The sequence below is a fragment of the Prionailurus bengalensis genome, chromosome D3 (assembly GCF_016509475.1).
Source record: "Prionailurus bengalensis isolate Pbe53 chromosome D3, Fcat_Pben_1.1_paternal_pri, whole genome shotgun sequence".
In the NCBI taxonomy this organism is placed as follows: Eukaryota; Metazoa; Chordata; class Mammalia; order Carnivora; family Felidae; genus Prionailurus; species Prionailurus bengalensis.
This window is the reverse complement of record NC_057356.1, coordinates 78,600,467-78,672,555: the sequence shown is the minus strand read 5'-3', so window position 1 is coordinate 78,672,555 and position 72,089 is coordinate 78,600,467. Positions and strand designations below refer to the sequence as shown.

The following is a 72,089-nucleotide window of genomic DNA, read 5'->3' as shown; positions in this document are numbered from 1 at the left end:
TCTTCTATTATTCCATTTCTTCTTGAGGAAATTGTGATAATATAACTTCCAAAATTACTAGCATCGTTTTTCTTGTTCTTTATGATTTTGAAAATCTCTGTAGAATCTATGTTTGAGGCCCTGTTTCATGTCCGGTGTTGACTTGTACTTCTATGGTTTTATTGATCATTTTGCTAGAGGTTTGTTTTACTTATTTATATCTGGAGGATACTTCGTTTGACGAGAGAATTTCATTTTCTAAAATAAATATTGAACATGTCAGCAACATAGAAATTGAGTTGTTTTGGAGATTGGAGTTTTCATATAAATATTTCTTTTATCAAACTCTGATTTTAGAGTTTTGGCCTTTCTATGGAGACGGGTTATGCACATTCCAGGTTTCTCCGGAAATTCAGACTCATTCTTTATGCTTTGAAAACAGAAGGACGTTTTTCTAGCAAGTTTCCTCTAATAGTATTTAGTTGAAATCAAAGAATGGAATAAAGTAGTTTCTGGTAAATTCTTTAAACTGGTCAAAATAGCTCAGGGGAAAGAGACTAATGGGACAGCTTTCCCATGGAGGACGGACAGCTCTCAGGTACTTACAACTAAGTCAAAAGAGAGATAGAGACATATAGATCTAGAGGAAGTACTGAGGCGAGAATACAGAGGAATAGATCACATCTCTGGAGGTCTGGAGAAGATAAGTGGATGAAGCTGCTCACACTGTGAACTGTGGGAATCGAACATTCAAGAAGCCTAGTATGTTTTCGAGAGAGATACACTACTTGCATTATAGATGAAATGTGATTACCTGGCAATTACATTAGTCCTGGGTTGTCAAGCATCTATAGACAGGAAGTGGGCTGAGAAAACCATTCATCTGCAAGGAGGTCATATTCTGCAGTTTGCGGTTCAGGTCCAGTAAGGTAGGGAATGGAAAAATAAAAGCCACCAAATGGCAGAGCCAAGGAGTCTTGAGAACAGTAGGGAGAGGAGCCAGGGCAATGAATCAAATGGAGACCTAACTTAGGGATATTCCCTGCCCTCATGATAGAAGGTGCTCCAGACATTTTCACAGTGAAATTTTAGAATTGCTACGTACTAATACAGCTAAGTGTGTCCTTTTCCTGTTTCAGAAAGGGAGTGTCACAGTGGTAATCCTATCTTTATTCCAGCCAATGTGGATTGGGTTTGTTCAGGACAGATGATGGGTCTTTGGATTTTATTAGTCTTTGAATTAAGACATGCCACATCTGGTTCTTGTTTATAGGCTTGGGCTTATCACTCCTTCAAGTAGAAATTATCACACTTTACCCAACAAATCCTGAACTTTGATCTTGATCCTGTAATGAAACTGGAGGTTGTTGTTGCTGCTTCTGCTGCTGCTGTTGTTGTTGTTGTTGTTGTTGTTGTTTGACATAACTTCCTGGAGATAGGGTGAGCATATTTTGTCCATAGAAAGGAAATAGAGTCCAATCAGGTAATGAGAAAGTAAGATGGGATAGCAATTAGTGCTATTGACCAAATATTTCCAGGTCTTTGCTTTCCAGACAGATGTTAATTTTGTGTTGATCTGCCCTTTTTGAGATGAGGCATAGCTACGTAACTTGTTTTGGCCCACAAATCTGAACAGAAGTGATGGACAACTCTGCCAGGGAACTTTAAGAGCCCTTGCATGATTTGTCTCTTTTCTGCTACCATGGTGACCAACAACATTAGAGACAATGGTTATTCTGTCAGCCCAGGGCCTAGAATAAGACATTGGAGACCCAGCACCCTGATGATCTGCAATGGACATGTGGTATAAACAAGAAATAAAACTTTGTTATAATAAGCCACTAAGGCTTTGAGATTGTTTGTTACCTATCCCAATGGATACAGGGGAGAATTTGGCAAAATATAAAGCTTTAAGGATTGCAGACATAAAACTCCAAGAATCAGCACTTTGTGAGAAGTAAGTTCAGAAAAGGACAAATTGAAACTCAAATTCTTAAACTCTTAAAATGTTACCTGTTCTTTAGTGTACATCCAAAACCTGAGTTTATGAAAATTAAATTACTTGCTTACCAACATACTTATGGAGACACTGCAAAGCCTCCTGCCATGAAAGATGAGAAGAACAGCTTTTAGCCTATATGAAGGAAATTTCCAGATGAATGGTAAAGGCAAATAGTCCAAAACTAGTAAAATGAAAATATTTACAGTAAGATATTAAGTATGTTTCTATTCAAGCTATTTAGAGACTCATATTAATTTATATGGGTCAGAATAAAAAATCCACAAAAAAATGTGTTCTTTTAAATTATACTGTTATTTTTGGGCTCCTCGGTGGCTCAGTCGGTTAAGCATCCAACTCTTGGTTTCAGCTCAGGTCACGATCTCCCAGTTCGTGAGTTGAGCCCCACATCGGGCTCCGTGCTGACGGTGCAAAGCCTGCTTGGGATTCTCTCTCTCTCCCTCTCTCTCTCTGCCCCTTCCTTTGCTTGTGCCCTCTCTCTTTATCTCTCACAAAATAACTTTCAGGGGCGCCTGGGTGGCTCAGTCGGTTAAGCGGCTGACTTCGGCTCAGGTCATGATCTCGCAGTCCGTGAGTTCGAGCCCCACATTGGGCTCTGTGCTGACAGCTCAGAGGCTGGAGCCTGTTTCAGATTCTCTGTCTCCCTCTCTCTGACCCTCCCCCATTCATGCTCTGTCTCTCTCTGTCTCAAAAATAAATAAATGTTAATAAATAAATTTTAAAAATTAAAAAAAAAATTATACTGTTATTGTTCTAAATGCAGTAAAGGAGTTGATCCAAAGGTAATGTAAGCCCCTGAAAATAGCTGTCACTCCCACCCTGCCACATACAGCCAGTGACACCTAATGGATAAAATGAGTCCATGAGTAACAAGCTGCTGTTGTTTCCCAAAGGAGAAATGAATGTGAGGACCATTTAAAAAATGTTTTCACAAGCGCCTGGATGGCTCAGTTGGCTAAGCGTACAACTTCAGCTCAAGTCATGATCTCCCAGTTCATGGGTTTGAGCCCCGCGTCGGGCTCTGTGCTGACAGCTCAGAGCCTGGAACCTGCTTCGGATTCTGTTTCCCTCTCTCTCTGCCCCTCCCCTGCTCACACTCTGTCTCTTTCTCTCTCTTAAAAATAAATAAATAAATAAAAAGAATAAACATTAAAAAAACACAAATAAATAAATAATGTTTTCAGTCTTAGCCAGAACACCAAGTGCCATAGGTAGTGATGCCATATTTTCTGTTGGATAATCCCAGGAGAGCGCACACCATTCCTTCAGCTCTTCCCAGATTTAAAGCTGAGCTGTAGTCTAGGAGGCATCATTTTCTTTTATTGTTTGCTCTTCCTCTGGCAGGAGAGAAAAACAACCCTGAGGCACCTTTTTTTTTTTTTTTTTTACTTTAGGATGTGGTTTTTTTGGTGCCCTCCTCAATGCCCATCACCCACTTTCCCCTCCCTCCCACCCCCCATCAACCCTCAGTTTATTATCAGTTTTTAAGAGTTTCTTATGGTTTGCCTCCCTCCCTGTCTAACTTTTTTTTTCCCCTTCCCCGCCCCCATGATCTTCTGTTTCCTGGCGAATGGCCTTACAGAGAGGATGAGGAGTGTTGTAGCATTCTTACTCTTTTCCTGCACTTAATTAAATCAGTCTTTTTTTTATTTCTTATTAAGCGGCTGGTTCTAAGTTTTCTCAGTTTACTTGATACACATGAGTAGATGAGGGAGAAACAAAATAGGCCATCTGCCATCCCTTTGACCTAGAAGTCATTTTTTTGAGAGCTTTAGGTATTAAAAAAAATTTTTGCTTGAATTCTATAGTTTTACAAAAGACATGCTTCTGTTTAATTTAGAGAAAAGAGGTGGGTGAAATAAGATTTCACAATGTGCATTCCAGGATGAATAACTGTTTCTCTCAATCTCATAAGACTTCCTTGAACAAACATATATTTTTCTGCTTAAAACCTGTATCCAAACATCACAGATCATAGTGTTAACATATTCAGTGCTTAGATAATGAGCTCTTTTGGGCAATTGGGTACTTTATTTAGGCTCAGAGTAAATATTTGATCTCTCATCAAATATGGTAGAGTAAGATACTGTATCTGATAAATGTGTACATTCATTCTCTCAAGCAACTAGCCAATTTCTTGGTGGCTGTTCTGGAGATAGAACTCAGGGAGGTCAGACTTTTCTATTTAACTCTATTGGCTTATAAACCAATGATTCCACTTTAACTTTTAGAATCACTAGAAATGCTTAAAAAACAACGACGATGACCAATATTCTGATCACAACCTCAGAAATTCTGATTTATTTTGTCTCGGGTAGATTCATGCATTTTTTTATTATTTTAAAAAGCTCCCCTGGAGAATCCCTGGATGGGGCCAACATGTAGGGGTCATGACCCAGAGTAAAAGAACTCCCAGAAATAAAACAAGGTTCAAACACCCAAAGCACTACATTTCAGGCAAGTAATCTTTCTCTAACAGCGCACTGAAGAAAACCGCTTTATGATCGAGGAGAATGCCACAACGACCGTGGCAAGATAATGTGTAGCAAATAATCAGATAAAGTCATTATATTTACAAATTCTGATTTTGCTTCCCTATGATACACCCACCCAAGACCTTGGAATTCAGGACATTCCATGATTTGTTTAGGGCCATATCTGATGGTTAATGAAAGAAATAACTCCTGGTTATAATGCAGTTTTTATACGTCTGTGGTTTATATGCTCTTTGTGTTAAATTATTCTACACTCCTCTATCACTTCTCTACTGTGAACAGGGGATGAGACATGACACATGTGGTATAAACAAATATGGAAAACAATCCCAAATTCCACCGCCCTATAGTGCTCTCAAAATCTTGAAGTATTACCTGTGCCCATCTGAGTGCCTGACACTCATTGATATACTAGGCGTCAATGTAGTCCCATTATTTTCCAGGACTAGAATAGGATATCATCCCTGACCCAGAAGAGCTTGCTGTCCAGTGAGAGAGCCAGTTTGCCAAACATACCATTTCAATGTAATGTATTCAGTGTTAGCAGTCAGTAAAACATGTATCAATTGTGTTCTTGGCATTCATGTCATCAGCGCTGGTTACAAAGTGGTCTTTGAGAGATAGTCCCTGTCCTTGTGGAGCTAATAGTCTGGCTAAACATAAGAAATCTCTATTATTAAATGAGACATTATTGGGAAAAGATTTCCTATGTGTTATCAACACCCAAAGTGGGGATAGATCTATGAAGACAGAGATAGAAGTCATAACGCTGTGGATTGGTCTGTCTCCACAGGCCAGTCGGGCAATGGCTTTCTCTTCTGCTGCAGATGAAGAAGCTTCAGGAAAACTATCAAACCAGTAAAAATTGTGTACAGGGGACCAGGGTAGCTTCTTTAGTGGAAGAGACTGCAGGGACTTATGTGGTCTAAAGAAACCATAGCCTGTGAGGATCACTGGATCAAGGGCAAGTGATTCACCAGGGTTTGAGATCATAAAAATTGATGGGATGGTTAGGAAGACAGCCTGCATCAAAAGAAAACCCAGGCTGAGCCTATGAAGCAATATGTTGCACTATCATGTTTTCTTAGTTACATCATCCTATCAAACATGTAATTTCTAAAGAACCATGGTTAGTACTTTCTCTTTTTCCACATCTCTGTTGTCATGGCAACAAATGTAAAAGACCCAGTGAGGGATCAGTCATTTGAAATTAAGGAGAGAAGCCTGATATAAACTTCTCTATTTTCCTTTGCCTGAGTAGAATCACTCAGAAGCCCATTAAATGGGATCCTTTTCAACACCGATTTCTCCTAAGTTCTTGTGGCTCACTGTTACTTTCATATTCAGATCATCTGTCAAAGTAGATGTTCAGATCTTCTGCCAAAGCAGAAATTATTCATGTGGTTCTGGTTGTAAAATATAGGCTCTTTTAAATTTTACTTTTTGTGGTATACAGTTCTATGGGTTTTGACAAAGGCATGGAGTAATGTATCCACCACTATAGTCCTGATACAGAATAGTGCCATCACCCCCAAATTCCTTCATGCTGCTGCCTCTTTAGCAACAAGCCCTCCCCCAACCTTCTGCTCTGGGAACCGTACATCTGACCTCTGTCTCTGTAATTCTGCCTTTTTCTACAATTCGTATATAACTGCTTTCACTTAGCAAAATGGATTTGAGAGTCAACTGTGTTATGAATGGAGTCAACAGTTGGTTCCTCTTTCTTGCTGAGAATGGACAATGGAGTATGTTTGCCCATCTACTGGTTGAAGGGAGTTTGGGTTGTTTCTAATTTTTGGCGAACTAAAGAAATAAAGCTGTTATAAAGAAATATTTGCATGCGGGATTTATAAGAATATAAGTTTTTATCCCTGTGCGATAAATACCTAGGAGTGGAATTTGCTAGGTCTTACGGTAAGTCCATGCTTCACTTTCTACAAAAATGCCAAAGTGTTTTCCAACATGCCTGCGCTATTTTGCATTCCCAGAACAATGTCTACATTCTTCTCTTGCAAAAGTAGGATGGTGAATGCAGAGAGCAGAAAAATCCCAAACCGGTGTAGGGAAAGGCCAAAAAAAAACCACACACACACAAAAGTTGTGGCATATCTTATTATGTTGCAATTCTCTTAGAGAGTCCAGAATCACTAACATGGTGTGGGGAAAGCCCCTGAAATTTCTGAAGTTCCAGGAGATGTGTGTAAGGGCTGAATGAATGCAAGAATACAGAATTATGGATTTACCAATAAATGAAGTCATGTCAAGGTGAGGGCATTAACCTTACCTCACTGACAATGCAAGACAGAGGAAGCCAGCTCAAATGAATGAGGGGAGCCTGGAGTCAACTATTCCCCCATAGCAGCCTATTATAATATTTCTTACGCCTAAGACCACCCCAGAACAAACCAAAGCAGAAGGAAAACTTGCTCTAGCCTGAACCCTGTCTCACAATACTCAACCAGGAAGTCTCTATCTTTAATGGTCTTGGAGTTAGGAGGTGAAAGGTGAGCACAAAATGAAAAGAAAAAGCATACAAAACTATTCCTCTCGCATAAGAGAAAAACCAAACCACAGAAATGTTCTTCATTTTGGAAATCGAGGGAAAAAGTAGAGACCACATTTAACAAAGCTATAAAACAACTCTATATAGCGTTTTCACAGTTTTGTCATCTTATTTCCCGGGGGCATTTACATTTTCAATACAGTCCTTATAACAAAAATCCGGAACTGTTGAATTATCATAAGTCATCTGTTCCGAGGAAATTTTAATTTATCACGCAGTTACTGAATGCATTTGCTATAATTATACAAAAATCAATCCAGAGGATTTGAGAGGGGCTGAGTAATGTTGATTTTCAAAGTTACCCATAAATCACTGAAATAGAGTGCATATGCTAAAGTTAACTGTGTTGAATGAGGTTGTTGCACTTCTAATTATGCCAATTATTTCCTGAGATATGTGATCTGGGCAAAGGGAATTAACATAAACTACGAATTATGTCATACCTCTAGCTCTTGACTAAGCCAAGGATAATTTGGAGATGACTTCACTTCTATTCCTATTTACCTTTAAATGGCTTGAGGAATGTCAATAAGGGAGCTGAAACTTGGAAATACTGTGTTTACTATCTGTGAAAGATTAACTCTGGCATGAAATACTCCCAAGGGACCGCGGTGGCAAAATGCTCTCAGACAGGACTACAGGGTTGCCAAGAGAACATTTGAAATCATGGGTCGGTTCCAAGTACAAGCTCCAAATACATACGAAATCTCTGTAGCTGAGATTATATAGCCTGCCTGGGAATAGAGGACCAACCTCAGCCAACGTAGCATTGATTGTTTTGATCCAAGTGTTTTGCCTGCTGTCTCAAAAATCCCTGAATCTCTCATAAATATCTCATACATCTCTTTATATTGGTACACGTCCGTAGTAGAATCCTCAAAACTAGCCTTTCTTCTTGCTGTTATCTCAGACTGTTAGACACTAAGCTCATGATGCATGCTAATGGAAGAGACAGACAGGCAAACTGACCATGGACCAAGGATAGTTCAGGCTGAAATCCATGTAAAATTTCTTCCCCAGATAAGGATATAGGTCTTCCTTCTAGATTAATGTTACATTTTCTGGTAAAGTCAGGTCGTTTTATCAGAAAGGTGGTGTTCTTTGCACCAGAGTACGATGAGAAGTGTTTCAATTTTAGGGGTGTTGTTGAATTATTTGAACTACCTTTCACTTAAGTAACAGATTTATAACCTTTACATCTTTCTTCTTTAGACTGTTCCAGGTCATACCTTTCCTGACATTGCCATCTGTCAAGTTTCCACTAGGCTTCCAAGCCCAACTATAGACTGTTCCACATCATGCCTTTAACCCAAATCTTTGCACATGGAAAGGCAGAATGGCGAACTAGAAAGACTATGAGATTTGAAGGAAAATAGTGAGTGTGAAACCTACCTAAAAGAACAAACAACAAAAAAAACACCTGTAAAGCCTGTGTTTGTGGTATCAGTAATATTAACATGTTTTGAGGGCTTATGACATTCCAGGAAGTATTTAAAGAATGCAACATAGGCAAACTAACTAATTCAATTCTCATACAACCTGTGAGGAAGTACCGTTAGTACTTAGTATAGAGATGGGGAAAGTGAACGGCAGGGAACTTGCCTGATTTGCCTTGCTCATAAGGGGCAGAGCTAGGATTTGGTCCCAGGACATCTGGTTTCGGCATCCATGCTCTTAACCTCTTTAGAGTTTGCGACCGTGCCTTCTTTAGAAAACAGGATCAGCTACGATACAATAAATTATGCCAAGGTGATTTTAAACAGGAAAACAGCTATCAAAGATAAGGTGTTACTGTTAGCCCTTATCACATTTTCATCAAATGGTTACAAAGGATTTTTTTTTAATTTGCATATAGTTGACACACAATGTTACATTAGTTCCTGGTGTAAAACTCAGTGATTCCGTAAGTTCACGTTATGCTCTGTTCTCCGCAAGTGTTGCTACCATCTGTCCCCATACATCATACATTGCTATTTCAATATCCTTGACTATATTCCTTTTGCTGTGCCTTTTATCCCCATGACTTATTCATTCCCTAACCGGAAGCTTGTATCTCTCACTCTCCTTCACCAATTCTGCCCAACCCTCTGCCTCCTTCTTTGCAGCAACTACCAGTTTGTTCTTTGTATTTATGGGTCTGATTCTGCTTTTTGTTTTATTCATTTGGTGTTCTGTTTTTATAGACTCCACATATTAGTGAAATCACATGGTATTTGACTTTCTCAGTCTGACTTACTTCACTTAGCATAATACCCTCCAGGTCAATCGATGCTGTTTCAAATGGCATGATCTCATCTTTGTTTTTTTGTTTTTTCAAGTAGGCTTCAGGCCCACTTAAGATGGATGTGAAGCCTGATGTGGGGCTTGAACTCACAACCCTGAGATCAAGACCCAAGTTGGGATCAAGAGTCAGACGCTTAACGAGCTGAGCCACCCGGGCGCCCCACAATCTCATCTTTGTTATGGCTACATAATATTCCACTGCGATTATACACACCACATCTTCCTTATCCATTCATCTATCGACAGACCCTTAGGTTGCTTCCATATCTTGGCTATTATCAATAATGCTACAGTAGGGGCGCCTGGGTGGCACAGTCGGTTAAGCGTCCGACTTCAGCCAGGTCACGATCTTGCAGTCCGTGAGTTCGAGCCCCGCGTCAGGCTCTGGGCTGATGGCTCAGAGCCTGGAGCCTGTTTCCGATTCTGTGTCTCCCTCTCTCTCTGCCCCTCCCCCGTTCATGCTCTGTCTCTCTCTGTCCTAAAAATAAATAAACGTTGAAAAAAAATTAAAAAAAAATAATGCTACAGTAAATATAGGGGTGCATGTATCTTTTTGAATTAGTGTTTCCATTTTATTTAGGTAAATACCCAATAGTGGATTTACAGGATCATATGGTATTTCTATTTTTAATTTTTTTAAGTAACCTCCATACTGTTTTCAACGGTGGTTATACCAATTTACATTCCCACCAACAATGCACAAGGGTTCCTTTTTCTCCACATCCTTGCCAACACTTGTTGTTGCTTGTATTTTTTATTTTAGCTGTTCTTACAGGTGTACGGTGATATTTCATTGTGCTTTTGATTTGCACTTCCCTGATCATGAGTGATGTTGAGCATCTTTTCATGTGTCTGCTGGCCATCTGTGTGTCTTCTTTGGAAAAATGTCTATCCAGGTCCTCTGCCTATTTTTTAATCAGATTGTTTAGGTTTTTTGGTGTTGAGTTGCACAAGGTCTTTATATGTTTTGAATAGTAACTTCTTATCAGATACATCATTTGCAGGTATCTTTTCCCATTCAGTAGGTTGCCTTTATATTTTGCTGTTTTCCTTTGCTATACAAAACCTTTTTATTTCGATGTAGTCTCATAGGATTTGCATAATGTAATTTACCAGTGATTTAAACAGGCAGTTGTAGAACTCAATTAGATTAAAAAATAAAATAAAAGTAAAAATAGCAAAAATATACACAGCTTCTCAAGGAACTGTAGCCTACAGTTCTGTTATACTTTATTTACCAAAGCTAATTTCATTATTTTATAATTAAAAACATGGCAAGGTTTGCAGTTAGTTGTACCAAACTTAATTTTAAAGAAAATTAAAAGGTACTGTTAACAAGAAATTTTAGAATGCTGGGTGGAAGTCAAGAGATCATAAGACTGTGATACCCAATGAGGTGCAGAATTTCAGGCATATCTGTGTTCTTTAGAAATGGTTCACTGATTTAATATATAGGTATGTCTTAATGGGATATCCATTATTCCTATTTGTAATTTAAACAACATTGGCATAGCTGCTATCATCACCATATCAAGGAAGCTTCTTGCAAAATTGTTTTCTAGGTGAGAAGACATCCCACATGGGAGTGAAGATCAAAAAGATTTAATGTCCATTAACTACTTTATTTGTGAAAGGAAAACTATAATGGGGAGCTAGAGATAAGACCTCTCACATGGGATTGGAGGAATAAGTTCCGATATTCTTGTAAAATATTTGTTGAGTTTGTAGTCACATTCCATACTGGGCTTTGGACTAGGGGAAAGACTTAGGAGGAAGTACCTTGGGTTGAATCTTGCAGGATAGGTACACTTTTGAGGGAAAGTGTCAGGCACCATCCAAATGAAAGCAAACGATGAAGGCAACAGATGAGGCACAGATACTGGCTGGGGTTGGTCCTCCACACTCCTCACTCCACATCATGGGCTGGGGGGTAAGGGTCTGACAACAGCCCATGAGGAAACGCAAGGGACTCGTTGATCAGAATGAACACTAAAAGCTGTGACCTAGATGGAGGACTAATGTCAAACTCAAACATTTGAGGGAGAGAGGGGGAAAACATTCCAAAGCCTTGGCCCTTCATCAAAGGTCATTAAAGGACCAACTGGGCTGAAACAAAGGGCGGACAGAAAGCGGAAGAAGGCAAGGGTATCGAGCAACCTGATTCAGCAACAGAGATTGTTCATACTTAACCTAGGGCTTCCGTGCTTTTTCCCTGTTCCAGGCCCACACCTGCGGGCCTTCCCTGGAAATAGGTAAGAGTTAACTAGACCAGAGTCTTCAAATATTCCTTCTCAGTTTCCTGGGCCAGATCATCACTGAGATAAATCAAGGGATCCGACTGTCAAATGAGACTCAAAGGAACCCGAGATCTTGTCCAGTGTGAAGCTGTGCTAAGAATCTTGAGGACGGAAGTAGTTGTGAAGCACAAAGTAGGAAGGGGTATGGAATTGTCAGATGGTTCCCTAGATCCCTTCGTGCTGCTTCAGGATGCTTTGTGACCTACACTAACATATGAAGTCTCTAAGTAATGTATGCTTCTACATTAATTACACAGAAGGGAGCTTGTTCAGTCATGAACCATCTCCACTTTATACTCAGGTACACAGTTTATGGGGTATTTTCTAGAGAGCTAAGCTCTCTAAATCGGTAAGTTCTGGTTTGTTTACGGTATGCAAGATAAATAGACCACTGACATCACGCTAATAAGGCTCTCCCTTTTGGATTTCTGTGCTACTAAGATCTAAGCTGTCTCTCAAGCTAGAAATTAAACTTTTGAACTTTGAGCTTTTCTTTGGACGTTTGAACCTTTCAGGCTCTTTGAACTTTTCTCTTCCCAACGCATTTTGGCCATTTTACTTCCTAAATAGCTCTTAATTCCCTATTGGTTGGCACTGATAGGCCCTTACCCTTCCTTAGATTATTGCAATAGTCTTTAGGGTTCTGAGCTCAAGGCTTGTGCCTCCTCTAACACATCCTTGAAACTGTCATCAGAATAAATGCCTATATGTTATGCACAATTCTGTAGCAGCACTTTGAACTGAAAATGCAATTGTAAGAAATGCATTAACTTCTTTTTTTGGTCTACCCCACTGTACCCTAAATTCTAGAGAAACAGTCTCTCTGGTAGGCATCTCTGTTGGTTAAATGAATGTCATTCATTGTGTTGAAAATATATTATGTTTGGTAAAAGTTCAAAAAATCAACTTGGTAATATTCCTTTAAGGATTTCATGTTAGGGTTTCCTGGGTGGCTCAGTCGGCTGAGTGTCAGACTTTGGCTCAGGTCATAATTTCATGGTCCCTGAGTTCAAGCCCTGTGTCCAGCTCTATGCTGACAGCTTAGAGCCTGGAGCCTGCTTTGGATTCTGTGTCTCCCTCTGTCTCTGTACCTCCCCTGCTCGCACTCTGTCTCTGTCTCTGCTTCTCTCTGTCTCTCTGTCTCTCTATCTCTCTCTCTCTCTGTCTCTCTCTCTCAAAAATAAACCTTAAAAAAATAATAAATAAATAATAAATAAAAAAACAAATTTCATGTTAAACTAAATCTCTTAGCAGCAAGAAAGGGGCTCTTTCTATAAAATTTCTGTAAGTTATGGAAGGCAAAGTCACACATTATTTCATGTAATTCAAGGCTAATGCCAGATGCTTGTTTGAGGGAGCATAGCTGTGGGAAAAATGGTTAAGTGTTCTGTGACTAAAATAATTTTGATAGGCCATAAAATAAAAAATAATCCGAGGTCAAGGAGGTTGGGGGTGACATAGGTTAATGAATGTCATCCTTTCTTTAATTTAAATGTCACAAGTTTTCAACATGGTGTAAAATAGATATCCAAATCATCAAAAATGCTGCATACCTCAAAATAATAGAACAATTCTTACTATGTTAGTTGTTATTAACAGGGCACTACTGAATAAATCAGACTGTAGATTTCTAGAAACTCTACAAAAGATATTTGCTTAGTTCATAGAATCGATATTAGAAGAAAGCACTGTTCTAACTTTTCACATAACCCACACGATGTGCATATTATATTGAAATAGTATTATTATTTACTGTGTTCTTATTTTCAAGTGTTTATTAAGAAATAAAACCAGGGGCACCTGGGTGGCTTAGTCAGTTAAGCATCCGACTTCGGCTCAGGTCAAGATCTCACAGTTTGTGAGTTCCAGCCCCATGTCAGGCTCTGTGCTGACAGCTCTTCAGCTTTCTCTCTCTCTCTCTCTCTCTCTCTCTAAAAAATAAATAATAAACATTTAAAAAAATTAAAAAGAAACAAAACCAGTGTCTACAATCGTGAATACAGGGACAAAGAAAGTTGAGGTACACTTTTGATCAGGAAAAGTTGAATCTCTCTTTGATAACCTTTATGTAATGATAGGCAATCATGCATAATGCATAGGGAAGAAGCAGATTTATGTTTCCAAGCCTGACAAACCAGATCACATTTGGAACAAGCCCTCCTGTCTAGAGCAGTAATTCTTATCAAGGGATACACTGCACTTAGATAATTAAACTGCCACCCCCTATACGTCACAAAGACACAGCCTATCAAAGTCTGTAGCATAATCAATTTTATGTTTCCTCTGAGAAAAACTTTGGACTGAAATGTCTTACTTATTTGGTAGAAAAACAATTGAAAATAATATCTATCTCAATTCATGTGTTTTTATTTCTAAAATATAGAAGTTCTTACACATTTCACTTGCATGAACACTACACAGCTTGGAAACCAGAAGGGTACAATGTCCTCTGTAATAAAGATACAAACAATGTTATGGAACTTTATTTTTACTTAGTATATATTTTTAAATCTCTGGTTCTATTTGACATAGTAAAAAATCAGATATTCCATGCAAACATTAATTATGCACCGAGGCTATACGCAACCAAGGCTATGGGTCTCTTACTGGGTCCAGCTTCTTCTTTGCCTATTGGAGGAAAGCAAACTGTCAACAGGCTATAAAGAAGGAGTTACATATATACAACATTAAGCTTTTTCCCTCTTTATATTTTTCTCCAGATTCAACCCTGTATTTCCCTCCACTTTTCCCAGTACGTGATATTAAGTTTTAAGTTTTCAGCTTCCTTTGAAGTTACAGAATCTTTTGATTTTTCTTTCTATATTGAGAACATCTTTTTATTTTTTCAGATTTATTGTGGTATGATTGACAAAATCATAAGATATTTAAAGTGTACATCACGGTGGTTTGATACATGTATACTTTGTAAAGGAAAAAATCTAACACGATTTTAAAAAATATTTAACATAACCATTTTATTCTGATGAAAACCTGTAGCACGGGCATCATTATTATTCCTTCAGAGAAGAGCAAAGAGAACTGCTTAAGTCAAGTGATTTGACAAAGCGTTCGACTGGTCGGTAGGGAATGTTAATTGCAGCAAGGCATTTGCCAGATTCTTCGTCACGTACACTTGAGAAGAGACCTACTACCTAGCTTCAAATTTTGGTTTCATTACTTAGCAGCAGCATGATGTTAAACACATTATTTAAACTCTTTAAATCTCTGTCTTCTCATTTGTGAATTGGAGATAATAAATCACTTAAACCATAGCATTAATGGAGAACTAAATGAGACTGGGCGAGTTGAAATGCGTAGCATACCATCTGATATACAGTAAGTGCTCAATTAATGTTAGCTATTATCTCACAAACGGAGCTGAAAAACGCTAATGATAGCATCAATATGGAGCTGCCTGACTCCATTTTGTGAAATATGGCTGATACACTTTTGGAGAACTGTAAAAGATGGAGCTGCAATTGATCTTTAAAGACATTAAAAACGGTGTTGCACTGGGGGGCCTGGGTGGCTCAGTTGGTTGAGCGGCCGACTTCGGCTCAGGTCACGATCTCGCGGTCCGTGAGTTCGAGCCCTGTGTCGGGCTCTGTGCTGACAGCTCGGAGCCTGGAGCCTGTTTCGGATTCTGTGTCTCCCTCTCTCTGACCCTCCCCCATTCATGCTCTGTCTCTCTCTGTCTCAAAAATAAATAAACGTTAAAAAAATTTAAAAATAAATAAAAATAAAAAATAAAAAATAAAAATGGTGTTTCAGAGGGACACCTGGGTGGCTCAGTTGGTTGAGCGTCTGACTTCAGCTCAGGTCATGATCTCTCAGTTCGTGAGTTCAAGCCCCACATTAGCTTGCTGCTCTCAGCTTGTCAGCGCAGAGCCCTCTTCAGATCCTCTGCCCCCCTCTCTCTGCCCCTCCCTGTTTGTGCTCTCTCAAAAATAAATATTTTTTTTAAATGGTGTTGCGTAGATGATTACAGCTTTGTAGTAGAGGCTAAAGTCTGGGATTGTGATGCCTCCTGCTTTGGTCTTCTTCTTCAAAATTACTTTGGCTATTCGGGGCCTTTTGTGGTTCCATATGAATTTTAGGATTGCTTGTTCTAGTTTCAAGAAGAATGCTGGTGCAATTTTGATTGGGATTGCATTGAATGTGTAGATAGCTTTGGGTAGTATTGACATTTTGACAATATTTATTCTTCCAATCCATGAGCAGGGAATGTCTTTCCATTTCTTTATATCTTCTTCAACTACCTTCATAAGCTTTCTATAGTTTTCGGCATACAGATCTTTTACATCTTTGGTTAGATTTATTCCCAGGTATTTTATGCTTCTTGGTGCAATTGTGAATGGGATCAGTTTCTTTATTTGTCTTTCTGTTGCTTCATTGTTAGTGTATAAGAATGCAACTGATTTCTGTACATTGATTTTGTATCCTGCAACTTTGCTGAATTCCTGTATCAGTTCTAGCAGACTTTTGGTGGAGTCTATCGGATTTTCCATGTATAATATCATGTCATCTGCAAAAAGCGAAAGCTTGACTTCATCTTTGCCAATTTTGATGCCTTTGATTTCCTTTTGTTGTCTGATTGCTGATGCTAGAACTTCCAGCACTATGTTATTGGCACAAAAACAGACACATAGACCAATGGAATAGAATAGTAACCCCAGAACTAGACCCACAAACGAATGGCCAACTAATCTTTGACAAAGCAGGAAAGAACATCCAATGGAAAAAAGACAGCCTCTTTAACAAATGGTGCTGGGAGAACTGGACAGCAACATGCAGAAGGTTGAAACTAGACCACTTTCTCACACCATTCACAAAAATAAACTCAAAATGGATAAAGGACCTAAATGTGAGACAGGAAACCATCAAAACCTTAGAGGAGAAAGCAGGAAAAGACCTCTCTGACCTCAGCCGTAGCAATCTCTTACTCGACACATCCCCAAAGGCAAGGGAATTAAAAGCAAAAGTGAATTACTGGGACCTTATGAAGATAAAAAGCTTCTGCACAGCAAAGGAAACAACCAACAAAACTAAAAGGCAACCAATGGAATGGGAAAAGATATTTGCAAATGACATATCAGACAAAGGGCTAGTATCTAAAATCTATAAAGAACTCACCAAACTCCACACCCGAAAAACAAATAACCCAGTGAAGAAATGGGCAGAAAACATGAATAGACACTTCTCTAAAGAAGACATCCAGATGGCCAACAGGCACATGAAAAGATGTTCAGCGTCGCTCCTTATCAGGGAAATACAAATCAAAACCACACTCAGATATCACCTCATGCCAGTCAGAGTGGCCAAAATGAACAAATCAGGAGAGTATAGATGCTGGAGAGGATGTGGAGAAATGGGAACCCTCTTGCACTGTTGGTGGGAATGCAAATTGGTGCAGCCGCTCTGGAAAGCAGTGTGGAGGTTCCTCAGAAAATTAAAAATAGACCTACCCTATGACCCAGCAGTAGCACTGCTAGGAATTGACCCAAGGGATACAGGAGTACTGATGCATAGGGGCACTTGTACCCCAATGTTTATAGCAGCACTCTCAACAATAGCCAAATTGTGGAAAAAGCCTAAATGTCCATCAACTGATGAATGGATGAAGAAATTGTGGTTTATATACACAATGGAATACTACGTGGCAATGAGAAAGAATGAAATATGGCCTTTTGTAGCAACGTGGATGGAACTGGAGAGTGTGATGCTAAGTGAAATAAGCCATACAGGGGCGCCTGGGTGGCGCAGTTGGTTAACCGTCCGACTTCAGCCAGGTCACGATCTCACGGTCCGTGAGTTCAAGCCCCGCATCAGGCTCTGGGCTGTGGCTCGGAGCCTGGAGCCTGTTTCCGATTCTGTGTCTCCCTCTCTCTCTGCCCCTCCCCCGTTCATGCTCTGTCTCTCTCTGTCCCCAAAAAAATAAATAAACGTTGAAAAAAAAAAAAAAAAGAAAGAAGCCATACAGAGAAAGACAGATAACATATGGTTTCACTCTTATGTGGATCCTGAGAAACTTAACAGAAACCCATGGGGGAGGGGAAGGAAAAAAACAAAGGTTAGAGTGGGAGAGAGCCAAAGCATAAGAGACTGTTAAAAACTGAGAACAAACTGAGGGTTGATGGGGGGTGGGAGGGAGGGGAGGGTGGGTAATGGGTATTGAGGAGGGCACCTTTTGGGATGAGCACTGGGTGTTGTATGGAAACCAATTTGACAATAAATTTCATATATTGAAAAGTAAATAAATAAAAACATTAAAAAAATTTTTTAAAGATAAAAAAATTTAAAAAATGGTGTTGCGTAAAAAAATTGAATTAAATTATTGCACAGAAACATGGTAGACCCACAGTCCCTTCTAAATAAAAAGGCAAGGATCAAAAGGGAGATATCTCAGCCTCTGTCATTCCTGACTCTTGGCTCCAAAATAGAGACCATTTTATTCACCTGATTTGTTTGAAAAGGGGAAAGAAACATGGTATGTTTCATTTTATTTTTTACAGAGACAGAATACTACCACATGATATTGAAAATGACTTCCATTCAGGAAGTCTTTATCCAATTACTTCAAGCATGTAAATATATGCTAAGGTACGGAATGTCCACAATGGAATGTCTTTCTTTACAAGAGGAGGGATTTCTTTTGTCTTTCTTACTTACTAGTGTGCTGTAAACACCCCAAGAGAAGTAGCTGATATTTGACAGATTTTCAATAGTTTTGATTGAACTAATGAAAATAACAAATATATCAACAAACTTGAATCTATCTATCTATCATCTATCTATCTATCTATCTATCTATCTATCATCTGTGATCTTCAGTGAACTGGCTTCCCTTTCATCATCTTAGTAGCAAAGGATAAAAGAGAATCAAAAGTTCAAAAAGAGAGGATACATTTGTGGTATTCCTTTCTTGTTATCTTCAGCAAAAGATTTTTTTAAAGTTGCTGTTCACACTTGTATTCAAGCTCACACTGAAGTCTCATAAATCCTTTCCAAGCCTTTCAATGGCATCAATAATATAGTCAACATCTGCTCATCTGGTGGCAGGGTTGGAAAAGACCATTCGAAAAAAATTTACTTTGTCTCCACATGGCTGGTAGCTTATCATGGCTGTGCCTTTCTCTATCAACCGTCTTTGGAGCAATCTGTGTGTAAATGTAAATGTTATTAAAAGGTGGTTTTATAAGCATATGGATGGCTACATGACTATCATCAGTTCCAAGTAAACTGCAGGCAATTTAAACTATCAGGGATAATTTTTAAGAAGAGGCTTAGCACAAAAAAAAAAAAAAAAAACAAAACTCTAACATGTTCTATATTCATATTGTGGCTCTCATTACTCTGTGATTCACAATGACCAAACTCATAAAATGATGTGTGCTAGAATGCATTAAAAAAGGTGGTGTGACATTTTTGCTTACATTTAAATGGCAATTCGAATAGAAGTACCTGAGAAAGAGGTGAGATGAAGTAGGGAATGGAAAAATAGTAGCATATTTTGGTATTATGACTTTCATCATTTGAAGGATTATACCACGTCTTGAGTTTTTCTGCAAGGTCACTGTTTTGCAGCAAAGCATAGTTTCTTTGTAAATTGCACAGAAACAAATTCTGTCAGTGTCCTTGTCTTGTATGGCTCCTCAGACGACAGCACGCGTGTGGCGGTGGACCACATTAATACACTCTTACGTTGTTATTATAGGGCAAAGTAGCACTGACAGTCGGGAAAGTCAGAAGAGGGCATTCTCTAACTACTTAACCTGCCCCTCTGCTAGTAACTTCGGCTTCCGCACACAGTTTACTTTTGAAATGCTACAGATGCCATCCGTGACTTAACTTCCCCATAAGTCTAATATACTGGCAGTGCAGAGGCAAACATATATATATATATATATATATATATATATATATAATCAGACCGTTCATGTAATGTCCTTCCCTATTTAATATTTTAATCAAGCAAGATGATCATAAAATAATAGATATTAGTGATTGCCTACAATAATTTAAAGAATCGTCTCATGGTCTCCTCCTTGCCTTCCATCCAGGAACATGTACAGAGCCCTAGGAGGGTCAGCTGTCTGCTAAACGAGTTGTGTGTACCTCAGGAGCCCACTTGCAAGTCTGTGTAAATACGTGCCTCACTAGTTCTCAATCGGTAGTAATTGCCCGAGTGGAAGATCACACATATCTAGAAAAGAAAGAATGAAGAACTTCACTTAATACCTGACTCAAACTAAAATATTTAAATAAGGGGTATATGAGAAGCAAAAAAAGAAAAAAAAAAACCAAAAAAAATATTTATTTTCACTTAGGGCTTACAAGCCCCGTGAGTTCTCTTTTTAAATATTTAATTTTGAGAGAGAGGGAGCAGGAGAGGGGCAGACAGAGAGGGAGACAGAGGATCTGAATAGGGTTCCCTGATGACAGCGGAGAGCCCGACGCAGGTTTCAAGCCCATGAACAGTGAGATCATGACCTTAACCAAAGTCAGATGCTTAATTGACAACCCACAAACCCAGGGGAATTTTGATGATATAAAAAGCTGAAGGTCTTGGGGTGCCTGGGTGGCTCAGTCTATTGAGCACCAGACTTGATTTCAGCTCAGGTCAGGATCTCGTGGTCATGGGATTGAGCCCCACGTTGGACTCCAAGATGAGCACGGGGCCTGTTTAAGATTCTCTCTCTTTCTGCGTTCCTGGGGGGGCTCAGTCGGTTAAGTGTCCGACTTCAGCTCAGGTCACGATCCCGCGCTTCATGAGTTCGAGCCCTACGTCGGGCTCTGTGCTGACAGCTCAGAGCTGGAGCCTGCTTCAGATTCCGTGTCTCCCTCCCTCTCTGCCCCACTCCCACTCATGCTCTGTCTCTTTCTCAAAAATAAATAAACATTAAAGAAAAATCTTTAGAAGATTCTCTCTCTCCCTCTCTCTCTGCCCTTCCCCCACTTGCACGTGCTTTCTCTCTGAACAGAAATAAGCATCTTTTTTTTAAAGTTGAAGCCCTTAAACCCTGATATCAGATAGTGTTCAGTTTATCCTAGGGCACCTCACATTAACCCAGGAGAAGTGGTTGTGATGTTAGTATAACTCAAAATAAAACATGCTTATGTGATGTCTGCTTAAGATGGGTTGAAAACTTACAACAAATATATGTGGTAAGTTACATATAATGGTGATCTTCTTCATTTTAACATATATCATTAAAGTAAAGAACAAAATCCCCCTTGTTATGATATTCGTTTGGATTTGTTTTTTCAGCTATTATCGTTCATCGTTCTCTACTAAAATCTTACATTCTTGCTCAGATGACCTTATGATAAGTATCTCAAATTTTGTAATACTTCTCCAACTATCTCTTCTGTTGCTGCTAGGAATTGTTATTATTTTTATTCTTGTCTTTTCTCCTACTAAGCTTTCTAGCCAATTTAGGACGGGGATTCTGTCCATTTCGTTTTATACCTCTAACTCCTATTAGAACACCTGACATAACATTAACCGATGAATGGATTAAGCAAAGGGTAGGAAACTCAGCCTGTTGCATATTGAGAACTTAATTAATATTTTTCAATTAAAAAATTATGACTGGATTAATTTGCAAAATGGCTGATATGTTGAGATTAAGCTCATCTCTATACAAGTATTAAACCAGTGGCTTGGGACCACATGACCACTTATACTAACCAACCAAACTAAGGATGCAGACACAGTATTTAAAAGGCATTATTAAAATTAAAAACAACACACACGCGCGCGCGCGCATTTACCTTTTGGAGTTCTTGATCTCTTTCAAAACCCTCTGGGATGTGTTTAAGTCTTGGTGGGAAATACCAGAAGCAGACATTGGTGAACTCAGGCTAAACCAAACATAAAGATTTTATAAATATCCTTAAAATTCTACTTAATTCCTTAAGTATTTCAGGGGTATTGTAATGAATTTCATTGTTAATATATTTAAGAATAGTTTTTAAGGGCCCAGTAGACATCAGGCACTAGACAGAGACAACAGAAATCGTCACTGTCCTCACAGAGTGCCCAGTCTCTCTCAGATTCTTGCTCTCTTTCTCAAAAATCCCTCATACCACAATTCTAGATGATTTTCCTATCTAGTTAGATCATTCTCACCTGGTCTATCAGTTCTCTCAGAGATCTTCAGTCATCTGTTCCATGACCATTCCTCAAAAGATTTTAACTAAACAATGATAGTTCCAGTTTCATATTTGAGAAAGATCCTTTGGGTTGAGATGTGGACAGTGGATTAGAGGAGAGAACAAGTGAAGAGAGAGGAATATTAGATATTAGAATCCTAGACTGTTATAGTAAGTCAGGAGAGAATGGAGAAGACTTCGCTAAAGCAGTGGCTGTGGGGACAGATAGGAGGCTTTTCATTTCCAAAATCTTTAACAGATGTAATTAACCTCTGCTAGCCCTTCAAAATGAATTCAAGTTTTCCGGCTTCAATGTCTGGACGCCTTTCACATAGATTAAAAATATAAGAATACTTGACTTAAATTTAAGCTTATTTTGGAGAGGAAATAAACTATTAGATGATGTGTAGTATTAAAAACAAACAGACTTCTTTGCTTCCAATTTCCACATAAGACTGCAAGAGACTCACAGATTTAAGATCATAGTTTTGTCAGAGGGAGACAATTTTGAAGATAGACCAAGCACGTTTGTTTCTAAACATTTGCTCTTACTCGCATGGCTTCAAGCCAATGGATGGTTGACTAGGACTTAGAGAGGAAAATGGCCATAATGCTGGCAAAAATCTGTTTTTTCATTAACATCCCCTTAGTGGCTTGATAATGATCTACCAAAGATTATCATAATTTAAAGTCCACTTTCTCTCATATCATCTATTGTCCAGAAACCCAACTGCATATTGTAACATACAAGAAAAAAGCTAGGAACAATTACATTACTCTTATTCTGTCCCAGAGAAATCAGAAAAGCAATTATAACCAAATAGTTTTAATTATCCTAAAAATGAAAATATTGAATATAATCACCAGATAAGCCTTTTGGACCCTTGGCTTGTAAGACATAGAACTTATATGAAAAAGGTCTTAAAACCTAAATGATTTCCATTTAGATAAAACAACATACTTATGATAATTGCTAAGTATACTTTTAAAATGATCTCAGGTAAGATTCAGGTAAGAATACTCAGCAAGCAAAGTATAAATCCATTCAACTATCAAAAACTTTAAAAAAGGCATCTTTACCTCTGCATCAAACACGTGCTTAAAGTTATCTTTTTGCTTTAAAACCTTACAGAAGTATTTTGCAAGTTCCATGTGTCGGTTGGTCTGTGCCTCAAAGCCACAGGTTCCCTGTAATTAAAAAAAAAATCAAAATAAAGTTTCCATTCATGTAAATTCCTTTAAGTTACATTGAAATTGATTTACATTAATTAAATGTACTTATTTAAATAAATAATGTGATTATCATCTTACTACCAGTAGGTGTCCTCCATTATCACTTCCTTTTTATTTCCAGATCATCATCCCACTTTGATGCCCTACTGTCCATGAACTTAAGGCCAGTTACTTAGCTTTCTACACTTCAGTTGCCTAGATCTACAAGTGTTCTCTAAATATTTTGACATGTAATTTTCATCTGTCTACTATGTAGAGCAAATTTTAACAAATGATATGTAGGGGCGCCTGGGTGGCTCAGTCGGTTAGGCGGCCAACTTCGGCTCAGGTCATGATCTCACGGTCCGTGAGTTCGAGCCTCACGTCGGGCTCTGTGCTGACAGCTCAGAGCCTGGAGCCTGTTTCAGATTCTGTGTCTCCCTCTCTCTGACCCTCCCCCGTTCATGCTCTGTCTCTCTCTATCTCAAAAATAAATAAACGTTAAAAAAAATTTTATTAAAAAAATGATACGTAATGTAATAAGGAATGGGAAAATACTACAAATAAAGCCCTTGGCATACTTACAGGCAGAATGTATTTAAAAATTAACAGGAGCACCTGGGTGGCTCAGTCGGTTAAGCATCTGAGTTCGGCTCAGGTCATGATCTCACATTCGTGAGACAAAGCCCGTCATCTGGCTCTGTGCTGATATTGTGGAGCCTGCTTGGGATCCTCTCTCTCTTTCTCTCTCTGCCCCTCCCTGCTCATTCTCTCTCTCTCTGTCTCTCTCTCTCTCTTTCTCTCTCTCAGAATAAACAAACTCAAAAAACTTCTTAGAAGAACCCTATATAGTGAGCAATCGAGGCACAGAAACCTTGCTCAGTCTGTGTCTCCATCCACCTGCTTGCCTGTGGTTACTTCCGCTTGTCTCGTGGCACTAAGCACTATACAGGGGGTGACTCTCCCACTTGTTTTCATCTGAGACCTTATCTCTGAACCTCAGACATATATATTCAACTGCTTATTCAAATCTCCACTGAGATGACTAATGAACATCTCAAAATGACATGTCAACTCGTGATCTTTCTACGCAAATTTGTTTCTCCCAAAGTCTTCCCAGTCTCGATAATATGTCAATTTGATCTCCCAGTTACTAAGACCCAAAACATTAAAGCTCTCATATCTTTGATCATCCCCTTTTTCTCATACCCCACATCTAATGTTTTGGCAAATTTCATTATGTTTACCTTCAAAATGTAATTAGAATCGAATAAACCTTAACCTACCCACTGCCGCTCTGCTGGCCCGGTCATTCTCTCCCACATTATTCAAATTGCTTCCTCACTCACTCATCTCTTTGCTTTGGTCCTTACACCTACTGCCCAAGTTGAGTGTATGCATTCACAGTTATTCTAGCGGATTCTCAACACATAAGCCGTTGGAATCAGAGCTGGCTTCATGGGCCTACAACCTGTGCAGTTACCCAGGCCCTACACTCCAGAAGGGTTTGGTGCTTAATTTCATTCTCCGCTATTGCTGTCCTGAAATTCTTTAACATTTTACCTTGGACTTGTATTTGTAAGTAAAGTAAGTCAAGGGTCCCTAGGAGACAATGGGTCGTGCATGTGAGCTAAGGAGACACATGGAACTTCCGTGGCTGCCATCCCCTTCACACACAGCATTTGCAATGTTCCATGAGCACAGAACCCCGCTGGTCCTATGGTATGTGGGAGCTCTGGGACTCTCGATGCAAGTGCAAGGTAAACACAACTGAGTAAGAGGGGGTGCTAAGAGCCCCAAGAGGCCACACTTTATGTTGAAACCAAAATTCTGCTTCCCGCAGAATTTGTTTCTTTCACTCCTTGTCCTTTTCGATGCCTTCAGTGCCTTTCTCTGCAGGAAATATGTATGTATATTGTGTGTAATATGTATATATGTATAATATGTATATTTATATATACACATATATGTACAAAATTTAATTATATGAATATGTAGTTAGAACCAACAACTCTCACAATTTTAAGCAAACATTCATTTGGAAAAGACATTGTTAGCATTTGAAACGTGTAAGAATAGGAATGATTAAGTATCATTGGGCTAATTTCTTGTGATAACCACTTCATCATCTGACATTATGCAAGAGATTTTTCGCGGAGGGCAATTTGGTTCAGGGGGAAGCTATAAACAGTTCAAAAGGAGAGAAGAAAAGCTTGCAGAAAAGTTAATAGAAATTATTGATGAAGAATGTTCCTACTTTTCAAAAAAATTAAAAAATTTTTAATGTTTATTTTTGAGAGAGATAGAGACAGAGCACAAGCAGAGGAGGGGCAGAGAGAGAGGGAGACAGAATCCGAAGCAAGCTCCAGGCTCCAGCTGTCAGCACAGAGCCCGATGCGGGGCTGGAACTCACAAACCGTGAGATCATGACCTGAGCCAAAGTCGGACGCTTAAGCCACTGAGCCACCCAGGCGCCCCTAAAATTGTTTTTTATGTTTGCTTATTATTTTGGAGAGAGAGAGAGAGCATGAGCAGGGGAGGGGCAGAGAGAGACACACACACAGAATCGGAAGCAGACTCCAGGCTCTGAGCCTGATGCAGGGCGCGAACCCATGAGCCATGAGATCATGACCCGAGCCGAAGTCAGATGCTCAACTGACTGAGTCACCCAGGTGCCCCTCCTACTTTTGATTCTGAAGAAATGGGCCCAGGATCACTGAAGTGGTTCCCGTAGTGTTTACTAATCTCCAAAAATTTTCCATTTAGAACTTTTGGTGGCAATCATGCATATTGAATGGGCATTAAAAAATATCATGGTATGTGTCCATATTGCAAATGCATCTTTAAGTTCTGTAAAAAAAAAAATCTGCAAAGATTGAATATTAGAGACAATGGCAGGGGCGCCTGGGTGGCTCAGTTGGTTAAGTATCTGACTTTAGCTCAGGCCATGGTCTCACGGTTTGTGAGTTCAAGCCCCACGTTGGGCTCTCTGCTGTCAGCACAGAGCCTGGAGCCTGCTTGGGATTCTGTGTCTCCCTCTCTCTCTCTGCCCCTGCCCTGCTCACACTATGTCTCTGTCTCTCAAAAAGTGAATAAACATTAAAATAATAATAATAATAATAATAAAAGACAATGGCACTTCTAGTTTAAGTTTGATTGGATTCTGTTAGCCCATGTTCTCCAAAATGCAGACATCATGAAGAGATTAAAGGTGCCAGGATTTGACTAGGGAAAATATCTGTGTGGAAGACAGTAGGAAAATTCAGAAAGGCCACCGGGAGGCCTTGCACTAAGTCAGCTGTCGGAAGAGTCTTGTGCTTCTCAGGAATGGATTGAATGCCTTAGAATCCCTGACATGCTCAGTCACTGACTGGGAGAAAACTTTGGAAAACAGCCCCAGGGCAGATGTAATTGTGAATTTAAGAGAAGCAGATGGGGCTTTTGGACAATTAATCTCCTGATAGCATTCTCCTGGCCAAAACACATTGATTTTATGAATACAAAACCAGTCCAACCCGTGTGGAAAATCCATGTAAAAAGAAGCTTTCACATTATATTTGCTTTTGCACATATAGTCAACGTCTGTAGAATCTTATATTATTATATGATTTTCTTCTTATTTTTATAAATTATCACAGTTTTATGTAATTAATTTTACTTATACAAAATATGAATTTCATTAACTATGGTTCCTCTTTCTACCATCAATGAAGTATCCATTGTGTAATTAGAGCAAAGGAGGACAAAATAGAATTTTTCAGACTTGCAAGTCAACTCGTCCCTTTCAAACCTGCCATGGATATTTCCTGAACTTGATTTCCAGTGTGAGACATGTTTTCCTATTGGAAAAGCATTTCCATTCCAGTGTATACTGAATTTTATGGAATCATCTGCTCCCATTGAAAGGGTAATAAAAGCTTTCTTATCTCTCCAGGAGTCAAATGCTTTCATTCTGGGGCTGAATGGCATAGACTCTTTTCAACACCAAAAGAAGATTCCATAACCATTCAGGAGTAGACATAAACTCTCTTTCCTTTCCTTTCTCTCTCTCCCTCCCTTCCTCTCTCTCAGAGTGGGTATGCCAGCTCACATGTATGATTCCAGTTGCCTGATTGCAGGATCCCTCTCCTGGGAAATAAATCTCCTTTGCACATGTAGGGTGATGTGCCATGGCCTCACCATGTTGTCCTGAGGTGGAAACAGGGTGTGGGAACCTGACACTGAGATATTCTCTAAGTAAACAGTTGATCTTCCTCTGACCGGGAAACCTTGTGTTTACAGGAAGGATGAAGTAAATAAACACAGTTATTAAAAATTCATTGGGCACGTCTATTTTATAGAGGGCCAAAGGAGATGGTTCAAGTACACAATTCTCCGATGGTCTGGCTCAATCCAGGCCAAACGAGCTTATCTGTGCCTTTTGAACTGCATGTCTTAGGCCATTTGTGGGTAATAGAACCAGTTAAGTGGATCACACCAGCTTTTCTTTCAACGAGATAGAGTGGAATAGAAAACGTTAGAGGATTTCATATACGAGAAGGTGTTTTTCCGAAACTTGTTTTAATTATGTGTTTGTGAACATGTTATTCGGCCACAACATAAAATGTATTTCTTAGCATGGATTGTGTTAAAAAGTTTGAATGCCACTTCTTTACTTTATAAAGGAATAGATGAACTATATGATCCTTTGCATAATCCCTTAAATATATCATTTTTTTAAAGTTGTGATACATATTGAGCATTTGTGAGTTCAAGAATAGACCTGATAGCAAATATCTATGTGTATATGCCCATTTAAGCTAAGCCACCGTATATGCTGTGACTGACAGCTAAGCTATGGCAGAACTGGCAACCTCTTACAGAGTTCAGGAAGTTCAGGAAAATATTTATATAAATAAAATCTTTACCGAATCAGATTGAGGGATATTTGGATTATCGGTGCCTGGGAGATCAACACAAAATTTGGAGCTTTGTGTTTGTTAAAATTTGACCTCGGAATATTTTTTAAAACAAGTTTAACAAAATTTCCAAATTGGCTATTTAAAAATCTTCAGGAAAAGAACTTACAGAATGCATATCTTTGAATAATAAAAATTATCGGTGAAACTCCCAAGACGAACTAATGACCGAGTGTCTCCCCGAGTTACTGGTAATCTTGAGTCAGAGTGTTAACTAGACGTCAGGGCGTTGCCGGGTGACTTGTACAAAAAGTGGTGTCTCTGGTTTTGTGGTAGTATATTTCTGACCAAAAACCAAAACCAAAACCAAAACAAAACCTTCAAATTAAGTCGAAGGGGTTGGTAAGATATTATAGATGATGGTAGTTCACATCAAAGCTTTCACCTACACAGAACCCAGTGTCCATCTTTCTATGGGACACTGGGACTGGAATGATAGAAATAGCTTCTAAAAGCATGCCAATTATTTAAATTAAAGCTTATAAACAAAGGGCAGGAGAAAGGCACAGAACACGTCCTGCTGTTGTTATCATCTTTGGAGAGACTATCTGCTGACCTTGACTATAAGGTAGATTGTACGTCTGTGTGATAAATAAGGGTTCACCTCTAAGACTCTATATTGACTTCAAGTTTACTTGACTATTAACACTTCCAATTAGTAGAGGGGGAAAAAAAGTTTGTGTTTTTTTTTTTAAGTTGTGGACAAGTTTATATTCCTGATAGATTTTGATTCCCACGGTTTGGTAGAGCGTATAATAATGATGGAACATACCAAATTTGTTTCCACCCCCATTAGGATTTATACCTGAGAAGCCAAGCTTGTCATCTGCAGTTAGAAATATAGCGCTTTTCTTGAGAGATGTGTGGAAAAATATAAAACTTTGGAAAAGACACCCAAATAGAACTCTAAAAAAAAAAGGAATAGTCTATACTCTTCATCCAAATGAACAAGACCTAATACAAGGTATGACAAACTCCTACCTTTGCTTTCCACATCAACCATAGCTTAAAGACATCAACATGTTGGCCACACTGAATAGTTTTATCCCCAGTGTCAAAGTCAACATTGTAGAGTTTATCTGGCTGGAAAAGATAAGCAGTGTGCATCTCGTTGCATGCTTCCAGAAGACCCTAAAAAAGGAATAATATGTCTACATGTAGGTTATATACCTCTCAGTAAGAAACCACCATTATTTATTTCAATTACATGCACTCTGTGTTACCTTCGTTTTTTTTAATTTTATTTTTTAAATTGTATAAAGTTTTTGTGTCTTGACTGTCTTAACATACAGTGTTCTATTGGTTTCAGGTGTAGAAGACAGTGACCCAACAATTCTATACATTACTCAGTGTGTGCACTTTTAAATAGGATTTTGTTTATTTTATATAAAAAAAATACATTACTGTTCTAGGATTTTGGTATATCCTGTTGTTCTTTGGGTTTATCTGGAACAACAAGTGGTATAATTGGATTAACACAAAATTTATCCATTTTTCTTGAACTTTTTTCAAAGGCCTCGATGTTTTGCTCTTTTGAGATTATTTCCTATTATTAAGTCTTAATGAGAATTGAGGGCCTCGTTCACTTGAACGAAACTATCCCATGAATCAGCCGATAGGTGCCAGTCAGCACACTGCCCTGTTAGTCCCGGTAGGTAGAGAATAAAGTAATCCACTCACTTAATTTTGTGCTTCTCACATAAAAGATGTTGAAAATGTTCCTCTTCAGTGTTGAAGGATGGAGAAACATTTGCTTCGGATGGTTAAGAAGTAATCACTAGAGCAAAGAAATGTTTCCCGTCACCCAGCAAAGAGAGGCTTTTCTCAAAGGGTGTGTGTTGTAACAGCACCAGCGAGGCTAAATCTGTGCACTGACAGGGGACCGTTTAAAGGTACATCAAGCGTAACTTTTGTGCAAGAAGCAAATAACAATAGATTTATTATGTGTTTGTTACATACTGGGCACTTCACAAATATCACATCATTTGAGCCTCACAGAAAACTCATAGCATGGGTCCTATTGTTGTATCAATTTTATAGATCGAGGAAACTGATACTTTAACATATTAAGCAATTTTTAAGGTCATATATCCAAATAGTGATGAATCTGGGATCTGACAAAAGGACAATTTCTCTGGAAGTTGGTGGAAACCCAACTTCAAAGGAGAAATCTCACACTTTTTTTGTTTTTTGTTTTTCTTTCCTTAGAATAGGCTTGTGGATCTAGGGAAAGGAGCACAATGTGATGGTAAAAATTGAAGTATTTGGGGGAAAAGGAATAGAAGTGATACCTTAAAAAAGAGTACATTGTGTTTTTATATCTTATATCCTATTTACACATATAAATATTTTCTCTCTAGTCTACTTCAAACTCCCCTTTCAATGTTATGTTTGGCAAGAGTTGGAAACTATTTAAAATACTTTATAGATTTAGGGGTGCCTGGGTGGCTCAGTCGGTTGAGCGTCCGACTTCAGCTCAGGTCATGATCTCGTGGTCCATGAGTTCGAGCCCCGCATCAGGCTCTGGGCTGATGGCTCAGAACCTGGAGCCTGCTTCCGATTCTGTGTCTCCCTCTCTCTCTGCCCCTCCCCCGTTCATGCTCTGTCTCTTTTTCTCAAAAAAAAAAAAAAAGTTAAAAAAAAATACTTTATAGATTTATATGAACAATATGGGAAAAAATATTAAAAAAACTTTAAAACCGTATAATCAATATTTAAGTTTTATCTATTCTGATGTGACGATTAAGCTATAGTTAGTCATATTTGCCTACAATCTGACACGCGCTGCCGGGTCAGTGGGTGTGACCCGCTGACTTTACAATCTGGGTTGCAGGAGGTTGGGTGGGGTAAGGGCAGAGTTAGGTACTAAACACAATGGGGCATATGTGAATGTGAAGTTGTACCCAGGATAAATGCAATGGAGGAGTTTCAGGGTGTTATAAGAGAATATTCTAATATTCTAAGGATCAAGGATTTCACTTAGTCTGAAGGTCTAGGAAGTGAAGTCTTCTGGGTAAAAGTCATTTTTGAGTTCAGTAAGAGCTAAACAAGAAAGATGTTGGGGGAGGGTGTGGGAGACATAAGCAGAGCCAGACCCTGATAGAAGGAAAAACTCATCAAGGTCATATGTGAGAAGCTACATGGCTGCATGACTCCTTCTTGGAAGTAAGGGCAAGTCAAAGGATCTCAAGGGCAAAAAGCAGAGGAAAGCAGAAGGTGAATGGGAGAGCAGAGAAGGGTATGTACCACCCATGCCCTGGGGATCATGTCAGGGATTTTAATCCCATCCAAAAAGCAATGAGAAGCCACTGAATGGGTTTCGATTTTGCACCGTGAAAATGTCCTTATGAATGAAAGAGACTGACATGATTAGCACTTCATTTCAAAACAAATGGCATTGCCTTCCCCTTCAACAATGAAGTAAAAGATATTGGAAATTAGTTTTAATTGTATTTCATGTACAATCACAGCAAAATATATATACTTATAGTGTCTGTAGGTGTCTTTTCAGCATCAGAAAATGTATTCATTAATACTGAATATACTTGGTTTACACTGCTCACTAAAGCATGAGTCAAAATGGCGTTACGTACAACCTGAGACACTCAAACGGTTTAAAAGATAAAAATCAAATGTCCCTCTTAATTTAAAGCTACACTAAAATAGGCTTATTTTCCAGCAATAACCTTAAAAACAGTAAAAGCTGAGTAGTTTGGGGGTTCTGCTCTACCTCTAGCGACCATCTATCTATCTTCAGGAAAAGACAAAAAAGAAGTATAAAACAAGAAAACAACAACTTAACTTCTCTGAGGAACACACAACATGTAATAATAGAATAAAATGGATTATTTCAACATACTCACTATGGGTGGAGAAATCGGGGAAGAGTGAAAAATATTGGTATTTGAGTCCTAAACATAAAGGTATCAGAAATCTGAACGTTAAAAACGTACCTGTTAGCGGTAGGAAGGGGAGCAAACTCAGACACTTCTTAAAGAAGACATATGCAAGGCAAACTAGAATTTCCGGGTACTGGACACTCAGGAGTGAAACATGGGTGAGCTGCCATTTTATTGATGGGATATTGAAGGAATATTGCCGCCATGTGGCCAGCTGTACAGAATCTAAAGCAGAGCTAAAAGTTCCAGTCTGCGTTGCTGAGAACCTTCTAGGCTAGGAGACAGTAAAGATTCTCTCCAAAGAGATAAAGTGGGCGCTGAGTACTCAAGGGTGAGTGAGTTTCTTGAATTCCACATATGAGTGAAATTTGTCTTTCTCTGACCGACTTCTTTGCTTAGCATAGTACTCTCTAGTTCCGTCTCTGTCGTTGCAAATGGCAAGATTTCATCCTTTTTTATGCTTGAGAGAGAGGCAAACCAAGAAACAGACTTAACTATAGAGAAAAACTGATGGTTACCAGAGAGGAAGTGGGGGGGAGGGACGGGTTAAATAGGTGATGGGAGGGACGGGTTAAATAGGTGATGGGCCACATTTGTGATAAGCACCGGCTGTTGTATGAAGTGTTGAATCACTATATTGCACACTAATTGAAACTAATATTACACTGTATGTTAACTCACTGGAATTTAAATACTTTTGAAAAACAAATAAAAATAAATTAAAAAAATAAAAAGTGAGGCGTGCTAGTGAAGGCGGTTTGTAATAGGAACACAGACACTTTTTTTGTTTTTTAATCCAAACTCTTTGAATTGCTTGTGAGTCAGGGAGAAAGAAAACAAAGTTATAAATGAAACTACATAAAATGCATTTGCATTTCTGACAACTACATGGAGGGAGACAAGGATTCCCAGGTTGAATTTTATAATTGTATCTCTCCTTGGAGGAGATCATGGGCTTATCTCTTTGTGTAGCCTTGCATTTACTATTGATGGAGATAAAATGCAAAAACATATAAGCAGAAAATCATGTCATGCAACCCATAAATTTGTGCTTTCTATGCTGAAAATATATTGCAGTTACTCATCGTTCTCTACATTTAAAATGAGCCATATTTCTGGCCCTATAATCCGAGATGCCAAATGGGCCCGTGGGCCAAATTTGATCCCTAAGAGATATTTTGTTTGTTCATGGCATTTTTAATAAGTGGGGCATGAATGATCAAGGCTTCTATAGACCTCATCGCTGTCCATTGTGTCCGCCCAGATCTTATCCACACACTGGGTTACCACCTGTGTTCACAACTCTTTGGTTTTGTGGCACCTCCATTACCCGGTGGCTGCTACTTAAAGATTAAGGGGGAAGGATCCGTTTTCTTTAGTAGGGCAAATTGTGCTGCACTGTGTTAATTCGGTGAGGCCATAATTATTTTGGTTTTAAACATTCACAGCGAAGCTAGTCATTACCAAGATATCCATGATAGCTCTACTTAAAAATAGAAAGCATTTACTTTTTCCCGGATCAGGATAGCAGAGCACTGAAGGGGAACGCCCATGAGTTTCTGTGGATTCCAGGTCGCAGAGTTGGCCCTAGGTGATAAAACAGCTCCAATTAGTGCTTCGAGTCTAATGAAAGAGAACAGAATCCTGCAAATGTTATTTTGATTTTCACCAAAAATGGCGCGGGTCTCACCTTTCAATGCCACTGAGTTTATGGGAGTGGTTTCTGGACAACAGCAATCCACCCCCCCAAGCTGCCTACAGATACAAAGGATATGTGTTCTTATATGAATTATTTCTTTTTAAATAGCATCAGTGGCTTTTTCCCATGTTAAATTTATTTCAAAGGTTGATGAAGCTCTAATTGCTATGTTAGATAATTATAAACTTGGCTATCATTATGTTACTTATAAGAACAATGCACTTTAAAATTTCCTCTTATGAATTATCATTGTCTATTCGTGACATAGTAAAGTTTTAGGTTTCTAATGAGTTCCAACACCTTCTGTATAATTTCCAGAGACAGATAAAGAAAAGTTGGCATCAAATTTGGCAAGACCACAGAAAAATGAACAAATCTACCATACCGTGTCACTTTAAATTTGTCCATCTCTTATCAAAGCCAAAGAAAGGTTTGCCCCAAATCATTGAACGAAGTTAATAGCATCAAAAATTGTGATTTCCTTAGGATGCCTAGGTGGGTCAGTTGTTTAAGAATCCAATTCTTGGGGCGCCTGGGTGGCGCAGTCGGTTAAGCGTCCGACTTCAGCCAGGTCACGATCTCGCGGTCCGGGAGTTCGAGCCCCGCGTCAGGCTCTGGGCTGATGGCTCAGAGCCTGGACCCTGTTTCCGATTCTGTGTCTCCCTCTCTCTCTGCCCCTCCCCCGTTCATGCTCTGTTTCTCTCTGTCCCAAAAATAAATAAACGTTGAAAAAAAAATTTTTTAAAAATTAAAAAAAAAAAAGAATCCAATTCTTGATTTTTGCTCAGGTCATGATCTCACAGTTGATGAGTTGGAGCCCTGTGTCAGGTTCTTTGCTGACAGTGGGGAGCCTGCTTGGGATTCTCTGTCTCCCTCTCTCTCTCTCTGCCCCTCCCCCACTTGTTCTCTCAAAAATAAATAAATAAGTACACTTTTAAAAAATTGTGATTTCCTTAGTAGGTATTAATTTAAAAATGTTTATGTAGAGTAATGGGCTAAACCTTCTTTTGATTTAAAGAACAGCTTTAGGGGTGCCTGGGTGGCTCACTCGGTTGAGCAACTGACTTCGTCTCAGGTCATGATCTCACAGTTCGTGAGTTCGAGCCCCATGTCGGGCTCTGTGCTGACAGCTCAGAGCCTAGAGCCGACCTCAGATTCTGTGTCTCTCCCTCTCTCTACCCCTCCCCTGCTCACACTCTGTGTCTTTCTGTCTGTCAATCATAAATAAATGTTAAAAACAAATTTTTAATCAGGTTTAACTATTTCTTCAAAACGATGTTTTAAATCGTAGGTTGAATATTGATAGAGGTCTGGACTCTTTTCAAACACTTGATACATTTGTGGTCTTTCCATACTTAGGTATTAAGTCTATTTAAATCATTATAAAAATTAGTTTCCAGAGAAGTTTTCATCTTACCTGCAATGCTAATTAAACAATTTTAAGGATTGTTCGTGGGATACATTTTCTCAAGGGGAAATTATGGGCCAGACGGAAGGAAGGGACTTACATCCACGTGCATCCAGAGTCTGTGTGCCTCACAAATATCCGCGATGTCGTGGAGAGGGTCCAAGGCCCTGAACACTGCGCTGCCAGCGGAGGCGGTGACACAAAAGGAAATGTGGCCCTGGTGATGACAGAGGCTGAATCCTTGGTCTCAGGAGGTCCACAGAAATCCTACCATTACATCACCACTGGGGGCATCAGGAAACGGGATGACTTGGACCGAAACACTAAGTATCTAATCATTTCAAACACCCCGAGGTACTTCCAGTACTGGGGAAAGTAGTGAAACCGTGAGATGAACTCAGATCACTGCCTCTGAGTGTCATTTACTATTATTTCTCTCCAAATTTGTTTTCACGAAATAATACCACAAAAATAGACATGACCCAATTCCTTTACTTAGTCCTGATAACTTTTCATTTGATATTTGACAGAAAACTATTAGAGAAATATTGCCACGTTACTTGTTTCACTTTAATTTTATAAAGAATTCCCTAGGGTGTCCGAGTGGCTCAGTCGGTTAAGCCTCTGACTCTTGATTTTGACTCAGGTCATGGTCCCTTTGTTTGTGGGATTGAGCTCCTCATTGGGCTCTGTGCTGACAGCACAGAGCCTGCTTTGCATTCTCTCCCACCCTCTCTCTCTGCCTCCTCCTCTGCTCATGTTCTCGCTCTCAAAATAAATAAACATTAAAAAAAAAAGAATTTCCTGGGCACCTGGGTGGCTCAGTCAGTCAAACGTCTGACCCTGGCTCAGCTCATGATCTCATGGTTCGGTCGAGCCCAGTGCTGACAGCTCAGAGCCTGGCACCTGCTTTGGATTCTGTGTCTCCCAATCTCTCTCTGCCCCTCCACCACTCATGCTCTGTCTCTCTCTCTCAAAAATAAATAAACATTTAAAAAAAATTTTTTTTAATTTCCTTCACTTAGGGATTATTTACTTCTTTCAGCAATTATCTTACCAGTTGTTTTCTGCTAATGAAAATAGGTAAAGAAAATAAAAATCTATTTGCACGTTAAGTATGGAGCTGTAGACAGAACCTACCTTTTTCTTAGCTTGTAATATATTTTTCTCTAACTCAGCTGGAATCATCTTTCCCCTTAAAAATACAAATATATGTTGATTTATTATGAGCAAATAAACCCATTCTACCAACAAGAAGAATAAATGATATGCAAGGCTAAAATAATTAGTTTTTAGTGAGGTATTTATATGTGAGTAAACAGATATTCGGTAAATGTTCAGTCCCAAAAAACCAATGTTAAGTATCACGTTGAATTAAAGAATGCTTGGCGGGGGCACCTGGGTGACTCAGTTGGTTGGGCATCCGACTTCAGCTCATGTCATGATCTCATGCTTGTGGGTTCAAGCCCCACATCAGGCTCTCTGCTGTTAGCACAGGGCCTGATTTGTATCCTCTGTCCCCCCCTCTCTTTGCCCCTCCCCTGCTTGCACTCTGTCTCTGTCTCTCTCAAAAAATAAATAAACATTAAATTTTTTTAAAAAAATAGCCATTGTTTCAAACAACAAAACATTTTTGTCTATCAGAATTTTCAATTATAAAGGTATTGATAATATTCACATTGATAATATGCAGATAAGAGTATCAATTGACTCTAAAATGTTTGAAAAGCAAACGAAAAATTTTATGAAATTGTAAATGCAGATGTTCTTTGAACCAATAATTTAGTTTCTAGGAATTCATGTGAGATATTCAAACACAGACTCTCAAATATATTTATATAATCATATCAATTTAATCATTGTTCTTACATATTAAAATCTAGAGGGAAACCCTTAAATTTCTTTAAAAATAAGATTTATAAAATTATGTTACATACGTAAAATGGAAAACTCCAAAGTTATTGAAAAGAGAATAAGGAAAGGGATAAGATTTCTAAGACAGGGGCACCTGGGTGGCTCAGTTATTTAAGTGCCTGACTTCAGTTCAGGTCATGGTCTCACGGTTTGTGAGCTCGAGCCCTGCATCGGGCTCTGTGCTGACACCTGAGAGCCTGAAGCCTGCTTTGGAGTCTGTGTCTCCTTCTCTCTGTGTCCCTCCCCGCTTGTGCTCGCTCGCTTGCTCTCTCTCTCTCTCTCTCTCAAAAATATATAGACATTAAAAAATTTTTTTTTAAGATTTCTAAGACATTCCCAAACCAAAAAAAAAAAAAAAAAATTAAAGCAAGTTACAGTACACAACATAGAATTGATGTATGAATAAGTTTGACATGCATAACAATGATCTTCCAGAATATATGCAATATTTGTAATATTATTTATGTTTTAAGGTGGTATTCAAAGAAAATGTAAATGTATTTTTGCTTTCCAGATTGCTAAGGCAGTTGAATTTTTATCTACAAACATTATTATATTTTTATGTTTATAGTACACATAATTCAATATACTTAAAACAGGGAAGATATGTGACAGTCCCACTTGTATAGACTATATTTAGTAAAGACATTTTAAGAGTAGGATAGGATGACTTTGGTGCTTCTTTCAAAATTGCTGCAGTTAAAATTTATTAAAACTAACCTGGGGGAGTATTCTTGCTAAAAATTGGAATAGGAAACCTATAGATTATTCTTTACTCTGTGAAGCATAATGACAATAAAAAATTTTTGAGAACGTGTTAGAAACATATCTTTCATCACATTTTACTTCAGCTACGTTGTCAGTTCCAATACCAAGAATAGCTTCAGCTTTTTTTACTGAATAATGACCCTTGGGCAAAAATGGAAACCAGGAAAGGCATTAACTTCTCTGCATTAAATGATCATTTACACTAGAGCATTTTGGGGCTTATACACATAGCTTTGAATGAGTTTGTGCATATATACACGTATATACACACGTACAGGTCTCAAGGCGTATTTCCAGACCCTGGTCGTGACAGTTTTTCAGGTGAGGAAGGTTGTGACGCTTCTTTGAGAAGGCACGAGGACAGAACACACTTTACATGCAGTGGGAGTTTGAATATGCTAGTTCTCCATATACATAAAAAATCATGTCCGATATAGATCTAGTGTTAATATTCTCCAGTAATAAAAACCTTATGTGTTCCAGATAGCTGTAACTGTTGCATTACAGACCTTTTTTTTAAGGCGTGAGGCTTGGAGAAATGCCTTGATTCTTCTGATGCCTGCAACTCTTGATTTTGACTTTGACACCAACTTTATAATTTCTTGCCTTCTAGGTAACTGCTATTTCCCTGTATCATTCTGCCTGATGTAAGGTATCAGCAGCTCAGATACAAACTTGGACCTGGTTGTTTTTAGCTGCCAAGAAAAGACTAGATATATGAAAGGAAAAAATGCGCAAATGTAAAACCCTAACTCAGCTTCATTTCAACAGAGAATGCACCAATTAAATAGGAAATGATTTTTTTTTAATCTACATTATGGAGTTTCGGCATATTTACTCATTATATATAAAAATTATATGTCAAATGATGAAAAAGACATTTGCAAACAAGCATCTTAAGTTACATTAAGTTTTATAGTAATATCATTAAATATGCATCAGTGGTCTCCAACTTGATAATATGCATATATACAATGCCAGTTTGAATTTGGTCATAGAAGCATATTGCAAACACAGAAACATTTCAAAGAAAACCCTGTGTTTCCAGGTACTTTTAGGTAGAATTCTCAAAGTGGGACTACTATTACATTTTAATCTCACAACTGTTGCTAGGCAGAAAAGAAAAAAGCAACCAGATTTATTAAAGGGATGAATCAATTTGTTTTTAAAGGAGCACAAGATTGGAACATTAAAACCAAAGGAGACATCAGTGGATACATTGTCAATATCTGAAACATTTGGCTGAGGTCCTGGTCTCCAAAAATGAGCCTTTCTTTTTTACTAATTCCTTTGACCCTCACTGGAAAAATAAGATATCAATCACATTCTTGTTCTCTTCATTCAATGATAAAGGGAATCACTAAATCAAGTCTTTAAAATTTTCATAGTTTGATTTTTTTTTGGTAAAGATAGCAGAATGCTTTATATTTATAATCACATTTTTGTTAGTTTCTCATATTTTGAAATTAAATTTTAATCTTGAATTATCTGTACTGCTATAGGCTAGAGCCTATGTTGACAGAAAGTTGTTTTTTAGTCTTTCCAATATCAACAGGCAGACACAGATACAGAGATTACTGAATCTCTATAATGTTAGAGCGAAGCTAATATTCTCCATCTTTCAACAACTTTACAGTTTACCTCAGAAGAGTCTTAAAAGATGGAAGAATCTAGACTTGATACTTACTTGTTCAGAAACAAATAACACAACATGGAAGTGTGGTCATGCCTTGTCTTTTTATCTCTGGAAATTGCTTATAACAAGCTACTAATATACCATAGAGGTTAGAGATACTTCCTCCTAGACGAGAAATAGTGATTGTTAACCCAATTTCAAAAATCAGAAATGGTCACTAAAATCATGACAACTTGAGTGCTTTCTGAAACTAAAGTGTTGCCAAATCACTGACGTGATTTCAAAAATATCTTTCCTTGAAAGTGTTGAGAGAAATATCACACAATTCATAACTTTTAGATTTGTGGAAATTTTGCTGGCAACTGTAGCTAACGCAATGACTTACGAATCTCTTAAAAATAATAGCATTAGTTCAAATATACTTTGAGCGTCTCTGAATATATGTTTCACTTAGCTCAGAAAAATGATGTCTTGCTTTTTCTTACCAGGTGCAAATATTCCATCTGCTTCTGTTTCTCCCCAGCCGATAATTCCATACATTTTCTTAAGAAGAATCGTCTCCATGATAGTAAATACCGGAGCTATTTCATATGTCAACCTATATTACATATATAGAAATTCGACTGTGAATTGTATAAAATGGAAAAGGATAAATAAAGTCATGTGCTAGATAAGGTTATGTACAATTTTTTGTATTCTATAGCAGACTGTACAAGAAATAGTTACAATTGGTATGCTTCGAATCGCCCCTTCCAGATTAAGAGTATCTTGGTGCTACAAAGAAAGGATCATGGATTCCATTGTATTGTGCAGTAGCTGGGAATTTCTCTCCCACTAAAAGGAATTTTGAATATACACATTACTGTTAGAGCCAGAAAATGCCCACTTATAGATAGATAGATAGATAGATATCTATGGCAAGTTAAAAAGAGATGTAGAGCTACAGTGTTTTGCAGAACATGAAATAGATAGAAAAAAGCCTTTTCTCAAAAAGATTTTCTGGGCAAATCTTTTCTGGGAAAAGATTTTCTACCTAAGAATTGTACTTTGGGCAAGCACACCAAAAAAAGGGGGGGGGGCGGCTAAAAACTATTCTGTTTTCAGTAACAGCTCGAAGCAAGTAGACAGTTCAAGGCAAGAACAATATGGCCCCATGAACAAGAAGTCAGAGAGCATGGCGATGGGGACTCTCCTCTGAGTCACACTGATGTTAGAGTCCCTTCCACAAAAAGCAGCAGCTAAGATCAAAAAGAAAGCTGTAAGTTTTTCTCTATACATAGCATATACAGTAAGCAATGAGGTACTTATGTTGGTTCTGAAATCAAAGAGTAGCTTCGGTTATTTTCAAGGAATTCTTTTCTTTGTCCTCAAACACCTTTTAAAGACCCTTGTAGGTGTTCTTATAGAGAGCTACCAGTCTCAGACTCCATTTATGTGCCATTTCAGATGGTCTCAGCTTGCTCTGTCTCTAAAGCCTTTGGAGAATATTCAGGCCCAGCCATTGCTGTGACCACTTTCACTCAGATACACCCACAGCCCAACAGAGAATCGCCTCCCACCTGCAAGGCAGGCACTGACTTCCAGCCCCGGGGTCTCTTTTTGCATCCAGGCATGCATGACAAGTCATGGAATCTTCTGGGAGTCCCAAGAATGCCCAACCATGGGGAAGTTAACATCCCACAGTGCAGTCCTTTGGCCATAAGAGAGCTGGTTGACAATCTTTTCTTTCCTCTGTTCCCTACAGATGGACTGCCCTTTGAAGCAGTCATTTATAAGGGCACTACCCCCCCCCCCCCCACCCAGGAGATGAAGCATTCGCTTCTGCTGATACTTAAGGGGTAGCCAGGTCTATAATTTCCCTCACGTTGCTCTTCAGTCCCATGCTGACTCCCTTCATCTTCCCTCAACCCCTCTTCTCAGATGGCCCGGCCTAAAAAAAAGTAGTAACACACAAGCTCTTGCCCAGGGGCTGTGCACAGAGACCCAGTAAGGAAACCCATTGCCTATGGGAATTAAGATTCTAGTTCTAAGAGAAACAAGAAGCAAATCTCACACACTGGTATTTCAACAAGGCTTCATTTCTGCCAGCATTTGCTATGCCCATTTCAACACACACGCACATTGCCTTTCTGATCCTACGTCAGCTCAACGGAGTAGGGCATTATTATTTTCAGACAACAGAGATGCACTAAACCTCCCAGCATTGTAGGTGGTAGAATTATGACTGGAATCGGGTTCTCCTTGTTTCCACCTCACAGGCTTTATGCTCTCCCCGATTAGGGCAAGAGATCTTCATTCATTAAAAATGAAGACACCCTGAAGGTAAAGAAGGCTGTCTGAAATCCTTTCTCTCCCCTTATTATTAACCTCTCTCCTTCCACCTCTCAGGTGTTCTTTCTACTCTTTTTCTGCTTCCATCAAGAATCTCTATTTTCTTCACTTAGAGAATGACTAAGTCTCGCAACAATGGGATTCTAAACAATGGAGGCAAATGTATAAATTGAGTTTATGTAATAATCTGCATAACAAAGAAACATTCTCTCAAAAGATAAAGTTGCTCTTTTTAAAGTTCATTTATTCTGAGAGAGAGTGTGCACACATACGAGTGGGGGAGGAGCAGAGAGAGAGAGAGAGAGAGAATCCCAAGCAGGCTCAGTGCTGTCAGCACAGAGCCTGATGTGGGGCTCGAACTCACAAATCGTGAAATCATGACCTGAGTCAAAATCAGGAGTCAGAAGCTTAACCAACTGAGCCACCCAGGCGCCCCAAGCAATAAATTTTTTTTAAGTAGCATATTACCCTATGCATGTTTTAAGGACCATAATCAAGCAATGAAAATTAAAAATAGCAGTCATTTGTGTAAGCCATTTATGTTTGCATTTCATATCTACAAAATGCTGACTACTACCATGAACTATGCACCATTAAAACCCAAATGATAACTAAACAGTTAAAGCAAGCCTTAGTTGTTCCACATACCGAAGCAGTCTCTCCTCATAAACATTTAGTTCTTGGTTTTAAAGTTTAAATTCCTACCAGCTCTCCCTTTTGATTGCTAGTTAAATTATATTAACATTTGACACAGACTATTCCTTTCAATTTCATACCCAATCATTTCCCTATCCTTTTAACCTTGAAAAATATTCCCCTAAAATTAACTTTCCTTCAGAACACATTAGCAGTAGATCTAATTTTTGTATGGACAATAGTTTTGTTGTGGCAAAGGTCCAATTTTTTTTTAACGCTTATTTTTGAGAGAAAGAGAGACAGTGCCAGTCGGGGAGGGGCAGAGAAAGAGGGAGACACAGAATGCAATGCAGACTCCAGGCTCTGAGCTGTCAGCGCAGAGCCAGATGTGGGGCTCGAACCCATGGACTGTGAGGCCATGACCTGAACCGAAGCCAGACGCCTAACCAACTGAGCCACCCACATCCCCCAAAAATCGAATTTTTAACAAATCATGTTGGAGCTGGATTTAGATTTCCTTTAAAAGTTTACTTTCTTCAGGCTTTGATCAGATTCGGGTTCTAATTTATATTCAGGCAACTTCCCAAATACTTGGGTGTGTATCTGGCTACATGTGCTATGGGCTGTTTGGGGTAGCGTGTCAATGATTCCAACCCCAGAACTGAACTCACTCATGGTCTGCACACTAGTAACCCAGGCTGACCAACTGACCTGTACTACTTACCGGGGAACTCAGATCCTGAGAGTTTCTAGAGGCTGTCCAGAGGACTGAGCAAATCTCAAACACGTTACCTGGGGAATAGACAGCGGCTTCTTTGCGTTTCCCTCAGGGTACCAACTACTTGTATTTGTTACGGCAAGCATCGTATCCAGCAAAATGTACAACCTCGATCTTCACTCTTCCTTACGTACGTCTCTGGCTCTCACATTCCTTAGGCCCCGGAGAATACTCACGTGTTGGTATTGGCAGTGGCTGTCAACCATGCCCCGGCAAGTCCGACCACATCTAGCCCACTGGACAGCTGGTTAAAAAAGCGAGGATGTCCTAGAAAAAAGACAAAATTACAAATGAGCCAAAATAAAAACATAGGGCTAAAGAGTGGTTCAATTTCAGGGCAGTTTCTCAGTTAACAGGTATTCATCGATAGAGCACACATAAACTAATTCTTCCATTCAATAAATATTGCTGAGAACTATCACATGCAGGGACAGTGCTCAGCTTTGGGGACACAGTAGTAAACAAGGCACTACCGTGTGGATCTTACTGACTAGTGGAAGAAAAAGGTATTCATCAAATAAATGACACAAATGTGTTTAACTGCAATTGTAGACAGCACAGAAGAAAAGATCAGGATGTTTTAAGACCATTCCCAGGGAGCCTAAGACAATCAGGAGAGCAGGCGAGCTAATCTCTAGGGAAGGCTTCTTGGAGGACGTGATCTTTCAGGTCAGATCAAAAGTTTGCTTCCAAAGAGTGAATGAGACCCAATACGGGTATGAAGAGCAGCTTGGGAGAAGTCAAGTCATTGAATTGAGAACGAGCTGGTAAGCTTGAAGGTGAGGAACCCATCCTGTGTCTGAAGTAGAAAGACCAAGGGCGGGATGCAAAAAACTACCCCAGTGAGTGGGGAAGGCACCACTCGAAAGATTAAATAATTTTTTTCTCAAGAGCTGCTTCAGTGTTTTTGGACAAAATATCAGGTGCTTTTTACAAAGAATTTTTGAAGATTTGTATTAATAAAGAACATCAAGGGGCTCCTGGGTGGCTGAGTCGGTTAAGCAAGCACCTGACTCTTGTTTTCAGCTCAGGTCATGGTCTCACAGTTTCGTGAGTTCGAGCCTCACGTTGGGCTCTGTGCTGACAGGGGGGAGCCTGCTTGGGGTTCTCTCTTTCTCCCTCTCTGTCTGCACAACCCCCCACTCGTGCTGTCTCTGTCTCTCTCGAAAACAAATAAACTTATATTAAAAAAAAGAACATCAAACATTAGATACCAAATTGAACATTCTATATTCAACTCAGTTTAACTTAATCTCTTCCTGGGGAACCTGGGTGGCTCAGTCAGTTACTCATGGGACTCTAGATTTCGACTCAGGTCATGATCTCACGGTTTGTGGGATTGAGCCCCACGTTGGACTCTGTGCTGACAGTGTGGAGTGTGCTTGGGATTCTCTCTCTCCCTCTCTCCCTGACCTCCCCCGACTCACTCTTTCTCTTTTTCTGTCCCGCAAAATAAATACACATTAAAACAAATTAATCTCCTCCTGAGCTCCAAAATAGATGGTTCTTCGCACTTCTTTGACAACGTGTCTTAACAATGACCAGCATCACAACTCTTTGTGAGTCTCCTTCCCCTCTAGTCACTTACCCCTACTTGCGGAGCCCCTATGCCTGCGTAGTTAATTTTAAAAGTAGGGGCTTAATAAATGTTCATTAAATTGGAAGGAATGGAAGGTTTGGAAGTTGGGGCTGTGTTACGAAATGTTTCTTTTTACTATTGACTTTTCCCTTTTTTAGTATCTTTGCTTTTCCCTCTGTGCTTGATACTGGGAAATGCAAACACGAGGAGAATGGGTCCCTGGAGATTCCTCTGCCTTTGCCTTGCTGGGTAAGGGAAGGATGAAGAACTTGATTTAAAGCTGTCACGGTGCTTCAATTGCCCTGCTATTTTTCAGAACTTCCTTTTGCTATGTTTATTTCTAACTAAAAATTATTTCTTTCTTTTTTTTTTTAAATTTTTTTTTCAACGTTTATTTATTTTTGGGACAGAGAGAGACAGAGCATGAACGGGGGAAGGGCAGAGAGAGAGGGAGACACAGAATCGGAAACAGGCTCCAGGCTCTGGGCCATCTGCCCAGAGCCTGACACGGGGCTTAAACTCACGGACCGCGAGATCGTGACCTGGCTGAAGTCGGACGCTTAACCGACTGCGCCACCCAGGCGCCCCCTAAAAATTATTTCAACTTCACATTTACACAGTTGAACTCAGTCTTGACACACGCCTTTTATTTCACGATCCTAGGAAGCTTTCTTTTTGTCTTATTTAATAATATTTTTCCAGTTGTAAAAATACTACACGTTACAGAAATGCATAGAACAGAAAACATTACATACAGGACAGTAATTTTTATGCATATATGCAGAGAAAATACCTACTTAGCTATCCAAACACTTACAATATTTATAACACTTGGAAGATATAATTTAAGAATGTATTTATTATGAACAGGTAGTTTTATACATGTGCATGTATATATGTCCAGTTGCACACAGTTTAAAATACAATTAAGTATAATTGAAATCATATTGAGCATATTATTTTGTGTTATGTCTTTTTACTGTTTTTACATTTTGTAAAATGTTTTTATTTAACTTTGAGAGAGAGAGAAAGAGAGAGACAGAGCGCAAGCAGGGGAGGGCAGAGAGAGAAGGAGACACAGAATCCGAAGCAGGCTCCAGGCTCTGTGCTGACAGCTCAGAGCCCCTGCGGGGCTTGAACTTGTAAACCACAAGATCATGGCCTGAGCCAAAGTCAACCGCTTAACTGACTGAGCCACCAAGGCTCCCCATGTGGTATGTCTTTTTGTAAAAACTAAAATTCTGTGAGAAATCATCCATGACTTTCTTAGGATTTTTTTTTGCATAGTTTTTAAAATTGTTAATTAATTTTTTTGAGAGAGAGAGAGCACATGTATGCGCACGAGTCAGGGAGGGGCGAGGAAGAGAGAGAGAGAGAATCTTATGCAGGTTCCATGCCCAGCACAGAACCAGATGCAGGGCTTGATCTAACAACCATGAGATCATGACCTGAGCCAAGATCAAGAGCCAGAAACTTAACTGACACCAAGGTGCCCCTCCCAGGACTTTAAATAGCAATATTGCATAGTGTTCTGTCAAAGAAAATCCAGGTTATACAAGATAAACGTGAAAATGAGGCACCTTTTTATTTTTGTTATTAAAATTAATGCAGAAATGAGCATTCTCAAATAGAAATTATTTTTGTTTCTTGGCATGCTTGATCAGTTTGGTCTGAAGATAAAATATGTGTGATGCTTAAAGTTTCTGTGATGTCAAAAATACATTATTTTAAGTGTCTGTTTAATGTCTATCAAATACAAGGCAAGTCAGCATACACAAATAACTTTCAATTATTAACACATGAAGTATTTTCAAAGATCACATAATAAGAAATGAGTAATAAACCCAGGGATACAGGTTGTATTTGGACGCTTCTTTGTGTGTGCCTCTTTCCAAAGATTATGTTGTTTCAAATACGTTATTTAGTATACATTTAAGATTTTAGAGAAAGGGGTCCATAGAGCCTAGTCAAACATTGTTAGCCCTGGGACATATCATTGCTTTAAGTGGTTAAGAATAAAGTTACAATAAATTAATCAGAAAACATAATTTCTAACATATAGGATGCAGATATATATATAGATATATATATATATATATATATATATATATATATATATCTACATATATATCTAACATATAGGATTAGATAGATAGATAGATAATTTTATTGCTATATATTTTATTGATGTAGAAGGATAGTCAATTGAGCATTAATAATGAATATGGGCAAATTAAAACAAGTAATTTAAAATTGTATGTTTAATTGCCATTGGAATATAATGCTTCAAGCCCAAACCACTGTATTTACTTTTCTTTGTTAACTACTAGACAGTTTATATGTGATAACACCAATTTGAAAACAAACTAGACGAATGTTTTAAGTAAAAATGAGTAAAATGGGACCGTTTTCCAACACACACAAAAACTCAAGGCCATTCATTCAGTCTCCAGTTCAAGTGCATTGATTTGAAAATTACCTGTTTTAACACCATATGTTAAGGTATCCGTGCAGTCAACAAGTAACTGCTCCAAAGATTCAGGGTGGTCAGACAGCTCTAGGTTAAGCCCATCCAAACCTTCAAGAAGTTGGTGAGGATGATGAAAGTCTAGTATTTTACTCTTAACATCAAACATTTTTTTGATGTAATGGAGAAGAATATTTACCGCTTGCAGCAGAAAACATTTAGTTAAATCTTTACCATCCTTGGATGGCAACAAATCTAGAGCAAAAAAAGAGACGAAAAGCCAGGTCAGTAACTAGAATGCCAAGGAAAATCACCAGGGGCGTAGAGTTTTGATCATTGGACATTAAAGATATTAAAAGGCCATGTGAAGTAACAAGTAGCAGGTGTTCAAATCTTACTCAGAATCTTCATTCCAAGTTTCACTGGATAACAATTTTCACCAAAAAAAAAAAAAAAAAAAAAAAGTCATTTTAGATCCACACCATTGGAGTAATTGAACCTTCAAGATCCCCTAGATGGACCTTATCGTTGCCTTGTCAAATAAATGAACTGGTAATTGCACTTTTTGAATTTTGTTTAATGTTTATTTATTTTTGAGAGGGAGAGAGCAGGGGAGGAGCAGAGAGAGATGCGGACACAGAATCTGAAGCAGGCTCCAGGCTCGGAGCAGCCCCTCACGGGGCTTGAACTTAGGAGCCTCAGGATCATGACCTGAGCCGAAGTCGGTCACTCAACTGACTGAGCCACCCAGGTGCCCCAGGTAGTTGCACTTTTAAAAGTAAGTTAGGGGCGCCTGGGTGGCGCAGTCGGTTAAGCGTCCGACTTCAGCCAGGTCACGATCTCGCAGTCCGGGAGTTCGAGCCCCGCGTCGGGCTCTGGGCTGATGGCTCGGAGCCTGGAGCCTGTTTCCGATACTGTGTCTCCCTCTCTCTCTGCCCCTCCCCCGTTCATGCTCTGTCTCTCTCTGTCCCAAAAATAAATAAACGTTGAAAAAAAAAATTTTTTTTTAAAAAAAGTAAGTTAAAGCATCAAATCTTAAGGACCTTACAATGGCTTCAATAAATATGTACATGACATAACATTTTTATTAAAAAATGAAACATAACATTTGTTAATGACATCCATACCTGAAGCATAAGCATTTGATAAATTCATCATTACTTCCTCAGTGTGAGCCCCTTCTGTCACATTTTTCTCAGTTGATTGAAAAGCATGACCAGATTTTTTTCTCAGCTGTTCTTTATCTAAGTTAAAAAATTAAATAGTTTTTGATTATTAAAACATGCTGAAAATATGTATTTACTGCTTTTATCTGTAGCCACACAGACGCTTCCAAGAAATGCTTAATGATTGAAATTCTTATTTATATTCACACATGATCTCTGGTGGGTAGCTATAAACTGGGGAGAAGCAGAAATACTACTGAAATCATGTAAGGCTCTTTTATAACCATATAGAGAACCAATGATACAATTTGTGATTGTTAGTTTCATATCGATTTAGTGTACAGGATTAGGAATTTAGTAATTAAGACCTCTCATGGTTTAGTTGTAAGTAATGATTCTTATTTCATAATGAGATCCTGCTATTAACATTTTTTTTTAACGTTTATTTATTTTTGAGACAGAGAGAGAGCATGAACAGGGGAGGGTCAGAGAGGGAGACACAGAATCTGAAACAGGCTCCAGGTTCTGGGCTGTCAGCACAGAGCCCGACGCGGGGCTCGAACTTACGGACCGCGAGATCATGACCTGAGCCGAAGTCGGAGGCTTAACCGACTGAGCCACCCAGGCGCCCCTGCTATTAACATTTTTAACTGTATGTAACAATGTCTACTATATATTAAGAGCCCTACATGCCTTGCACACATTTCAATCTTCACAATAGTCCTACAATATAAGCACATTTTTCTCAGCATGTGGATAAACAGATTTATTTAATCTTTTTAAATTTTACTTATTTTTGAGAGACAGAGAGAAGAGACAAAGCACAGGTGGAGGAGGGACAGAGAGAGAGACAGAGACACAGAACTGAAGCAGGCTCCAGGCTCTGAGCTGTCAGCACAGAGCCCGACGCAGGGCTCGAACCCACGAACCATGAGATCATGACCTGAGCTGAAGTTGGATGCTTAACCCACTGAGCCACCCAGGGGCCCCGCAGATAAACAGATTTAAAGAAGTTAAGTAATAGTAATAATTGATACTTTTTGAACTCATATGATGGCCCAGAAATCTCACATATATTATTCTATTCAATCCTCATAACATAGTTATGATAGAAATGCTATTATGATTAACAAAAAAAAAAAGAGCTTATATGGTGGAATTAGAATTGATAGACAGATGTTTGAATCCAAAGACCATTAAGTTATCCTTTAAAAATTAAATTTAAAAATAGTATGTCCTGAGGTCCTCTTCAATAAAAATATTGAACCAAACATCCAATCAAGCAAACAAGCCATTCTTAGGTATCTTTTAATGTTCTGGACAATGTGGAAGAAAAAAGAAAGTATAGACTAGAATTCATAATATCAAGCTGTTTACTTGTAGCTAGATGTGGAGAAAACATGAAGTAATCAGAAAATGGTTTCTAGGTAAATTTTATAGTTTTGCTTTTATAAGCTTAGTAGTATTAATTTCTTCCAGTTCTAATGGATTTTTCTTAAAATAAAATAAGCTCTCCCCAAATATTTCAGACTGAATTTTTGAATACTGCAGCAAAAATAATTCAGTTTAGTTTTTAAGCATTGATATAATGTTTAAACATTTTTATGTGTTTATGTATGATAGATAAAAATGTTCTATTATAGCTTTTCCCATAAAGAATAAAATCCTGATCATGAAAAAACTGTATAAGACACCAATGACAGAAACGTGAGACAATTTGCAAAGCATGCAGTGTACCTAAAAACAAATTTTCATATTACATGTTGGCCCGGTAGACATATATTAGGTTAATTGTTTGCAAAATATTTTTTCTTTTTTTTTTTAATTTTTTTAAATGTTTTATTTATTTTTGAGACAGGGAGAGACAGAGCATGAACAGGGGAGGGTCAGAGAGAGGGAGACACAGAATCTGAAACCGGCTCCAGGCTCTGAGCTGTCAGCACAGAGCCCGACGCGGGGCTCGAACTCACAGCCCTCACGGACCGCGAGATCATGACCTGAACCGAAGTCGGACGCTTAACCGACTGAGCCACCCAGGCGCCCCCGCAAAATATTTTTTCTAGAGGAAAATTGCTTTTCGAAAGGTTCACTGCTATACACAGTGAATAATACGTATTAATATAAATAAATTCTAAAGTAATTAAAGTTTTAGAAACATAACTCCTTTCAAAGAATTAGAGGAAACATAAACCACAAGAAAAGTGAAGTTAAAAAGATTCTACACATGGAATAGTATTACAAATGTTTATAAAGAAACTATGTAAAAACCAAAAGATTTAACATAAGAATGACTCCATTAATAGCTCAACACACATTGAATCTACAACCTAAAACTAGGTTAAATTTATATTTAATAACAAAAATAACAAAATTTCAACAAAACAAAATGTTTTTAAATATTTAAGTAAGACAAAGATTGCTAATGTATTTTTGTCAAAATTTGTGTTATATGATTAATATGCATGATTAATAATCATATAAGATAAGTAAGACTTGTTTGACAGTCTGCACTTTTTGGTAAGTAACACCCCAATCCCACTCTTTCAGTTAATAATAATTCCCGTTGAATCCCCATTTCTTCTCACAAAATTTCAACTTACTTGCCAGGGTATCTCCATACTCCATGTTGTTTGAAAAAAAAATAGTATCTGCTTTAAAAGAATATGTGGAGCCAGAGGGTGCTTTGAAGGTGATGGAAAAGAACTTGACCATTAAAGTTGTGTAGCTGCTGTAATTTATAATATAGGCTCTTTTAAAGTCTTTTTTATTGATGGCACAGAAATCTGAGGCAATTCCATTATTTGTAAAAAGGGCAGGGATACAATGCTCTTTTTTGTTTAGAGAATTAAATGAAAGATGATGGTTGTGTATTTGTGTTTAAACATTGTGGCTTTTTTAAAGTATGATTTCATGTCAAAAAAGGAATGGGTTTCAACTTCCCTTTTGACAATTACAACTTTTATCTTCAGGGTAAAGTATTAGGTACTCCACATTACAGGGTAGAAAATGAAAAATATGCATGGTCATATTAATGATACAATTCACACCCTTTTAACACAGGTATTACTTTTTGCCTTTGGATTGAAAATGTTAACATTGTATTTCATTAAAAAAACTCTTTTAATGTTTATTTTTCAGAGACAGAGAGAGAGAGAGAGAGCAAGGGAGGGGCAGAGAGAGAGGGAGACACAGAATCTGAATCAGGCTCCAGGCTCTGAGCTGTCAGCACAGAGCCTGTTGTGGGGCTTGAACTCATGAACCACGAGATCATGACCTGAGCTGAAGTCGGCATTTAACTGACTGAGCCACCAGGTCCCCCCAAAACTTTTAACATTTTTAAACAATCCAAAAATACATAATGATCATCACTTCTGAGCCCCATTTCCAAGGACACATTTCCTCCAGAATTTATCAAATGTTCAATTATCCCGTGGGATTTACAGCTCTTGAATAATGTGCTGGTCAACACTATTTTTCATTGTTAAGCAAGTTTGAGCATGTTAAGGAAAAAGCAGGAAAACACTGATGATTCACATAAGAAAATCACCTGGGATACCTTGGTTTCTATCCTAGGCATTTGGGTGCAATTTATAAAAAGAGTAGTAACACTTAATTTATTCTAATAATAGAAACAAACACTGTGGCTTATCAAAAGCCATTGACAACTTCCAATCCAACTTGAACCAGTTATTGTAACCTTTCCCTCATTAAGACGTTCACTTAGGGGCGCCTGGGTGGCGCAGTCGGTTAAGCGGCCGACTTCAGCCAGGTCACCATCTCGCGGTCTGTGAGTTCGAGCCCCACGTCAGGCTCTGGGCTGATGGCTCAGAGCCTGGAGCCTGTTTCCGATTCTGTGCTTCCCTCTCTCTCTGCCCCTCCCCCGTTCATGCTCTGTCTCTCTCTGTCCCAAAAATAAATAAACGTTGAAAAAAAAAAATTAAAAAAAAAAAAGACGTTCACTTAGAGGCTGTAACAAACAAGAATAAAGAAGTGTGATGATTTGAAAACCATTTCCTCCTTTCATTGCTTTCCAGAGGAATCAACTGATGATTGTAGAGGTGGCATAGAAGTGGGAAAATAAAAAAGTAAATAAATCCCAAGGAGCTGCTCTTCCATTTCTTTCAACCATCTGCAGAGTTTCTTGGCTCGAATAGGGTTGCGACATCCACTAAGGAAGATTGTCGCATCATCTTGTAAAGACGAACCCTTCTCATGACTCCTGAACTCGCACTCACCTCATCGTCCAAGGTCACCCGCCGAAGTTCGCCACCTTCTCCGTCCTCTCTCGCACACAATAACCACCAGTACGCTATGTTCAAAAAGCCTCAAACAATCCCTGTTCTGAGGAAATGGGTTTCGAGCCATGAAGTGCTCTCTAGCTCTCACTTATTTTTTTTCCCTTCGTGTCCTCGCTGTTGGCAATTAGGTCTTCGTTTATAGATCTGCTGAGCATAGGAGCATAGAACTGGCCCTCCCCAACGTGGGAAATTCGTGTTGTTGTTTGTTTCACCTCCCACTAATTTTATATGCCTGTACAACACAGGCACATTGAAATTAAAACTCACAATTTTTCTTGACAAAGCATGTGAAAGCTTTCTTATATTATACGACATGATACAGGACTAAAAAGAGGCAAAGGGGGGCGATGCTCCCCTCTTCTGACTGACAGCAATCCTAATATTAAAGTCTATAGATTTCTTTCACCAGACCCTTGCCGTATTTTGTATGGAGCTAAGTATTTTTCATACGTTGAATCCTCATAGAAGTCCTGTGATTTTGACGTTATTATTGTCTTGCTCTGTTTCACGCCTCTCCTTTTTTCCATTTCACCGTCAATAAAGTGGGCATCGTACTAATACCTACTCATGGCTTTAAGATATCAAAAGAGATAAGGCCTCTTAAGTGCTTCCAACGATTACTTATGTCTCTTTTCTCTGGCAATGCTGACAGGCAAAAACAAACACGAAATAATTTTAAGAATGCCACTGCTCTGATCAGAAATGTGCACTGACCTCCCAACCATTATATTATCAAGTCCTTCATTGACCCTTTCTTTGCCTTACCTCCTACTAGTCATTTACAGAAATTGCACCTCAAAAGGAAGGTCAGTCTCTTTTCTTAATCCCCTGCGTTACAGTTTGTGAAATTTCACCTGTTTTAAATGCCTTCCTTCTCCCTTTCTTCTAATCCAAAGGTCACATTTAACACATATTTATCAAGTACTTAGTATGTACTTGATACACTCTTCTAAGCTCTCTTCTAAGCTAAGTTTGTATTGACTCATCTAATTCTCCCTGAAACCTTATAAGATACCGCTGCTGTTTCCTTTCTCCATTTTACAGATGAAGAACCTAAAGCACCGATAAGTCACATTATTTGCCAAGAATCACACAGCTAACTGGCAGAGCCGGGATTCAATCCCAGCCATTCTTGTTCTAAATCCACTCTCTTAACCCCTATCCTGAATTCTATCTTAGCAAGTCCAACTCACATCTTAGTAGCTCCATAAACATTTTCTTGGGGCACCTGGTGGCTCAGTTGGTTAAACATCTGACTCTTGATTTTGGCTCAGGTCATGATCTCATGGTTCATGGGATCGAGCCCTGCCTCTAACTCCATGGACAGCACAGAGCCTGCTTGGGATTCTCTCCCTTTCTCTCTGCCCCTCCCCTGCTTGTGCATATGCTCCCTTCCTCTCTCTCTCTCTCTCTCTCTCTCTCTCTCTCTCAATAAACAAATAAATACTAAAAAATTATATTTTCTTATTTCCACCATTGAGCTGAAGTGATCTTTATTTTTATCTGAATCATCACACCAAATATTGGTCAACTTTGTATAGTTTACTTGGCAGTTTAATGTGTTTATTAGGAGTTTTATCTTGGGGAACCTGGCTGGCTCAGTGGGTGGAGCATGCGACTCTTGATCTCAGAGTCATGCGTTCAAGCCCTACATTGGGCATAGAGCTTATATTTAAAATAATAATAATAATAATAATAATAATTAAAAAGTTCCATCTTGATGTGGGAGGGGAAGTACAAAATGTACATTCAGTATTGCCCTTAAGGAAGTTACAACTTAAGAGAAAAGTGGGTAATGGACAGAAAACAGTATCATATTTTAATAATGGGAAAAGTGCTACATTTATGGTAAAGATTATAATCATAGATTCTAGAAGAGGCATGGGACAGGGTGGTACAGGAAGGTGCCACCAAGGTGCTCTGTGCATATTTAGCAGAAGACTTAGAAGGCCATCTAAGACTCTCTAAAGAGGATGATATGTGAGCTGAAATACGAAGGGTAAGTATCATGTAGCTAGGTGATGAAGGAAGAGAACACACTCAAGGAAGCATCAAACAAATGCACAAGATGTTGAGATGCCAACTGAAGAAATAAGACAAAACCAGAGTATGGGACGGCCCAAAAAATGAACAGGGAGAAGTAATCCTGGGGGAGGTGGGAAGGGCACATGAATGTGTTTAGTGCTTATCCTTAGAGCAATAGAAAACCAGAGAATGGTTTGAGATGTACTGTGACATGACTGTGCTTCCTTATGGTTGTAGAAACAATGGTGACAGGTTGGTGGTTGAACTATTAAGTATATTAGTAAAACTTTGAGTACGAGCTATTTATCATCTTTGAGATGAACAGATTCAGAAGCATATGCCTTCTGACAAAATTTTCAATATGAATTCTAATTTAAATGCATGAATTTGAATGATGATGGCACTATATTGTATAAATACATAAAATGATATAGAGTTGTAAGGGGGTGGAAAATTTCATTGAAATTGAGAGATATAATAACGGTAATAATTTATAGGCATTGAACCTTTAACATGTGACATGATCTGTTCTAAGCCTTTAATGAGGATTAGCTCATTTAATCCTCCCCAAACTCTATGAAGTAGTTTATTAATTAAAACAGTATATGGCTGCTTTCATAGAAACCAAAATAGTAGTGACTTAAGCCAATTAGAAGATTTATTGCTAGAAGTCCAAATGGGTAAATGGCTCAGAGCTATTGTTTTACTCTGTCCATGAAGTTGTCCAAAGACCTGACTTCCTTCTATCTTGCGGTTTTTCCATTGCCTAGATCAGTGCTCTCTCATAGAAACATATGTGAGGCACATGTATAATTTTTAATTTTCTGTTAATCATAGTTTTAAAAAACAAAAAGAAACAGGTGAAATTAACTTTAAAAATTCATTCAGTTTAACCTATTATATCCAAAACTATAATTCAAACATGCATCGAATCTCAATTAGATGTTAAATGGGTGTTTTAATTACATGTTAATTGGGAAATACTTGGTCTATTCTTAGATTTCATGGAAGTTTCAGTTGAAAACGGTAGATTAATTTACGTATGTTTTCAAACATACTTAAAAGTTCTTCAATAACTAGAGTATCATTTTTTAAATTTAATTAAGGCCAAACAAAATTAAAAATTCATGTCTTCCATCACATTTTAAGTGCTGAACAGCCACCTGTGGCTGGTTGCCACTTAACTGGACAGCACGGGGGGAAATTATTGCTTTTGCCCACTTTTCATCCACAAAGTTAGCTTGTTGGCACTGTATCTGAATTCTACACCAAGGGATTGGAGAAGGGAAGTAAGAGAAATTAGACTGTCACTTGAGGTGTAATGTAGAATTTCTGTAGGTCCTATTGGTCAGAACTTAGTCATGTGACCAGAGAGCTGACATGGCCACATAAAGATGGAAGTTAGGGTAGAAATTATAGTCTCCTGCTGGATGGACATCTTCCTTGTTAGCACTTTGTACATAAGGCAGGAAAGAGGTGAGCAGAGAATAGGACGTTGACCATTACGAAAACAAAGATGAGATGGATGTTGGGGAGAATTAACAATCTAGGTCATGTGCAGATACTGTAGCACTATTTTTCAGATAAGGAAACGGAAGCACAAAAAGTTACATGCCTTGCCCACATTAATGCATTTATTAACTACTAAAATTGAAAAAAAATATATTTGGATGATGATATAAAAAATGTTTGGAATTTCAACATGTAAAACATAGAAGACTGTGACAATTGTTATCTGGTGTTTTATTATTTTTTTTAACTTTACCTATGTGGATACTCTAGTTCTTAGACTGTGTAAACTTTGAAGATGAGAAAAAGTAGCATTCAATTCCTTATATGCCTCCACAGTGCTTAATATCATTCAATATTTTACACATTTATAAAAATCCAAAGAAGGGTTAATTTGTTACTTTCACCTAGATCATATGTATTAGCCTTTCTTTCCACACAACTTCTGGTTTATATGGGTTCAAAAGTAGAGATAAATTTGAAGATACAGTAAACAGCTAAAGCCGCGGAACACAAAGACATGATAACTCGATAAACACCCGGAGACATATTGATATGTGTTTACTTTGTCAGGTTTAACTTCATGTGTTTTCATAAGTCACTGCTCTCTTCTGGGAAAATTTCTTTTCATCTTTGGGAAATTGTTTCTGACAATACCAGGAAGCATGATATTCTAAATACACAAAGTATAGAGAGAAAATCACTCATGCATTATCTGGTCTTTACATTCATGTGATTCTTTGATCTCCCATTTCAGCTTAATTTTCCCACAAGCACTTGCAAACTTCTTGTTTGTACACATTGAAAGGAGAATCGATAAAAATCACAGAACATACTTGAAACCATACATTTTCCTTTGTAGTTATTGTGTCTAGACTACAGGATAGCTTTCTTTTATTAGCGTATCTTTAAAGTTGAAAAAAAGAGTTTTGTTTCATTTTTGCAAATCACCATTTGCTTTATACAGATGTATAATTCTAGCAAAATATCCGCAGCATAGAAACCTATGGAAAACTTAAAAGGGTTTGCCCAACAAAGTACAACCAACAACCATCACGGCAGAGTTTTGGCCCTAGGCAAAAACTAGATCTTCCAACCTTAATGTCTTCATTTCTCTAAAACAACATAACATACTATTCCTTTCCACCTGGTGGCTTTCTAAATAGACCTTGTGTTGTTATCAAAATCTGAAATTGTTTTCAGGTAATGTATGGTTTTCCCTGAATGTAAAATATTAATATGTAAAGCAGTATTCATTCTTTGCTTTCAACGTTAATTCTTTCAATTATCTGCCTTAGTTGAGGCATTTCTAAATGTCTCTCTACATTGAGGGAATGAATTGCCATTTGTATCTCTACATTCTATTTGTTGATACATGTAATTTGTATTTTTTCCCTCAAAATTTCCCACATTTTCTCAAAGCCTGCATTATGAAGAATGCCATTAGGATATGGACTTAATAGGAACAAATAATTCCAGGTTGAATTTCACAGGTTTTAGTACAACCTAAACCTAAACCTAAACCTATGGTTTAGTGAACCATATCTATAAATAACATCTGTGCTAATTGACTCACAGGAGTCTTGGAAAATCAAGGCAAATCTCAAGTTATCCCAATGATGTAAACCAAAAAACAGCTAAATAGTATCTACTTCATTACAAATAATTGCGATTTAGAGACAACTTAGTCCAGTAACTGAATGAAAAATATACAGAACAATTGATAATTAAAGCAATTAACTTTTCGGTATTTTTAGGAACTGAGGGTTATCAGTATTTATCAGGTTATATGACCTGGAGTCAATCTGTCCCTCCCAGCCAGGTCAAATCACCAAAGTTGGAAATGAAGATGTGATGAAGATTGCAAATAAGAAACAAAGGGAAAAAATAAAAAATGGACATTAGGCAGATGAAAAAAAAAATTGTCAATCTCAAAAGAAATCAAGGAAGGACACATAAATGTGCCTTTAATACATTCTTTAAATTTTAATAATTGACAAATTAATTGATAATACATTATCAGTATTTTAATCATTAAAATTATAAAATTGTTGCCTATTAGATTGGACAGAGTATGACTTACTTACTTTAAAAAATAGCCCCAGAATAAGAGGCTACTCGAGACCTAACAATGCTTAAAAACAAGACTTGAAAGTAACTCTGACCCACAGGTAGGTTAACTACTTCCCAAAACTTGACACTCTTTGAAGGATGACATCTATATTCAAAATAAAAAATTCACAATGTCCAGCATTCAATAAAAATGACAAAATATACAAAGAAGTATTAAAAAAATGTGACTTGCAACCTAGAAAAAAAATCAGCAAGTAGAACCAGAAATGACAGAGAGAATGAAATTAGCAGGTAAGGACTTTAAAACATATCTGCTACAAATACATTCAAGAATTTAAAGAAGACATGCACATAACAAAAAGCTAAATGGAAATAATAAAACTAAGTTAAATAGAACTTCTAGGCTGAAAAACTAAGATATCTGGAATAAAAAGTTCACTAGCTCAGCCTAATAGAATATTAGAGCTTATAGGAAAAAAAAGACGAGACTAATGAATTTGAAGACAGGTCAATAAAAACTATCCAAGCTGAATCAAAAGGATAAAAAATGCTGAAGAAAAGATGACCTAAATTCTAATGATATGTGCAGCAAAATAATGCACTTTAACATATCCTTAGCTGGAGTTCCAGAAAGAAGAGATACAGGAAAATATTTGAAGAGATAATGGCTATAAAAATTCCAAATTCGATGAACATTATAAACCCACAGATCCCAGAATGCTCAACAAACCCCAAGGTGAACAAACAGAAAGAAAACCATGCCAGAAAACATATATCAAATTGTTAAAAGCCGTTATTTAAAAAATTTACAACAGCCAAGTAAAGATTCGTTATGTACAGGGGACTGATGTTAATAACGACTAGACTTCTCATCAGAAAATCGTGTAAGTCAGAAAGCAGTGAAAAGACTTCTTATTTATTTATTTATTTATTTTTATTTATTTATTTTTTGAAAAAGTTTCTTTAAAATACGGAAAGAAAACAAGCAGGCACTAAAACCTAGAATTGTATGCCACTTTCTCCATCACAAACAGAGGGGAATTTGTTGATAGTCCTGCAAGACACATTAAGGATGTTCTTCAGGTTATATATATATGATAAAAAGATTTTTTTAAAAAACTTGGCTCTATGCAAAAGAATGAAGAGTGTTAGAAATGATAAACATGTGAGTAAAGGTAGTTTTCTTCAAGTTTTTTTTTTTCTAAAAAAAAATTCATTGTTGAAAGCAAATATAGAGAAAACCAAAACCAATCATGTAAGACTGTAAGGGCAGGGAATGCCTGTTGGATTTGGCAGTAGAGAGAATATTGGTTGTCCTTGCCAAAACAAGTTGCAATGAAATATAAGACCAGAGGGGCACCTGGGTGGCTTAGTTGGTTCAGCTCAGGTCATGATCTCACCGTCCATGAGTTCGAGCCCCGTGTCGGGCTCTGTGCTGACAGCTCAGAGCCTGAATGAAGCCTGCTTTCTGTGTCTCCCTCTCTCTCTGCCCCTCCCCCCGCTCAAAAATAAATAAACACTAAAAAATTTAAAGAAGAAAAAAAGAAATATGAGACCAGAAGCCAGTCTGGTGGGTTGACAAGTGAACGGTGGCACTATTTTTATTTTGGTTTTGGAAAACAGGATTGTTTTTATAAAATGATGTTATTAATGTTAATATATGTGATTGTTAATATAATATATGACTATATATTATAAAATTTTATTTTATTTTTGAAGTTTATTTATTTATTTGAGGAAGGTGGGCAGAGAGAGGGAGAGAGAGCGAATCCGAGCAGGCTCCGCACCATGAGTGTGGAGCTCAATGCAGGACTCGACTCACAGAACTGTGAGATCTTGAGCCAAAACCAGGAGTCAGACACTTAACCAACTGAGCCACCCAGACATCCCAATATAACTGTTATTTTAAAATAAATTGATAAATATTTAAAAATTTACCCATTTTAATTTATAATATTTATAATACAGCTAAAATTATTGGTTAGACCCCAGATAACACAAATTCTTTGAGGTTTCTTTGAGGTTTTCAATAATTCTTAGGCATATAAAGAGATTCTCAGACCAAAAAGTTTCAGAGCTACTGCATTATAAAATGCTGACCTCATGAGCTTTAATGCTGTGGAGACAAAATTATTCTGAAGTAGAAAATAAGATTCCTAATGGTTTGGTCTTATTTAAAAGGAAGCAATAAGTTTAATGCTTTCACATATGGCACCTTATTATTCATTTTTAATGATGTATAGGTGTGACGACTGCACCTAGGGTTTGCATTTGAATCTCAAGTGATCATTACTGAATACAGAGAAGGAAAAAATAACATCTGGATATCACAAAATAAACCAGTAACACAGATTGGCTCATGAATATTTAATTTGCATATTAATTCACCTACTGAGAAGCAAGGCTTGCAAAACAAAGGAATAAACTCATAAACATTACCTGAATTATTGATCTATTTGATCCTTTGTAGAAGGTTCATTATGCAAAATTTTTGCTCTTTAAATAAAGGACATTTGAATAGTTGAAAAAAATTGCTCTCTCATTATAATCACTGGGCCCTGCTATGCTAATGAAAGCAAAGATGGAAGGTAGAGATTTACATAATTGAACACCATTTGAAAATGAGGTATTAGTTGGAGTCTTATTTATACATTAGAAAACTTGAAAACTGTCAGAGATGATGATTAACTAGGAAAGAGCAGAGGATAGTACATTTATCTCTCATCTCTCTAGTTTTTAGGGTGCGAGGTAGATTTCTATCCACCCATTAACACTCATTGACTTAGTCTCCTGTGTGATCTATATATCTATATATCTATATCTATATATCCAAGATGATAGGGTCTTGTGCCCATGTCCAAAGTATATTTATTTCCTTGTGAAAGTATCCTCGCATGAATTAGAGATTAAGCTTTGTTAAATTGTTAACTCAGCTTTGCACGTCTTCCCAAAATGTCCTTTATTATTTGAGTCCAACTTATTCCTACAGGACTCCCTTAAGTCCTTCTTACTGTCTTGAGATGAAATAATCTTTTGCTTCCTCAGTATTAACACAGAGTATTTTAAGTTTTATTCTGTGTTTTTACCTTAGAGTGCTTATAAAATATCTTGCACTATAATTATTGATATGCATTTTACATCACTGACTACATTATCAGTTCCTTGAGGTAAACTAGCATTGTCTTTATTTATTTACTTTTTTTAATTTTAGAGAGACAGAGAGAGTGGGGAAGAGGGACAGAGGGAGAAAGAATCTTAAGCAGGCTCCACACTCAGTGTGGAGCCCGAAGCAGGGCTCAATCCCACCACCCAGGATCATGACCTGAGCAGAAATCAAGAGTCGTACACTCAACCAATTGAGGCACCCAGGGGTCCCACCCTAGCACTGTGTCTTCTTCAGCTTTGTGTCTGACTGGGCTTTGTCTGGTGCACAGCTGAGAATGTAGTAGATGGTTATTTTGTATTAACTACAGTGAATTAAACTTCAGCAAGTTCTATCAGCTCAGTTCAAATGTCCTGGTGTGAGGACCAAAGAAATAAACTTTACCCACGGAAAGTCAAGTATCAAGAGTCCCATCTTCATATTTTGTATTATTATTGAATAAGAACTAAAGAATGTTTCCTGCTGTAAAAGAAAAAATATAAAATCTATGTTCTTAAATCTTGAGATAAATGCTAAACATAGAGCCTTTTGTTTTTTCCCTCTGAATTATATTTAAGCCGTAATTACTAAATATTAGGTTATACAGAGACATGAACTATTAGAGAGGTGAGATATCTATAGCAGCTGCCACATCAAGGTTCCACTTTAAAGAGTCAACTTTTAATCACATCTTTGCCTCATTCGTCTTCTAAGCTGCCAACAATATCTCAATAGCTTCCTAACTGAACTTCTTCTCTGTACTCATGTTTTCTTCTAATCCTACAAACCATAGCTGAGTGAGTGTTTCTTACATTTCTACATTGGTTTAGTCAAAGGACATTTATTGATGTGTCTGTCGAGGAGGGAAAATAATTTCCCCTCCACTCTTCTAGATTCTTCGCTGAGACCCCCCGTACCAAAAGACAGATTAGTAGGAGAAAAATGAACACCTCCTATATATATGCGCCTCCTATATAGCATGCACACCTCCTTTATACAATGGGAGATATCCAGATGGCCCAACCCAGCTAAAGACAAAAGAAAATGTTGGGGGTGCAGGGAGCAGAGACCAGTTATGGGAAGTCGTCAGGAAGGCACAACACACAAAGGTATGGTGGTTATGTAGAGTAAGCCATTGCCTTCTCTATCGAGAAGGGTTTCAAAAGATTTAGTCACCTTCCTCTTTCTGGTAGAGAGATGGAGACACCTTCATAAATGGAGATATATGTGTAAATGTCTCATAGAAAAATAATTTCCACACATTTTTCAGAGCTTCTCTTGGATCTGTTCTTTCTTAAAAATACTCATCCTCAAAAGGTCAGTATACTAGAGAGGCATATTTTGGGGTGGTATATTTTGTTCCACTTCATGTCAAACACACAGGTCCTGGAGGACCAAACATACCTCCCAAGTCCTGATCAATCACATACCCTATGACTATTGTCCTTCATCCAGGGTTGAGCATATAACCCGAGCTAGACCAGTCAGAGCCCTTCCCCAAGAATTTTTTAATTGAAATAGGTGCTAAAGACCTCTTTACTTCACTAACATATCAGTGTCTGACCCCAGACGGCTGGTAATTGTGTTCTCTGCCACATGAATCAGCCAGAGTGAATGAAGCTGATTATCAGAGAACAACATTAAAAAAAAAAAAAAAAGAGGCAGAGAAAGCAAATTCTGTATCCAACCAACCTCTGGTTCTGTTTCTTGAAGGAATCTAGAGTTGTTAGGGGAGGCAGGTAGTTAGGTTCTAATAAGACCTGGAGGTCAGCAATGAGGAAATCATGGCCAGCTATTGGGGAAAATCCAAGGCCTATCTTGGCTACGCTCCATAATAAGCCAGATCAAACCTGACAGGTCCAGGATGGCAGGTGCCATGACAGGAAATCCCTGACCAAATTGGGAAGAAATAGCATGAAACTCTGTCATTATGTCACCCCAAGTAATGAATATTCCACTGCCTAGTTGACAACTGTCAATAAAAGAAATCCAACTCCCAGGGTGTGCATCTCTCTCTCTCTCTCTCTCTCTCTCTCTCTCTCTCTCTCTCGTTTACTTACTGTCAAACTTCGAGAGTATTCTTTTTGCTTTAATAAACTTCCCCTGCTCCTGTTATTCAACTCTATGTCTGTCCTTGAATTCCTTCTCATGACAAGACCAACAACCTTTGGCAACTCCTTTGCATCTGGCTGGGTCGAGGCCCCAGGGCCCTGGTATCTCCCCACGTCACCCAGCAAGAGAGTGGCCCTGTTTTCTGGAATGCTTCCTTCTGTGAACCATTCCAATATTCTTCCAACACCCCTTCCTTCTTTTTATTTTTATTACAAAGGTAGTTCAAACAACTGCTACGGTAAAGAATTATAAATTATCTTGAAGGTCCTTTTTCTAACAGCTGCAAAGCTAAAAAGAGGATAAAGTAAAACCTTGGTATTTGGAAGGACCATTATGTTACATATGCATTCCTGTGTCATGAATGTTACCCAATTTTGGTAATAAAGATTAATGCAACACTGCAATATGAAATCTGAGAATTAAAATTTAAACTGAAATGAAAATAAAATGTCAATTCTCAGTTCAATTTTCTAATACTAATAGGCAAAACGCACCGGGACTGCGCTGATAATCAAAGAAATGACAGTAGGTTTTCTCCTTATAATACATAATTATAAATAAAATATTACTTTAAGCATATTATGTGTAGGGTGCAAATCTGCTGGTATACTTATATCAAAACACAACATTTAGGTACTTTCACAATCTGAGACAATCATTTGAGCCTTGGTCATCATACCCTTTATTGTATCCTTTACTCTCACTGAGGTACTCCGGTACCTGTGCAAAAGCTTTGGTTCCTTTGGTACAAGTGGAAAAGCTTGAGAAAAGTGTTGTAGGATACAAGAAGCCATTGCGAAGTTTATCATGGAAAGGACATTATCAGATTTGTGTTTCAGAGTTCACAGAGTTGCACTTGTGTATAGTAATAAGAAAAAGCACTTGATAATTGCTATTAATAGAGAGGGTGCTGGACTCCATTGCAGCTTCTCTTAAGAGTGATAAACCAGGGCGCCTGGGTGGCTCAGTTGGTTGAGTGTCCGGCTTCAGCTCAGGTCATGATCCCACAGTTCAGGAGTTCGAGCCCCACGTTGGGCTCTATGCTCACAGCACAGAGCCTGGAGCCTGCTTCGGATTCTGTGTCTCCCTCTCCCTCTCTCAAAAATAAACATTAAAACAAATTTTTAAAAAGACTGATAAACCAGTATGCTGGCAGCAATGTTGCATAAACTTGAAAATTTATCTAAATTCCTATTATTTTTAAATTGCAGCACAGCAGTAATGCCCTCCTGTTTGTTACCACTGCAGAGCATTTTACCTAAGATATTAAATATTTAATTGTATCTCTCTCCTCCACAGAAGTATAAGTTCTTTGAAAGCTGAGACTTTCCTTTATGTATTGCTATAGACTTATCACTCAAAATCTCTGCTTGGCATATTCTAGATAATACGTATATGTAATGCAGATAATATACACACATATATATATATATATATAATGCATAAAATATAAGATATAGATAAAGAATCAATGAGCACCAAAAAAAATTCCTGATAAAACTATAAAGAAAATAACTTTGAGTATTTATAACAATAATATAGAGCTCAAAGCATACTTAACATTGTACTTACTTCAATCAGTTGTGGGCAAGCTTTCTTTAAAAAGCTGACTTAGAAAATAATTCTTTATTATTTTCTTTTATTTTTCAGATAAAAGGTAATCAAGTTAATAATGATTTCCCCTTAGGGAAAATTCCATTTCCCCAATAATAAGAAAGACCCTTGAAAATGCTGCAGTAATTTAAAAGCTTAGTCATGTATAGAAAGTTATAATGAACTTAACTAAATAGAATAAAAATGAGGAAAAAAGATATATAAGAAAACTAAAGAGTGGAAGAGTGGCCAAACGCAGTATTTTGACAATCTTACATCCCTGTGTGCTACTTTGATAAGAAAAAAATAAATTCCAACTTACTATTTAAAAAGCAAGGTAGGAAGGAAGGAAGTTTGGTTGGAAGGGAGGAAGGAAGTGAGAGGAGTCATAACACTCCATCAGCTGACTGCGTGTTCTTGAACAAGTCACTTCAACTTTTTGGGGTCTTTGCAGCCTGTGAAATGGGTCTATTTCCTCCTTCACTCGGTAATCGTGAGGCTCATGCATAATAATGAAATGTATGAAAAAATATTTCCATTCATTCCCTCCTCTGATCTTTAGGTGCACAGTGTCGTGTATAACCATTAGTTTCTTGGGAAGATAAAAAAAGTTTTATTATTCTTTGGGAGAAGGTCAATTAAGTAAACAAATAGCTCCCTCAATTCGCAAGTGTACTTTGTACCTGCTTTGCTATATAAATTGTGTAGAATTTTATCCTGGCTCTATGGTCTTTATCCTACATGCATGTTCCATATTGATGTGGAGGGATCTCTCTTTGTTAGTATAATTTTCAATTCCCAGCAAGATAAATGACTGAAGAGAAACATTTGTTTCATACAGGAAAAAATGTAGATCAAAGTATGCTTTTTGCTTCTGTTGAAACTTTAATTTTTAAACTCGCTGCTATAATGTATGCTCCATCAATCAAATCAATCAAAGCAGCGGTGATCTTTGAAAGCAAGAGGCTTCTGAGGCCAAGAGGTAGCATGAGGGAGCTGTCCTAGTTACAAGGACTGAAAAAAAAGAAAAGAAAAAAAGAGGAAACAAGCATAATTGAGACCAAGTTCTAATAACAGGAAGTTGGGTAAAATGGCAAATGGTTCTTTGATACAGCAATCCAGCCAGTGGCCTGAAGTATAAGAAACAGAATCTAGTAACCTTGGAGAGAAGATCAGACACACAATACAGAGTGCAGTTTAGGGACACCTGGCTGGCTCAGTCAGTTAAAGCATGTGATTCCTGATCTCAGGGTTGTGAGTTCAAGCCCCACGTTGGGTGTAGAGATTACTTAAAAATAAAATCTTGAAACAAAAAAGTGTGCAGACCCAGGAAAGGGTTCTAGCCCACTGGGACATACTAAACGCAATGAACTGTGTCACTCCCATTGTTAAAAATAATGAAGGACTACTGGTTTAAGTAACGTTGAGACAACTTGGAAAGTCCCCTATGAAAAATCACCTAAATTCTCAATAAAATACAACAATCATACATTTAATTGTATGACTGAGCTCACATGAAAGTGAGAGAAACTTCCAGGAACCAACAAAAGAGAGAGAAAGTTGATTTTCAGATGGAATGGAAACGCTTTGTCCCTTACCTCGAGAGAAGTGTGCACGTCTGGCTTTTACTCTGAGCAAAGATCAAGGCAGCAGATTTAAGATTCACTGCTTAGGATATCCTGTTTTAAGTTCCCTGGTGGCTCCCAGGGTCAGCTTTTTATCTAAGTTTTGCAATCGGCCTACCTGCTTTGATAAGCTTGACTCGATTACTTGAAGGGCCTCCTTGGAAGCTTCTCTTTGAGCTTTCACAAAGTCATGATTTCTCCCACTGACCCTGAGGTTTAGCTTGGAGACACAGTGCAGTCCATGTTGGAGTGAACAGGACCCTTGGACATCTTGCCCTTGAGATGTCTATCACTTCAAAATGTTTGCTACGTTCTCTTTCTTTTATCCTACCACATTCTCTGCCTTTAAGTAAAGGCCTTGCACAAGTATGCTCTTTGGAGTCTCATGAGCCCTTCCAAAGAACTGGGGAAATCTTTGCAGGTCTGGGAAGAATTGTGACAAGCACATGAGTGGACACTGCTGTATCATTAGGAAGGAAGTTTAAAGGAAGTAGCCTTTGCTCATCTCGGGAACCAAGAGTTTGGATGTCAATACACTGGGAGGGATAGAATCTTCTTAAGGCTGCAAGTTAAAACTGAGACCCCGGGAAGCTTTCACCCTCAGTAAAAGACGAACTAGAGACTATTTGTCCACCAGCTTCAGAAGAAGAAATGGTTTTTTTTTTTCATCCTGGGCTCTTTTTGGGGGGGGCGGGGGGAGTCTCCTTTGAGAATTCAGAACCACAGGCCTGACTATGTTTTAGTTTAGGATTTGAATTCACTTGACAGCAATAACAATGAAAAAGCTTTATGCAATAGTAAACCCTGGACACGGATGTAACTGGAGAGGATTTGGCTGAAGCCAGTGCAAAACTCCTCAAGATGGAAATTGGAGATGGGCTCACTTAGAGCCACACAGTCTCCTCACTCCAGCCACGCAGCATTCCCAAGTTAAATCCCAGAGATGATGAGCCCCAGTCTCAACCTGCAACAAATATGAGGGAATAGCCCACCATGAGTGGAAACCCATAGACACAATATACGAGAAGATTATATTCTGAGAATTGTAACAATTAAGTTATTAAAGTTTATTTTAAAGGGATCACATTCACTAAATAGAAGATTTTTCTGATGGGCAAAAAAGAACTACCAAAACAACCAGTTTTTCATAAGAACCAAATATTATTTCTAAAAATGAATCCCCAATCATTAAATATCAAGTGGAAAAATTAAAGAGTATATTTGATAAAGCTCAGCTAATGATGAATTCTTCTCCCCCCACACACAAAAAAGGTAACTATGCGGGGTAATGGATGAATTAGCTAGATTGTGGTCATTATTTCACAATGTATGTGTATATCAAACCATCCTGCATACACCGTAAATGTACACATTTTAAATTTGTCAATTACATCTCAACAAAGATAGAAAAAATTAAAATAAAACAAATGATGAATTAACAAACTTCAAAACAGTGTGAAGAATCACATTACATTATTACATTAATAATGTGTGGATACATTACAGAGACACAGAAATGAAACTACAATAGAGATAAAGAGGTAGAGAAGACAGCACACTGAGGGTTTAAGTATGTCTAGTAAAGGGGCACCTGGGTGGCTCAGTCGGTTAAGCATCCAACTCTTGGTTTTGGCTCAGGTCATGATCTCACCATTGGTGAGATTGAGCCCTGTGCCCAGCTCTGTGCTGACAGCGTGGAGCCTGGCTGGGATTGTCTCTCTCCCTCTCTCTCTGCTCCTCCCCTGCACACATGCATGCTCTCCGTCTCTGTCTTTGTCTCTCTCTCTCTCTCTCTCTCTCTCAAGATAAATAAATAAATAAACTTAAAAACAAGTTAAGTCCAGTAAATAAGCCAGAAGACTAGAATAAAGAGAAAGGCAAAGATTCTGTTACAAGAGATCATGGCTGATGTTTCAGAAATGAAAGAAAGCTCTGGGCCCTCACAAGCAAAGAACATGCAGTCCTGAGCAGGACTCAAACAAATAAACACACAAACAAAGCCCACAGTGCACTGAACATGATGCAGTGTGGCAATTCTCAAACACTTGGGTCTCAGTACCCCCTCCAGTGTGATAATTCGCTGGAAAAAATAAAACATATTAACATAAATATTTACATGAAAAATAACTACGTTTTCCAAAACTACTAAGAAGAGTGCCATTGTTTCACATTTTTGCAAATCTCCTTAATTACAACTTAAGAGAAGATAACTTCTGCCTTCTACCTGTCTCAATATCCGTCATGTGGCCTCTGAAAAACCCAAGCACCCACTGCGACAGAATGAAAGGCATCTCTTATATTATTACAAATATCCTTTCAACTCATGAATCCTCTCTCTGCTGACAAGTGACACTAAAGAATGAAAAAAAAAAATAAAAGATAGACCTAAAAACTACTCTGACAGGAAAAAAAACAAAAACAGATGGACTGAAGTCATCAGCCAAAGAGAGAGATTAGAAAACATAGGACCTTCCGGGATCTGCTGTGTAAACTTCAGTTAAGCAAAGGGCTCTTGAATATATAACATTAAAAGTATAATAGTCTTCAAAAGGCACCATTAAGATGAAAAACAAAATCCACCTTCTCTGAGAAAAGACTTGCAAATCATATAATTTACAAAGGACTTATTTAAAAGCATAGAATGAACACTAACAATTCAGTAAGAAGACAACAACCCAATTTTGTAAATGGGGAACATATTTGAATAGACATTTCACCAGAGGTATGTGAATGGTGAATAAACACCTGAAAAGATGTTTGGTATCATGAGTCATTTGAGAAATTCCAGTTAAAACCACAATGACATGTTATTCCCCAAGTACTTGACTGGCTGTATTCCAAAAGACAGATGGAGACAAAAAGACAAATGGAGGGTGTGAAGAAACAAGGCGCCTGCCACATCGCTGGTGGGAATGTAACACAGTGCAGTCACCTTGCAAAACAACTTGAAGTTTCTCGAAAAGTTAAACATCCACTTGCCATCAACCCCAGCAACCGTACTGCTTGGCATTTTCCTAAAGGAATAAAAGCTATGCCCACACAAGATCTGTCTGTGAATGTGCATTGCAGCACTACCCATAGTAGCCGAAAGTGATCTTTTAGGGGAAAAGAACTAGATTTTGGTGATGGCTACACAATTCTATAATTTCACTACAAGAAATGAAGGGCACACCTAAATAGGTGCATTTTGTGGTTCTATAAATTATATCTCAATGAAACTCTTTTTTAAAAAAGACAGTGGTTAATCAAATTGGATAATAAACATAATCCAGATATGTATTATTAACAAAAAACACACGTAAGGATACAAGGACACCAAAGATTAAAAGTAAAAGAACAAAACAAAACTAGGGCAGAACATCTAAAAGTAAGCTGTGTAGTTAAATTAATATCACACAAAATAAGCTGTAGAGTAAGGTAAATGTAATCAAGGATGTTTCTAGGATGAATTTTATCACTCTTGTGTTCAAAATTTTCTTCAAGTCCTAGATCACATAGTCAAACAGAATAAATAAGTTATAAAGATTAAAACTTCCACTGGTTACAAACAACATCATTGTCAATACAGAAAATCCAATCAAATATATATAGATAAACTGTTAGAGCTAATAAGAGAGTTCAAGTTTATTGGATTTGAAATCAATCTACAGGAATCAGTTATGTTCCTATAGACTATAAATGACTACTAAAAATTATATTTTTTAAGAAGACATTTATAATAGCAACAAAATTAAATGCTACCTAAGAAGAAATCCAATGGGGGCACCAGGTTTGCTCAGTAGGTTGAGCGTCTGACTCTTGATTTCGGCTCAGGTCACGATCTCATAGTTCATGGGTTCAAGCCCTGCATCGGGCTCTGTGCTGACAGCTCAGAGCCTGGAGTCTGCTTCTGATTATGTCTCCCTCTCTCTCTGCCCCTGCCCCTGCTTGCGCTCTCTCTCTCTCAAAAATAAGTAAAAACATTAAAAAAAAATTTAAGAACAAAAGAAGAAATCCAATGAAATGATGCAATTAGTCTAGAGAGAGTACAATAAAAATTTAGTGGAAGCCATAAGAAAAGATCTAAATTTATAGAATTATTTATTTGCCCCATCTTAAGATGACCCAGTCCCATGATGATGGCAAGTCTTCTCAAATGTATCTACACATTCATGGGAATCACCATCAAAAGCTTAACTTGACCAGCTAATTCTAAAATTAGTAAGGAAGAAAAAAAAATCAAACATGGACAAGGCAATGTTAAAGAAGAAAAAGACAGGGGATTTACCTTAACAGATAGAAATGGTTATTCTAAAGCTAGTACTGTGGAAGCATCTTACTCATGCAGGGATACACAAGCTGTTGGAGCAGAATAAGGAGACAAGAAACTGATCCACACACAGGTGGACACTTGATAAACCATTGAGGCGACACTTCATACCAGTGGAGAAAGAATGGACTGTTTAATCATATGATGCTGAGACAGTCATTCAAATCGAAAATTTGTGTAAGTTAGATCTTTTACACAATACACAAATAACAATATGGAACTGACTGAGGACTTAAGCAAAAAAAAAGTTTAATTAAAATGTATGAAAATATGGAAAGAGAATCCATAGAACAAAAACCTTAATACCAATAACATTGAAAAATCACTCATTCTTATTAATGATCAGACAAAAGGCAAGTTAAAACCCATAGAAGGTAAAATGCTGCACTCAAATTAAGCTGGCAGAAATGTAAAAGCCTGGCAATATCAAGTGGTGGCACGATTTTTTTTTAAAAAAGGGAATATTTTTTGTGGGTGTGCATAGATATTTATTATTGTTATATATTCTTTTTAATGAAATTTATTGTCAAATTGGTTTCCATACAACACCCAGTGCTCATCCCAACAGGTGCCCTCCTCAATACCCATCACCCACTTTCTCCTCCCCCCCACCCCCCTCAACCCTCAGTTTGTTCTCAGTATTTAAGAGTTTCTTATGGTTTGCCTCCTTCCCTCTCTAACTTTTTTTCCCCCCTTCTGCTCCCCTCTGGTCTTCTGTTGAGTTTCTCAGAATCCACATATGAGTGAAAACATATGGCATCTGTCTTTCTCTGCCTGACTTATTTCACTTAGCATAACACTCTCCAGTTCCATCCACGTTGCTACAAAGGGCCATATTTCATTCTTTCTTGTTGCAAGTAGTATTCCATTGTATATATAAACCACAACTTCTTTATCCACTCATCAGAATATTCACACACTTTTGCTGGAAGTGTAAAATGGTACCCCCCACCCAGAGGCACAGTGTATTAATATATGGTGAAGTTGAAGATATTTATACACATTTCCTACAACCTCATCATTCTTCTAGATAGGTAAATTTGTGTCAAATCGGTTCACCATGAGGAACTTGAATATAATCGTGACACCCAAAACACTCTGCAGATCCATTAAGCTACAATTTCTGGGGGTGGGATTTAGGCATCAGAGTTTTTGACTAC

The 72,089-nt window shown here is 38.1% G+C and overlaps 1 protein-coding gene across 1 annotated transcript; it reads right to left on the bottom strand.

The window, feature by feature from the left end:
- Positions 1-18,628: 18,628 nt before the first annotated feature.
- Positions 18,629-50,868, bottom strand: LOC122470020 (glutamate decarboxylase 1-like). The gene is given in 16 exon segments (XM_043557183.1): positions 18,629-18,794; positions 21,404-21,501; positions 22,873-22,980; positions 28,944-29,093; positions 33,370-33,448; positions 33,552-33,616; positions 35,069-35,185; positions 36,109-36,163; positions 37,697-37,791; positions 39,338-39,362; positions 39,364-39,451; positions 39,772-39,884; positions 43,208-43,298; positions 47,090-47,332; positions 48,205-48,321; positions 50,844-50,868. Coding segments are annotated over 16 exon segments (1,635 nt in total).
- Positions 50,869-72,089: the final 21,221 nt, after the last annotated feature.